This window comes from Melanotaenia boesemani, chromosome 2 (assembly GCF_017639745.1).
Source record: "Melanotaenia boesemani isolate fMelBoe1 chromosome 2, fMelBoe1.pri, whole genome shotgun sequence".
NCBI classification, from domain to species: domain Eukaryota; kingdom Metazoa; phylum Chordata; class Actinopteri; order Atheriniformes; family Melanotaeniidae; genus Melanotaenia; species Melanotaenia boesemani.
The window spans coordinates 40,189,359-40,253,541 of NC_055683.1; the positions used below are offsets into that span (position 1 = coordinate 40,189,359).

Sequence of the window (64,183 nt, forward strand, 5' to 3'; positions counted from 1 at the left end):
GGACGTGTCCTGTCCACGCCCACCGTGACACGTGGACATCACGTCATGTCCACGCCCACCGTGACATGTGGACATGTCCTGTCCACGCCCACCGTGACACGTGGACATCACATCATGTCCACGCCCACCATGGCGCGTGGACATCACGTCCTGTCCACGCCCACCGTGACACGTGGACATCACGTCATGTCCACGCCCACCATGGCGCGTGGACATCGCGTCCTGTCCACGCCCACCATGGCGCGTGGACATCACGTCCTGTCCACGCCCACCATGGCGCGTGGACATCACGTCCTGTCCACGCCCACCGCGCCGCGTGGACATAATGTCCTGTCCACGGCCACCGTGGCGCGTGGACATAATGTCCCGTCCACGCCCACCGTGGCGCGTGGACATCACGTCCTGTCCACGCCCACCGCGCCGCGTGGACATAATGTCCTGTCCACGCCCACCATGGCGCGTGGACATCACGTCCTGTCCACACCCACCGTGACGCGTGGACATGTCCTGTCCACGCCCACCGCCTGGCTGAGCTGCTGTGTTTTGTCCTGCAGACAGAGACTCTGAACAAAGAGGTCATCACTCAGACCACCACGCTGCAGACGTCCAGAAGCGAAGTGACGGAGGTCAAGCGTACGCTGCAGTCTCTGGAGATCGAGCTGCAGTCCATGCTGGGCATGGTGAGCACAGACACACTAACACACACGTTATAGACAGCAGCAGGTACAGCAGGTAAACAGCCCGCCCGCCTGGTCAGGAGTCCGCGGGCTGGTTTACACACACCTTCCTACCTACAGGTGATTAACTGACGGTGTGTGTGTCTGCAGAAAGCGTCTCTGGAGGCGACTCTGGCCGAGACTCAGAACAGATACTCCATGCAGCTCTCCGGGTACCAGGTGCAGGTGAGACATGTTCACTCCTGTTCACTGTGGGGGTGGGGAAACACATGTGGGCGGAGCCACAGCCTCACTTGTGCATGGACTTCCAGGTGATGTCTCTGGAGGAGCAGCTGGTGCAGCTGAGGGCCGACCTGGAGCGTCAGAGACACGAGTACCAGATGCTGCTGGACATCAAGACCAGGCTGGAGATGGAGATCGCTGAGTACAGGAGGCTGCTGGACGGGGAGACGGCCAGCAGGTGAGGCTCGCACAGGTGAACCAATAAAACTGAGCTGACCGGTGACATTCAGCTCATCTGCCTTGTGATTGGTCCACAGCTCTTCGTCCACCACCACCACGACCAGGCGGGTGGTGACAGTGGTGGAGCAGGTGGTCGATGGGAAGGTGGTCTCCTCTTCAACGACATCCTCCTGAGCTTCGGTGAAATGAGCCAGCCAATCAGGACGTCCGTCTTCTCTCTGTTCGCTGACCTCAGATCAGCTGTGATAATAAAGGAGAGTCCAGATTTACATCTCGTCTCCGTCCTCTTTCTCACTTAAACAGAAACCTCACCAAACCTAGTGGCTAACTGCAGTCCTTCAGGGCCACCGTCCAGGTTTTAGATGTTTCCTCATCCAGCACACCTGGTGCTAATCAAATCCAACTTTATTTATAAAGCACTTTTCAAACATAACTGCAGCACAAAGTGCTGCGCATAATAAAAACACAAGCAGTCACACATCCATGTTTATCACAAACCAAAACAAAGCACACACACACACACACACACATTTTATGGATATAGAGCAATAACTGTAGAAATGGATTGATGTCTAGGCACAGCTAATCCAGATGAGGAAACAATAAATTAGGGGGCACCACAGGTTGTTACCATGGGAACCACCCAGATCAGGGAAGACTGGGAAAACACTGGAGTGGAAAAAATTAATGAAATTGATCCAAACGTTTGTCCAGTTCTACACAAACCTGTTACTGATCCATTAGTCTGAGTCTCAGGTGTGTTGCAGCAGCAAACTCTAAAACCTGCAGGACGGTGATCCGTGCTGGACATGTTTTAATATGATCTGATATACAGCAATGAATATATAGCAAAGAATGATAAACATAATAAAATATCCAGGAGACAGATTCAATATGGAGGTATTAAACAGAATATTATGGTTTAGTCACAACCTAGAGTGCAGTGATATTAACGTCTGTTGTTGAATCAATAGATGAGGTGGTTTTCATATTAGATACACCATGATTCAGGACTGCAGTGATCATTTTCGCATAAGTAAGAAAAAGAGTGTTTGGTGGATTATTTCTCCTCTAATCATCCCAGCTGGTGTTGTCTGATACATGGATAGAAAGTCTGATTAGTCACCTTTACCAGCAGGTAGAACGGAGAAGGGTGGAGCTTCTGGTGGATGACCAGCACCTTTAAACGTGGGGGTAGCCCCCCTGAAATAACAAACCACAATCAGGCTTTCCTCTGGTGTCTAATATAGCTGCTGTTATTAACTCAGACTCAGCTCTGCTGTCAGTCATTAACACGCTAAAAATGAAACAGTTTCTCAGTAAGAGCAGCTGCTAAAACATCTGTAAAGTCCCGGTAGGTGGCCAGAGCAGCAAACATCAGCAGTGGCGGGAAGGAACAGAGGGACCTGGATGTGCAGCCTCCACATGGAGGGATGGGGGGGGGGGGGGGGGGGGCATCTCAGGTGCAGGATGGATGGGGGGGGGCATCTCAGGTGCAGGACGAGTGGGGGGGCGAACATCTCAGGTGCAGGATGAGTGGGGGACGAGCATCTAGTTGCAGGATGAGTGGGGGGGTGAGTATCTCAGGTGTCAGACGAGTGAGGGGGGGGATCTCAGGTGCAGGACGAGTGGGGGGGGGGAGCATCTCAGGTGTAGGACAAGTGGGGGGGTGAGCATCTAGTTGCAGGATGACTGGGGGGGTGAGTATCTCAGGTGTAAGAAGAGTGGGGGGGGCATCTCAGGTGCAGGACGAGTGGGGGAAGAGCATCTCAGGTGCAGGATGAGTGGGGGACGAGCATCTAGTTGCAGGATGAGTGGGGGGGTGAGTATCTCAGGTGTCAGACGAGTGGGGGGGAGCATCTCAGGTGCAGGACGAGTGGGGGGGGGAGCATCTTAGGTGTAGGACAAGTGGGGGGGTGAGCATCTAGTTGCAGGATGACTGGGGGGGTGAGTATCTCAGGTGCAGGACGGATGGGAGTGGCATCTCAGGTGCAGGACGAGTGGGGGGCGAACATCTCAGGTGCAGGATGAGTGGGGGACGAGCATCTAGTTGCAGGCTGAGTGGGAGGGGAGCATTTCAGGTGTAGGACAAGTGGGGGGGTGAGCATCTAGTTGCAGGATGAGTGGGGGGGTGAGCATTTCAGGTGTAAGACGAGTGGGGGGGGGCATCTCAGATGCAGGACGAGTGGGGGGCGAGCATCTCAGGGGGGGTGAAATGTCCAGTCGACTAAAGAAAGGAAAGGGCAAGAAAAAGAGGGATGGATTTTAATGATTTTCTGTTCCATGTCTCTGGAGAGCAGCCCTGTCTACCTGTGAACTGTAGGCCATGCCAGTAGGTCAGGACGCTCTGTTGAGCAATGATGAAAGTCCTCATCAGATGACCAGAGATGTGGTTTTAACTTAGCATCCCGTGGACGTCCAGTCTGTGCCCAGCTTTATGCTTTTATTCTCATTTCTTAAGAGTTTACTGGCTGCAACCAGAATCACTTTAACAGTCTTACTGGCAGCATCCCACTCAACTGGATGCTCATACATTGGAGACTTTCAGTCCAAAATGGTTGACTGGGTGGTCCAATAATCAACACATTTCCCACATTGATTATAACGAATTAATCCCAATCTGTGTAATCTCTCCATTCAGCAATACGGGGGTCTTAAATAATGATGCAGAAACAGACAAAAAATAATAGCATTCACTCCAAATATCTAAAAATAATACAAGAATACGAAAAGAAAAAAGAGCTGCACAGTTTATTATGTGAAAGTACAGATGTTACATCATATCTGTAGTTTCAGACCCACGTCTCAGCTGAGGGTTGGTCTGATCCGGTTCTCAGGAACCAGCTCAGGAAAAGACAAAGATGTTTTTGTTTTGTTACCTGATATCTGGACCCAGTAACGTGGACAGCGGACATATAATTTACCTTTCTTTATTAAATGATAGATTCTATCATGTTATTGATTAGTCTGTAAATGACGCTGTGATCTGATGCTGTACAAATAAAGCTTGAATTGAATTAACACTCATATTTGGAAAATTAAAAGACTTTCTTCTCTCTGTCCTGAATTTGGTTCTAATTAAACAGATTTAAAAGATATGAATTTTACATATTTCTGAAGGAAATTAATCAAAGGTGACTTTTTATTATCTACTGCCCCCTGGTGGGCTCTAGAGACATTGCAGTTACTGGACTAGAGGAGTTATTGTGGATTATTCATTGATTTGCTTTTTTTTATTTTTCTTCATTCTCAATCATAAAAACTTCAGTCTATTAAAGATTTAAATGGCACGTGAATATATCATTTACGACTGCAGACCACTGACACTAAACTTAAAGACTGTGTTAACTTTAAAGAAATTAAACAGTTTTATTTTATTTTAATGACTTCTAACAAGAACACCATATATAATAGAAAATGTGCCTTTTTGGATGTTGGGGAGATTTACCAAACACATGCAAACAGCCTTGTCTTCGGCCCAGTGTAGAGAAATGATTGTAAATGCTGTGTTTCTATCCTGGAACTCCTCCAGGTGAGTCCTCCAGGTGAGTCCTCCGGGAAACAACAGGTCCACACTGCCTCCTGCTGTTCGCGGACCTGAACAGCATCTTGACTCATCGGGCAGCTGCAGCAGCTCTGCAGGCCTCTTCATGCCCTGCAGCCTCCGGCCTCATTCCTCGTCTTCAGTCAAAGCAGAGGAGCTTTATTTTCCTGCAGTTTGTGAAAACAACGAGCGGTAAAGAGCTGTAACGGACGGTTTGTGGCAGACGCCAGAACTGCTTGCATGGGTCCAAAACACCCTCAGACTCCAGGAGGTTTTTTCCTTCTTGTACAAAAACCAAAAAGTCCCCAACCTTCCCAACAACTCCTGCGGTGACTTTCACGCTTCACAAGAACTCGGTCAGAGTTCACTTGGTTTCAGGTCCAAATAGTCCAAAACATCCCACCTTCTGGTCCTTTCCTCAGCTGGTGGGAGAAATTCTTCAGGACCCACAAGAACCGGACCAGACTGACACTGGGCTGTTTATTATATAATAAATATTCCACAGAAAGTTATTCAGCTTCTTCATCTAATGGAAATCATGCTCTGAGCATCAGGTCAGACCCCTGTTTCAATCCTCGGTGTGATAGATGGAAGCAGGAGGTGGAAGCCTTCCTCAGAGGTTTCATGTTGACACAACAGCATCACACAGCCTGAAACGTTGATCCAAGGCAGGATGGATCCATGTTTTCATGATGTTTCCAGCAGATTCTGAGCCGAGCATCTGAATGTGGAGCTGAAATGGAGACTCATCAGACCAGCAACGTTTCTCCATCTTCTATTGTCCAGTGTTGGTGAGTGTGTGTGAATTGTAGCCTCAGTTTCCTGTTCTTAGCTGGCAGGAGGCACCCGGTGTGTCTTCTGCTGCTGTACACATGCCGTTACCTGACTAAATGCTGCCATGTGATTGGCTGATTAGATATTTGTGTTAACAGGAAGTTTAACAGGTGTTTACATCACACAAGTATGTTCTGATATAAAATCAGATTTTATCATCAAGACTGGTGGTCTTAAAAATGAAACACGTCCCAGCTGTTCCTCTACCTGTCCCCAGATTTATCCACCTGGATCATCATCCAGCATCGCTTTGACATCTGGAGCCACAAGGAACTCTGGGACAGAAAGGATCTCATTTTCACCAGATATTTGCTTCAAAATCAGCAGAAAACATTACAATGGTTGATCAGCATGAACATTTCATCAAGCTCACACACCCTGCAGTCATCACATGGTCTGTGGGTCTGGTGGGCTGTCGTCCTTGGTTCCCAGGGCCACGTGGTCCATGGCTGTGGGGGCTTTGGCTGGGCTTTCCTCTGTCATCTTCTACAAGAGTGCATGGTTGTCCCTGTAGTGGACGTCCTAGGTCCATCTTCTGTAGTGACAGCTGGTTGCCTGGTCCCGGGACCCTTTAATTCAGCCTCTGATTGTAGGATGGGTTGTTGTCTCACCTGCAGACCTATGCTGTCTATGTTGCAGAGTTTTCATTATTTCTAGGTAATCATGCTGTTATTTTACTGGTCCGACCCACTGGAGACCGGATTGGTCTGCACGAGGCCCCTGAACTAAAATGTTCCTGGTTCAGGGGCACTTGGCTGGAATAATATTCTAAAGGAGGAACAATGATGAAACCAGGCTGAGAACCGCTGGACTGGACTACTGTAACAGTGTCCTTACGAGTCTCCCTAAAAGTCCAGAACGCTGCTGCTCCAGTCCTCACTAAGACCAGGTACGTGGATCATAGGATTCCAGTCCTCACTAAGACCAGGTACGTGGATCATAAGATTCCAGTCCTCACTAAGACCAGGAACGTGGATCATAGGATTCCAGTTCTCACTAAGACCAGGAACGTGGATCATAGGATTCCAGTCCTCACTAAGATCAGGAACGTGGATCATAGGATTCCAGTCCTCACTAAGACCAGGAACGTAGATCATAGGATTCCAGTCCTCACTAAGACCAGGAACGTGGATCATAGGATTCCAGTCCTCACTAAGACCAGGAACGTGGATCATAGGATTCCAGTCCTCACTAAGACCAGGAACGTGGATCATAAGATTCTAGTTCTCACTAAGACCAGGAACGTGGATCATAAGATTCCAGTCCTCACTAAGACCAGGAACGTGGATCATAGGATTCCAGTCCTCACTAAGACCAGGAACGTGGATCATAGGATTCCAGTCCTCACTAAGACCAGGAACGTGGATCATAGGATTCCAGTCCTCACTAAGACCAGGAACGTGGATCATACGATTCCAGTTCTCACTAAGACCAGGTAGGTGGATCATAAGATTCCAGTCCTCACTAGGACCAGGTACGTGGATCATAAGATTCCAGTCCTCACTAAGACCAGGAACGTGGATCATAGGATTCCAGTCCTCACTAAGACCAGGAACGTGGATCATAGGATTCCAGTCCTCACTAAGACCAGGAACGTGGATCATAGGATTCCAGTCCTCACTAAGACCAGGAACGTGGATCATAGGATTCCAGTCCTCACTAAGACCAGGAACGTGGATCATAGAATTCCAGTTCTCACTAAGACCAGGAACGTGGATCATAGGATTCCAGTCCTCACTAAGACCAGGAACGTGGATCATAGGATTCCAGTCCTCACTAAGACCAGGTACGTGGATCATAAGATTCCAGTCCTCACTAAGACCAGGAACGTGGATCATAAGATTCCAGTCCTCACTAAGACCAGGAACGTGGATCATAGGATTCCAGTCCTCACTAAGACCAGGAACGTGGATCATAGGATTCCAGTCCTCACTAAGACCAGGAACGTGGATCATAGGATTCCAGTCCTCACTAAGACCAGGAACGTGGATCATAAGATTCCAGTTCTCACTAAGACCAGGAAAGTGGATCATAAGATTCCAGTCCTCACTAGGACCAGGTACGTGGATCATAAGATTCCAGTCCTCACTAAGACCAGGAACGTGGATCATAGGATTCCAGTCCTCACTAAGACCAGGAACGTGGATCATAGGATTCCAGTCCTCACTAAGACCAGGAACGTGGATCATAGGATTCCAGTCCTCACTAAGACCAGGAACGTGGATCATAGGATTCCAGTCCTCACTAAGACCAGGAACGTGGATCATAGGATTCCAGTCCTCACTAAGACCAGGAACGTGGATCATAGGATTCCAGTCCTCACTAAGACCAGGAACGTGGATCATAAGATTCCAGTCCTCACTAAGACCAGGAACGTGGATCATAAGATTCCAGTCCTCACTAAGACCAGGAACGTGGATCATAGGATTCCAGTCCTCACTAAGACCAGGTACGTGGATCATAGGATTCCAGTCCTCACTAAGACCAGGAACGTGGATCATAAGATTCCAGTCCTCACTAAGACCAGGAACGTGGATCATAGGATTCCAGTCCTCACTAAGACCAGGTACGTGGATCATAGGATTCCAGTCCTCACTAAGACCAGGAACGTGGATCATAAGATTCCAGTCCTCACTAAGACCAGGAACGTGGATCATAGGATTCCAGTCCTCACTAAGACCAGGAATGTGGATCATAGGATTCCAGTCCTCACTAAGACCAGGAACGTGGATCATAGGATTCCAGTCCTCACTAAGACCAGGAACGTGGATCATAAGATTCCAGTCCTCACTAAGACCAGGTACGTGGATCATAGGATTCCAGTCCTCACTAAGACCAGGAACGTGGATCATAGGATTCCAGTCCTCACTAAGACCAGGAACGTGGATCATAGGATTCCAGTCCTCACTAAGACCAGGAACGTGGATCATAGGATTCCAGTCCTCACATCTTTACTTCCTGTCTGCACTGAATGGTTTAGGACCAAAATCCCTCCAGGATGGATGGATTCAGGACTGTGGTTCAGGATTTTCTTGTCCTCTGGCTGCTGCTGCAGTAAAGACACGAAGTCTCAGAATTACGATGGAATCATTTAATTAGAAAAGTCGGCTTGAACCAGCCAGAGAAAGCTGCTGCAGAACCTCCTGATGATGGATGGCTCTGTTCCTGCTCTGATCCGGCCTGCAGCAGATCCTGACCCCTCTACAGCTTCATTAACGGCCCCCCTCCTCTGCCGCGGGCAGCTGTCAACCCTCCTGATGACGTTACATAACCGAGCTGTTCATGAACCGAAGCCGACGGCTGATTCTCATGTAGCAGCAGAGGAACGATGAGCAGCTGCATCCTTCTCACATATCTTTAAAGTTTCTCTCAACCTTCAGCTTTCTGAGCAGAATGACCTCAAACCAGAAACCAGAGGCCGCTCAGTTTAAAAGGATCCGCCCGGTTTATTTCTGCCGATTCTCAGCAGGTTAATGTCGGCTCCTGGATGCTGGTTCAGACTCCCGATCAGCAGATTCCTGTCGGGACTTGAACACATCAGCATCATTGGTGCTGATTGGCAGAACGTTTACACAACACCAGCTTCAGGGGGGCTCAGACGGAGCTCGGAGGACCTGAAACCAGCAGGAAAAACTACGACGGGTCTGAGAGCTGAAGAGTTAAAACTACCACTGTGCCCTTTAGCCAGGCATTAATGAGCTCAGTGGCTGACAGCCAGACTGCTGAGCAGAAATGAAGCTGCATGTTCAGTCACATCCAGATCAGCTCATTTATCCCAGCAGCAGCTCCAGGAACCTAGCAGATCAGGCTGGTTAATATCCTAGAGCAGGGGGCCGAGTCCTGTCCTGGAGGTCTATCCTGCATCCCTGCGTCTTTAGGTGCATTCCTCGTCCAACACACCTGCATCAGATGAACGTCTGGTTACCTGCACAGAGCTGGACGACCTGCGGATGAGGGACCATCTGACTCAGGTGTGTTGGAGAGGGGATGCATGTGGATGTTGCAGGATAGTAGATCTTGAAGACCAGGCTTGGGCGCCCCTGGTTTAAACCCTGTCCATCTGGCTCATCTGATTGGTCAATGCGTTGATCATCTCCCCAAGGAGGCATCCTGACCAGATCCTCCTCCTCATCTGGCTCCTCTGGATGTGGAGGATCAGCAGTTCTACTCTGAGCTCCTCCCGGAGGACCCAGAAACCCAGATCTGGTTCTTTCAGTCTCTTCCCACAGCTGGTGACCAGTTTTCAGAGAGCTTGCAGATGCGTAGCTAGACGTAGAAAACGAAGCCAGAAAGCATGGCGGCAGTGCAGAGCAGCATAGTTGATGTGCGATCAGCAGAAGCTCTCCGTTGCACCAAACGCTGAGCATCTCGAAGCGAAGCGAAGCGGCCTTCCGAGCTTTCCGGCTGGATTCAAGGTCTTTATTGTCATTATGCAGCATAACAAAATTCTGAGGAGCCTGTTGGCTTAAGCACAACGAAATAAGAAAACAGAAATATAACAGCCACACATCAAAAAATAAAAAGTAAAGGAACATATAAGAACACGCCAGGTTCGCAACATGATGCAGTAACTGCTGCACTTATGAGCTTTTAATGGTTGTTTAGCCGGAACAACCAGAACATGGTGACTTTCCACCCCGAGATGTCGTCCATGGTGTCAGGTGTCACGTGAGACCCTCTCACCTGCCGGCTTGGTGCCCGTGTCGCCGTGATGTCGATGTTTCAGAGTTAAACATCGTGTTTTATTCTTAAATCCATCGGATCCTCTTTGCTTTTCATCCACTGACTTCCTGAAATACCCGCTCGGTTCTAGATTTCCACAGTTTCCCAGACAACCGTCAGACATAAAAGCTGCGTATTTTTGGGGAGGAGGAGTGTCCGGATGCTTCAGAAAAGCTGCCTGCAGGCCTGGTGGGAACATGCTGGCGGTCAGCCGTGAAGCCACAGGGCAGCTAACCCTAACGCTCCCACTGTGGGTGGACCCGAGGGGCTAGACTACCATGATGGTAGCGATTTGCGAAGGTAAAGGGAGAATAAATGCGGCTTTAGTCCAGATCAAGTCTGAGCATCCAGATGAAGTGAGTATGTAAACCCTCCTGCCTCCTCACCACTTTTCCATCTTCTGTCCTCGCTGTGGGACTTCCTGTGGGCCCGTACCAACTTCATTTCCAAAGCACTTTAACACAAGCAGCTGAAACAAAGTGCTGCACATCAGCGATAAAGTGTAAGAACATTTCACCAACATGAAGCCTCTGTCTTGCAGTGGGACCCTGGACCTGGTGGTGGTTGGAACCGGGACGTTGCTTGCTGTGACTCTTCTGGGCTGCTGTAGCTTTAACTGACCAGGAACCGTGGTCCCAGGTTTGGAGTGAGGCTGGACCGGCGGCATCGTGGCGCTGTGGCCTCTGGAAGCCAAACGCCGCCCGGTTGTTTTAGATTCACCGTGTTCAATGAGCAAACCTACAGGGAAGCCGCACGTCCTGCACGGCTTTCATGTGCTGCTAATAAATGATCATCAATCACTTTACTTTTAACACGCTGGCAAAGCGTCTGCAGATCTGAGCGACTTCCTGCTGACGTGCCACCGAAGAGAAAGAATCGTGAAAAGATCGTTTTAATTAAACCCAAGTCAAACCTAAGTGACAGCAAGAAACAGCAAAGAGACTCTTTACATGAAAGAAAGAGCTCATACATGAACTTTAACGCACACCAGCAGAGAGGTATGCGCCTGTAAATCACTCCCATGGTTCAGGCTCCAGGCAGCTGCAAGTGGCGGCACATCGCTACCTGGAAGCTGATCTTCATCCTTTCAGAACTCTGCCAGCTGACAGATTAACTTTTAATACCAGATTCCTGCTGCCAGCATCAGAAATCACTCACTGCAGCTTAAACGCTCTCATGCCTGAACACACACCCTGCACACACCGATGAGTTCCCAAGGAGCAGATTTACAGCCAGTTAATGCTGTTAAAGGAGTCAACCGATGATACGTGACCCTGAACCAGAACCTCCCGCCTCCGTCTGGTTTTCGTTTAAAGTCCCTGAAACCAGCGCTGAGGCTCAGCCGTGGGAACCCGGTCCTGAAACACATCTCCGAGTTTCAAGTTAAATCTTCACCAAAAATCAGCTGTATTTACTAATGAAATAAAACAAGTTAAATAAGGAGAAAATGTGACTTCTGAGACATGAAAACGTGTTCCAGCCTCAGACTGACGTCTCAGAACTGGACCAGTTTCCTGCTTGTTACCCGAGTCCAAACTCTTCCTATGAGTTAATATTTGATTAAATACGATACTATTTAATATGTAGCATGATGCAACACCAACCATGATGGGATTTAATACCACGGACGTGAGGGGATGCAGTATGAATATCAATATAATATCACAAGTAGACAAAGTTAGTGAAAAGTGGTTTTAAAGAAGAAATATTCCTTTTTTTCCCTGGAAGTTCTCAGCTGTGCTGTCTACATCAGGAACGTGGAGCTGGTTCTCAGAGCATGGATTCAGGACTGTGGTTTTCATCCTGGTTCCGGACCGGTGGTCGGTCCTCTGATGGGCTCTGCAGAGTAGGTGGACTCTGAGGTTTGTCCTTATAGAATCCCGTACTGCTGCTCATCTCTAGCTAAACCCTGCAGACGGTTTCTGGGCAGGATCTGAAGATTTGGCCTGAAATGGAGGACTTGAAGATGACGCTGAGGAGTCGGATTTGAACCAGGTGGAAAACTGATGAGTGGATCAGATCAGACTCCGTACCAGCCCACCACCTCGGAGAGAAACTGCTTCTCCTTCGGTCCTGAGCTCTGGGACGTCTTGGTTAACCAATCAGATGCAAGGAGAGTTGCTGCTCGTCCACCTTGTGAAAAAGTCCCAGTTCTGGCTGGGAGGATACCCAGCAGCAGACCAGATGAAGCTGGAGACTGGCTGGCTCGGGAAGGCCTCGGTATCCAGCCCGTAGGGTGAGCGTCCGGTATCCATCCGACAGTAAAGAGAGAGTAGCGTCAGTACTTTAACACGGATGTCGCAGTGGCACGTTAATGCACACAGATTAATCTGTGGGATTAATTTAACAGAAAAATCTGAATTTAGCTTCATCTCCGCGCGAGAAGCTGATTCACGGCCACGAAGCTGGCTTATCACCGGCTGAACCCGGTCCACCAAAAACCACTTTAGCTTCCTCATTTAGGAAGTTTCTGACAGTTTCTGACAGTTTTACAGTTTCTATGTTTTCGCACCGCCATTGATTAATCAGATCGATCGACCAGACCTGCCCACCAGGAACAAGCAGGGGAAGGATCTGCCCACCAGGACCCGTCCACCAGGACCCGCCGGAGGAGGGATCTGCCCACCAGGACCAGGCAGGGGAGGGATCCGCCCACCAGGACCTGCCCACCAGGACCAGCCAGGGGAGGGATCCGCACACCAGGACCCTCCCACCAGGACCTGCCGGGTCCTAGTACTAGGTGGACGTGATGAAGGGACGACCCGGTACCAGGTGGGCCTGATGAAGGAACGACCTGGTACTGGTAGGTGGACCTGATGAAGGAACGACCCGGTAGTAGAAGGTGGACTTGATAAAGGAACAACTCTGAACTGGTACTAGGTGGACCTGATGAAGGGACGACCCAGGCCCAGGTGGACCTGATAAAGGAACAACCCTGAACTGGTACTAGGTGGACCTGATGAAGGGACGACCCGGGACCAGGTGGACCTGATAAAGGAACAACCCAGTACCAGGCGGACCTGATGAAAGAACGACCCGGTACTGGTACCAGGTAGATCTGATGAAGGAACGACCCGGTACCAGGTGGACCTGATAAAGGAACAACCCTGAACTGGTACTAGGTGGACCTGATGAAGGGACGACCCGGGACCAGGTGGACCTGATAAAGGAACAACCCGGTACCAGGCGGACCTGATGAAAGAACGACCTGGTACTGGTACCAGGTAGACTTGATGAAGGAATGACCCGGTACCAGGTAGACCTGATGAAGGAACAACCCGGTACCAGGCGGACCAGATGAAGGAACGACCCGGTACTGGTACCAGGTGGACCTGATGAAGGAACGACCCGGTACCAGGCGGACCTGATGAAGGAACGACCCGTTAGTAGCAGGCAGACCTGATGAAGGAATGACCCGGTACCAGGTAGACCTGATGAAGGAACAACCCGGTACCAGGCAGACCTGATGAAGGAATGACCCGGTACCAGGTAGACCTGATCAAGGAACAACCCGGTACCAGGCGGACCTGATGAAGGAACGACCCGGTACTGGTACCAGGTGGACCTGACGAAAGGAACGACCCGGTACCAGGCGGACCTGATGAAGGAACGACCCGGTACCAGGCGGACCTGATGAAGGAACGACCCGGTACCAGGCAGACCTGATGAAGGAATGACCCGGTACCAGGTAGACCTGATGAAGGAACAACCCGGTACCAGGCGGACCTGATGAAGGAATGACCCGGTACTGGTACCAGGTGGACCTGATGAAGGAACGACCCGGTACCAGGCGGACCTGATGAAGGAACGACCCGGTACCAGGTAGACCTGATGAAGGCGGGTGTGTCTGTACATTCCTTCCCTGCAGGTGGGTGAAACCCAGATTTATGAGCATTGTTTTATTACCTGTGCAGTCAAACACGTTTTCTTTTAAACCAGGTTAGTTGTGAGAAAGAAGAAAAACCCCTGAACAGAAACTGGATTAAAGCAGTTTGTGCAGCCCAGCTTCTGTGAGTCAAAAACACATACAGTGCTGCATCGCCATGACGATGAGAGCCCGGGGCATTTTCCCATAGAGACACCTGAACATGGACGCTGAGAGGTGACAGGTGACGCTCAATGCCGGGGGGCTCGCTGCCAATAAAGGTGCACCGTCAGCAGCATGTAATGTAATAACCAGGTTATGTAACGCAGACCATGTGGAGGAGGAGGAGGAAGAAGAGGAGCAGGAGGAGGAGGAGGAGGAGTACACTGACTCAGGTTCAGGTCATTGATAGCCTAAGGCTATCAGCAGCTTCCCCAGGTCCACCAAAGACAATCACATCAAATTGTATGTGAATGTCTTTGATGGACAACAACCTGATGGAGGGACGGATCCTACCCAGGACCCGGACGGGTCTGATGGAGGGACGGATCCTACCCAGGACCCGGACTTGGACGGGTCTGATGGAGGGATGGATCCTACCTAGGACCCGGACCTGGACAGGTCTGATGGAGGGACGGATCCTACCCAGGACCCGGACCTGGACGGGTCTGATGGAGTGACGGATCCTACCCAGGATCCAGCACTGTGGGATCATCTCGACTGACAAAAGCTTAGGAAAGTCCTTCAAGGATCCTGAAGAACTATTCCTGGAAAGTCCTTCAAGGACCCTGGAGAACAATTCCTGGAAAGTCCTTTAAGGACCCTGGAGAACTATTCCTGGAAAGTCCTTCAAGGACCCTGGAGAACAATTCCTGGAAAGTCCTTTAAGGACCCTGGAGAACTATTCCTGGAAAGTCCTTCAAGGACCCTGGAGAACTATTCCTGGAAAGTCCTTTAAGGACCCTGGAGAACTATTCCTGGAAAGTCCTTCAAGGACCCTGGAGAACTATTCCTGGAAAGTCCTTTAAGGATCTTGAAAAACTATTCCTGAGGACTGGTGGGAGCTTGTTTGGTATCACGTGTCCAAACACAGTTATTAATTCAAGACATAAATTAGTTTAGTTTTATTTTTTGTTTCTCAAGGTTATTTTTTCAAACATAAAAGAAACTAAATAAATATAAATAAATGACCACTGATAAAACAACAAAAACAAATCACATGGAAACTAAAAATCAACATTTTCAGACATCTTTTAATGATTCGGGTCTGAAAAAAGAGGCAGAAGTGGAACTTTTCAAGGCCGACTATTTGTTTTTCTGTTTTATGTGTCATGGCTAAATGACAACAACAGTGTAGATGTCTAGTCTTTGTATTCATTGTTCTTCTGGCTGAACGCCCCTCAGCAGCACTGCGAGGGGTGGTCTGCAGGCACCCTAGGAGGGGTTTTAGCCTTTCAGGCTCTAACCACTAACAGCTTTCACTTCCCACTGACTGAACCGTCATTTCCCCTGTAACTCACCAAGCCAAATGCCAGGTGTTGATGGCCAGGTGGTGGTGTCCAGACCGCTGAGATCAGCAATCATTTCTCCTTCGAATGAGGCGTGCTTCTCCTTGTTGATCAGACTTTGGAGGCAATGCTTTGCATTGACTGGTGGGAGCGTTGCATTTGAATCCAGGAAATTGATCCCAAACGTCCCAAAGCCTGTGCTTGTGAAGCCTCTTCAGATGGAGAGTCTGACTGATGCCAGGATTCAGATGGTGTGCCTCAGAAACTCGTCTGCTTTGAAATGCGTCACTTGAACCAGCCTGGAGTTGCTGCAACAGGGTTGAGTTCAGACAGTACCCAGCCTTTCCAGAGCAAACGCTGCTGGCCACCCATCACATACACCGTAGTAGAACCGACTAGTTTATACTGGGATTAAAAGCTGCTACAGACTGGTTTATACTGGGATTAAAAGCTGCTACAGACTGGTTTATACTGGGATTAAAAGCTGCTACAGACTGGTTTATACTGGGATTAAAAGCTGCTACAGACTGGTTTATACTGGGATTAAAAGCTGCTACAGACTGGTTTATACTGGGATTAAAAGCTGCTACAGACTGGTTTATGCTGGGATTAAATGCTGCTACAGACTGGATTATACTGGGATTAAAAGCTGCTACAGACTGGTTTATACTGGGATTAAAAGCTGTTACACACTGGTTTATACTGGGATTAAAAGCTGCTACAGACTGGTTTATACTGGGATTAAAAGCTGCTACACACTGGTTTATACTGGGATTAAAAGCTGCTACACACTGGTTTATACTTGGATTTAAAGCTGTTACAGACTTGTTTATACTGGGATTAAAAACTGCTACAGACTGGTTTATACTGGGATTAAAAGCTGCTACAGAGTTGTTTATACTGGGATTAAAAGCTGCTATAGACTGGTTTATACTGGGATTAAAAGCTGTTACAGACTGGTTTATACTGGGATTAAAAGCTGCTACAGACTGATTATACTGGGATTAAAAGCTGCTACACACTTGTTTATACTGGGATTAAAAGCTGCTACAGACTGGTTTATACTGGGATTAAAAGCTGTTACAGACTGGTTTATACTGGGAGTAAAAGCTGCTACACACTGGTTTATACTGGGATTAAAAGCTGCTACAGACTGGTTTATACTGAGATTAAAAGCTGCTACAGACTGGTTTATACTGGGAGTAAAAGCTGCTACAGACTGGTTTAGACTGGGATTAAAAGCTGCTACAGACTGGTTTAGACTGGGATTAAAAGCTGCTACAGACTGGTTTATACTGGGATTAAAAGCTGCTACAGACTGGTTTATACTGGGATTAAAAGCTGCTACAGACTGGTTTATACTGGGATTAAAAGCTGCTACAGACTGGTTTATACTGGGATTAAAAGCTGTTACAGACTGGTTTATACTGGGATTAAAAGCTGCTACAGACTGGTTTATACTGGGATTAAAAGCTGCTACAGACTGGTTTATACTGGGATTAAAAGCTGCTACAGACTGGTTTATACTGGGATTAAAAACTACTACAGACTGGTTTATGCTGGGATTAAAAGCTGCTACAGACTGGTTTATACTGGGATTAAAAGCTGCTACAGACTGGTTTATACTGGGATTAAAAGCTGTTACAGACTGGTTTATGCTGGGATTAAAAGCTGTTACAGACTGGTTTATACTGGGATTAAAAGCTGCTACAGACTGGTTTATACTGGGATTAAAAGCTGCTACAGACTGGTTTATACTGGGATTAAAAGCTGCTACAGACTGGTTTATACTGGGATTAAATGCTGCTACAGACTGGATTATACTGGGATTAAAAACTGCTACAGACTGGTTTATACCGGGATTAAAAGCTGTTACACACTGGTTTATACTGGGATTAAAAGCTGCTACAGACTGGTTTATACTGGGATTAAAAGCTGCTACACACTGGTTTATACTGGGATTTAAAGCTGTTACAGACTTGTTTATACTGGGATTAAAAGCTGCTACAGACTGGTTTATACTGGGATTAAAAGCTGCTACAGAGTTGTTTATACTGGGATTCAAAGCTGCTACAGACTGGTTTATACTGGGATTAAAAGCTGCTATAGACTGGTTTATACTGGGATTAAAAGCTGTTACAGACTGGTTTATACTGGGATTAAAAGCTGCTACAGACTGGTTTATACTGGGATTAAAAGCTGCTACAGACTGGTTTATACTGGGATTAAAAGCTGCTACAGACTGGTTTATACTGGGATTAAAAGCTGCTACACACTTGTTTATACTGGGATTAAAAGCTGCAACAGACTGGTTTATACTGAGATTAAAAGCTGTTACAGACTGGTTTATACTGGGAGTAAAAGCTGCTACAGACTGGTTTATACTGGGATTAAAAGCTGCTACAGACTGGTTTATACTGGGATTAAAAGCTGCTACAGACTGGTTTATACTGGGATTAAAAGCTGCTACAGACTGGTTTATACTGGGATTAAAAGCTGCTACAGACTGGTTTATACTGGGATTAAAAGCTGTTACAGACTGGTTTATACTGGGATTAAAAGCTGCTACAGACTGGTTTATACTGGGATTAAAAGCTGCTACAGACTGGTTTATACTGGGATTAAAAGCTGCTACAGACTGGTTTATACTGGGATTAAAAACTACTACAGACTGGTTTATACTGGGATTAAAAGCTGCTACAGACTGGTTTATACTGGGATTAAAAGCTGTTACAGACTGGTTTATACTGGGATTAAAAGCTGCTACAGACTGGTTTATACTGGGATTAAAAGCTGTTACAGACTGGTTTATGCTGGGATTAAAAGCTGCTACAGACTGGTTTATACTGGGATTAAAAACTGCTACAGACTGGTTTATACTGGGATTAAAAGCTGCTACAGACTGGTTTATACTGGGATTAAAAGCTGCTACAGACTGGTTTATACTGGGATTAAAAGCTGCTACAAACTGGTTTATACTGGGATTAAAAGCTGTTACAGACTTGTTTATACTGGGAGTAAAAGCTGCTACAGACTTGTTTATACTGGGAGTAAAAGCTGCTACAGACTGGTTTATACTGGGATTAAAAGCTGCTACAGACTGGTTTATACTGGGATTAAAAACTACTACAGGCTGGTTTATACTGGGATTAAAAGCTGCTACAGACTGGTTTATACTGGGATCAAAAGCTGCTACAGACTGGTTTATACTGGGATTACAACCTGCTACAGACTGGTTTATACTGGGATTAAAAGCTGCTACAGACTGGTTTATACTGGGATTAAAAGCTGTTACAGGCTGATTTATACTGGGATTAAAAGCTGCTACAGACTGGTTTATACTGGCATTAAACGCTGTTACAGGCTGGTTTATACTGGGATTAAAAACTGCTACAGGCTGGTTTATACTGGGATTAAAAGCTGCTACAGACTGGTTTATACTGGGATTAAAAGCTGCTACAGACTGGTTTATACTGGGATTAAAAGCTGCTACACACTGGTTTATACTGGGATTAAAAGCAGCTACAGACTGGTTTATACTGGGATTAAAAGCTGTTACAGGCTGATTTATACTGGGATTAAAAGCTGCTACAAACTGGTTTATACTTGGATTAAAAGCTGCTACAGACTGGTTTATACTGGGATTAAAAGCTGTTACAGACTTGTTTATACTGGGAGTAAAAGCTGCTACAGACTGGTTTAGACTGGGATTAAAAGCTGCTACAGACTGGTTTATACTGGGATTAAAAACTACTACAGGCTGGTTCATACTGGGATTAAAAGCTGCTACAGACTGGTTTATACTGGGATTAAAAGCTGCTACACACTGGTTTATACTGGGATTAAAAGCTGCTACACACTGGTTTATACTGGGATTAAAAGCTGCTACAGACTGGTTTATACTGGGATTAAAAGCTGTTACAGACTGGTTTATACTGGGATTAAAAGCTGTTACAGACTGGTTTATACTGGGATTAAAAGCTGCTACAGACTGGTTTATACTGGGATTAAAAGCTGCTACAGACTTGTTTATACTGGGATTAAAAGCTGTTACAGACTGGTTTATACTGGGATTAAAAGCTGCTACAGACTGGTTTATACTGGGATTAAAAGCTGCTACAGACTGGTTTATACTGGGATTAAAAGCTGCTACAGACTGGTTTATACTGGGATTAAAAACTACTACAGACTGGTTTATGCTGGGATTAAAAGCTGCTACAGACTGGTTTATACTGGGATTAAAAGCTGCTACAGACTGGTTTATACTGGGATTAAAAGCTGTTACAGACTGGTTTATGCTGGGATTAAAAGCTGTTACAGACTGGTTTATACTGGGATTAAAAGCTGCTACAGACTGGTTTATACTGGGATTAAAAGCTGCTACAGACTGGTTTATACTGGGATTAAAAGCTGCTACAGACTGGTTTATACTGGGATTAAATGCTGCTACAGACTGGATTATACTGGGATTAAAAACTGCTACAGACTGGTTTATACCGGGATTAAAAGCTGTTACACACTGGTTTATACTGGGATTAAAAGCTGCTACAGACTGGTTTATACTGGGATTAAAAGCTGCTACACACTGGTTTATACTGGGATTTAAAGCTGTTACAGACTTGTTTATACTGGGATTAAAAGCTGCTACAGACTGGTTTATACTGGGATTAAAAGCTGCTACAGAGTTGTTTATACTGGGATTCAAAGCTGCTACAGACTGGTTTATACTGGGATTAAAAGCTGCTATAGACTGGTTTATACTGGGATTAAAAGCTGTTACAGACTGGTTTATACTGGGATTAAAAGCTGCTACAGACTGGTTTATACTGGGATTAAAAGCTGCTACAGACTGGTTTATACTGGGATTAAAAGCTGCTACAGACTGGTTTATACTGGGATTAAAAGCTGCTACACACTTGTTTATACTGGGATTAAAAGCTGCAACAGACTGGTTTATACTGAGATTAAAAGCTGTTACAGACTGGTTTATACTGGCAGTAAAAGCTGCTACAGACTGGTTTATACTGGGATTAAAAGCTGCTACAGACTGGTTTATACTGGGATTAAAAGCTGCTACAGACTGGTTTATACTGGGATTAAAAGCTGCTACAGACTGGTTTATACTGGGATTAAAAGCTGCTACAGACTGGTTTATACTGGGATTAAAAGCTGTTACAGACTGGTTTATACTGGGATTAAAAGCTGCTACAGACTGGTTTATACTGGGATTAAAAGCTGCTACAGACTGGTTTATACTGGGATTAAAAGCTGCTACAGACTGGTTTATACTGGGATTAAAAACTACTACAGACTGGTTTATACTGGGATTAAAAGCTGCTACAGACTGGTTTATACTGGGATTAAAAGCTGTTACAGACTGGTTTATACTGGGATTAAAAGCTGCTACAGACTGGTTTATACTGGGATTAAAAGCTGTTACAGACTGGTTTATGCTGGGATTAAAAGCTGCTACAGACTGGTTTATACTGGGATTAAAAACTGCTACAGACTGGTTTATACTGGGATTAAAAGCTGCTACAGACTGGTTTATACTGGGATTAAAAGCTGCTACAGACTGGTTTATACTGGGATTAAAAGCTGCTACAAACTGGTTTATACTGGGATTAAAAGCTGTTACAGACTTGTTTATACTGGGAGTAAAAGCTGCTACAGACTTGTTTATACTGGGAGTAAAAGCTGCTACAGACTGGTTTATACTGGGATTAAAAGCTGCTACAGACTGGTTTATACTGGGATTAAAAACTACTACAGGCTGGTTTATACTGGGATTAAAAGCTGCTACAGACTGGTTTATACTGGGATCAAAAGCTGCTACAGACTGGTTTATACTGGGATTACAACCTGCTACAGACTGGTTTATACTGGGATTAAAAGCTGCTACAGACTGGTTTATACTGGGATTAAAAGCTGTTACAGGCTGATTTATACTGGGATTAAAAGCTGCTACAGACTGGTTTATACTGGCATTAAACGCTGTTACAGGCTGGTTTATACTGGGATTAAAAACTGCTACAGGCTGGTTTATACTGGGATTAAAAGCTGCTACAGACTGGTTTATACTGGGATTAAAAGCTGCTACAGACTGGTTTATACTGGGATTAAAAGCTGCTACACACTGGTTTATACTGGGATTAAAAGCAGCTACAGACTGGTTTATACTGGGATTAAAAGCTGTTACAGGCTGATTTATACTGGGATTAAAAGCTGCTACAAACTGGTTTATACTTGGATTAAAAGCTGCTACAGACTGGTTTATACTGGGATTAAAAGCTGTTACAGACTTGTTTATACTGGGAGTAAAAGCTGCTACAGACTGGTTTAGACTGGGATTAAAAGCTGCTACAGACTGGTTTATACTGGGATTAAAAACTACTACAGGCTGGTTCATACTGGGATTAAAAGCTGCTACAGACTGGTTTATACTGGGATTAAAAGCTGCTACACACTGGTTTATACTGGGATTAAAAGCTGCTACACACTGGTTTATACTGGGATTAAAAGCTGCTACAGACTGGTTTATACTGGGATTAAAAGCTGTTACAGACTGGTTTATACTGGGATTAAAAGCTGTTACAGACTGGTTTATACTGGGATTAAAAGCTGCTACAGACTGGTTTATACTGGGATTAAAAGCTGCTACAGACTGGTTTATACTGGGATTAAAAGCTGCTACAGACTGGTTTATACTGGGATTAGAAGCTGCTACAGACTGGTTTATACTGGGATTAAAAGCTGCTACAGACTGGTTTATACTGGGATTAAAAGCTGTTACAGACTGGTTTATACTGGGATTAAAAGCTGCTACAGACTGGTTTATACTGGGATTAAAAGCTGCTACAGACTGGTTTATACTGGGATTAAAAGCTGCTACACACTGGTTTATACTGGGATTAAAAGCTGCTACAGACTGGTTTATACTGGGATTAAAAGCAGCTACAGACTGGTTTATACTGGGATTAAAAGCTGCTACAGACTGGTTTATACTGGGATTAGATGCTGTTACAGACTGGTTTATACTGGGATTAAAAGCTGCTACAGACTGGTTTATACTGGGATTAAAAGCTGCTACAGACTGGTTTATACTGGGATTAAAAACTGCTACAGACTGGTTTATACTGGGATTAAAAGCTGTTACAGACTGGTTTATACTGGGATTAAAAGCTGCTACAGACTGGTTTATACTGGGATTAAAAACTGCTACAGACTGGTTTATACTGGGATTAAAAACTGCTACAGACTGGTTTATACTGGGATTAAAAACTGCTACAGACTGGTTTATACTGGGATTAAAAACTGCTACAGACTGGTTTATACTGGGATTAAAAACTGCTACAGACTGGTTTATACTGGGATTAAAAACTGCTACAGACTGATTTATACTGGGATTAAAAACTGCTACAGACTGGTTTATACTGGGATTAAAAGCTGCTACAGACTGGTTTATACTGGGATTAAAAGCTGCTACACACTGGTTTATACTGGTATTAAAAACTGCTACAGACTGATTTATATTGGGATTAAAAGCTGCTACAGACTGATTTATACTGGGATTAAAAGCTGCTACAGACTGGTTCATACTTCTGCAGACTGGTTCAGACGGTCTGATCCTGACTTAGATACTGGATTTTGATTAATTTTATGGAAGATGATACAGAAACGAGGACTGGTTCGGGACTGATGACCAGTTTCAGGTCATCTGCACACGTGTAATCTCCTCCACATACGCAGCGACTTTTCCTGAAACTCGTCTTTAAAGCAGCAGCTTCCCAGAATCTGCAGAGATCAGGTCTTTAGACCTGCAGATGTTCATGTAAAGTGGTGAAAGGAGCAGCTGCATTCCTCCTGCAGGGGTGTGGACGGTGACCCCGCCTCCTCCCTACCCCTCCCCACCTGCAGCTCAGCCCACCTGGATCCTTTAAAAGCAGCCGTCTGCTCTGTTTCTCCTCACTTCTCTCCTCTCCTGCTCCTGAGAAGACAGACCGACAAGCACCTCCACCTCTTCTACTCCATCATGACAACCATGATGTTCTCCTCCTCCCGGAGCTCGATGGGCGGCGGCCTTGGGCGGGCCTCTTTTGGCTCCGGCAGAGGCATGAGCTCGTTCAGCGTGGCCGGAGGGGCGGGTGGCGGCGGCATTAGGGTCTCCCAGGCCAGCCGGAGCTTCTCCTCCGGCGGTGGAGGATTCGGCTTCGGTGGGGGAGCAGGTGCAGGTTTTGGTGGAGGTGCAGGATTTGGGGGAGGTTCAGGATTCGGTGGAGGTGCAGGTTTCGGGGGCGGTTCAGGATTCGGTGGAGGTGCAGGATTCGGGGGCGGTGGAGCTGGGATGGATGACAGTCTCATTGGCAACGAGAAGTTCACCATGCAGAACCTGAACGACCGTCTCGCCTCCTACCTGGCCAAGGTGGCGGCTCTGGAGAAGGCCAACGCCGAGCTGGAGCTGAAGATCCGGCAGTTCGCAGAGACCAAGATCGGCCCGTCCGCCCGGGACTTCAGCGCCTTCTTCATCACCATCGCAGAGCTACAGGGCAAGGTGAGGAGCAGGTGCATCATGGGAACGCCGCGCTGCTCCATCTTATCCAGGTTTTACATCAGCTGCAGGTTAAACATTACAGCTGGTTTCCATGGCAACGGTAAAGTTTGTCATTTATCTCAACGAAGCCTCAGTCTGGTCATGACAGAAAAATCAAAGATGAAATTTATTGTAAATGTCAAACTGTAGCTAGAAGATGTAAATCTGATGGTTTTAGAGATGAAACGAATCAAAATCTTCCTTAGAAAAAGGAAAAGTAGAGCACGAGATGAAAGAGAAGACATCACTCTGTAATCTGAGGCTGTGAGAAGCCAGTCAGGGCTTCCTGTGATTGGCTGGAGCTCTGAACCACACCCGTGTGTGTGTGTGTGTGTGTGTGTGTGTGTGTGTGTGTGTGTGTGTGTGTGTGTGTGTAATCCAGGTGAAACCGCCACACCTGCTTCTTCCTCCAGCAACAAACACCAGATCCATTTCCCTTTTCTTCTGTTTGATGAAGAGCCTGCTGGACAAACGATCTGTGCTGATGTCGCCATCTTTTCTTCTTCATGACTGTTCTCTCATTTCCATGCTTTTCAGATCCAGGACGCCATCATCGCCAAAGGCACCATCATGCTGAGCATCGACAACGCCAGACTGGCTCAGGACGACTTCAGGATCAAGTAAGCCTTCCATCCTCATCTACCTCCATCTGGAGCTCTGTGGTTGTCATCAGGTGTCTCCTTGTCTTTTTTTTTAAATCATAACTCAAAATCATGGTGGCAGAAAAACTTTCCACGAGGCAGAAAATGATGAATTTTAGAGGAATTCTAACTGAGGAACAAACGGTTTGATCCTAAAGCCTCATAAATGCAGCATGTGATTAGTAGCAGAATGTCACCCCCTGCTGGCTGCTGGCTGTACTGCAGCGCTCCAGTTCAGAGGAACTGCAGCTGCTCCAGAAACCACATTCTGGTTCTTAATCAGCTTTTAACTTTGCGTTACCATCAATAAAAAATTATTCTTAATGAGCTACCTGGTTGAATAAAAGGAAACAAAACTTTCTGGCTCAGATAAAGACTGAGAAGTCACCTGGAAACATCAGTCAGCTGTATAAAAATACTGTTATTCATTAAAAACTCTTTCTGGCTGAAAATAACTATAATATATAATTATTAGAAATTCTCTTTTATTAATGTTATATGTTTCAGCATCTTTCAGTTTTTTTCTGTAATTTTTTACATCCTGCTTGGGGGAAAATGTTGAGAGGTAAAACAGTAAGCTAGGATAAAACAAAAGTGAAAATATATATATTTCCAGTGTGTAAAATGAAGCATTTCTCTAAATTTTTTCCATATTTTTCAGTTTTAAAGTCTCAGTTTTCCTGACTTGCCTGTTTCCCTGTAGTCTGACAGTAAGTCTCATGGATGTGATGAACTCTGCAGGTTTGAGAACGAGCTGTCCATGCGTCAGTCGGTGGAGGCTGACATTGCTGGGCTGAAGATGCTGCTGGGGGAGGTGGGCATGGCCAAGACCGACCTGAGCATGCAGATCGAGGGGCTGAAGGATGAGCTGGTGTCCATGAAGAAGAACCACGAGGAGGTAAACACGCCCTGATCAACAAATCTGCAAATATGAAATCTGGTTTTATTCATCACAAATGTCTCCATGTGAGAAATATTTAGACGTTTTACCAAAGGTTGCCTCCTCCTCCTGCAGGACTTGGTGTCCATGCGTGGCCAGGTGTCCGGCCAGGTGAATGTGGAGGTAGACGCTGCTCCTCAGGAAGACCTCACAAAGGTCATGGAGGAGATCAGAGAACATTACGAGACTGTCGCCGCCAAAAACCGCAAAGAGCTGGAAGGCTGGTTCCAGGCTAAGGTAGGAAACGCGCCGGGTTAATAAAGGAGACGCCCATCGGTGAAAAGCGCTCCATAAATAAACTTGACTTACTAAAGACCTGCTGGGTTGACGCTGTCTGCTCCTCCGCAGTCGGAGACCCTCTCAAAGGAGGTGGCGACTGCAGAGATGACACTGAAGACGACGGGCACGGAGGTGAAGGAGGTGAAGAGTCAGCTGCAGGCTCTGGAGATCGAGCTCCAGTCTCAGCTCAGCATGGTGAGACCAAAACCACAAACTGGATGATGTTCACGACCAAAACCGTAGAACTTTGTCCCGTCCTCTAACACGCCACCTTCCCACAGAAAGCCTCTCTTGAAGCCTCACTGGCCGACGTCCAGGGTCGCTTCGCCATGCAGATGAGCAGCTACCAGATGCAGGTGAGACGAACCTCCACCGGTTGTGTTGACGCTCGTTGAAACTTTGGTGCTGAAATGTGAGCTACCTGCGCAGGTGACGTCCCTGGAGGAGCAGCTGGTGCAGCTGAGGGCCGACCTGGAGCGTCAGGGACAAGAGTACCAGATGCTGCTGGACGTCAAGACCAGGCTGGAGATGGAGATCGCCGAGTACAGGAGGCTGATGGACGGGCAGGCGTCAGCTCTGTAAGGACACTTAATCGCACGCATTTACCGTAGATACGTCAGTATTTACTAGTTCACCTGTAAAATCTAACTCACCTGTACACCCCCTCACCCCGCCGCAAAACCTACACACCTTTTTACCCTTTTAATCCAAGTCACGTCTAGGCCATTATTACACGAAGACATTTAAAAAGAAAAAACATGAGCTGTTGGTCACCATAGCAACGGTGACAACCTGCAGCTGTCAGCATAGCAACGGTGACGACCTGCAGCTGTCACCATAGCAACGGTGACGACCTGCAGCTGTCACCACAGCAGCCATAACAACCTGTAGGGGTTACCATAGCAACTATAACAACTCCTTCTGAACAAATAAATCAAACAAACATTTTCTAGACCATAAATTTGTTAAAGTTTACAAAAAGCGTTTATTTTCGGGGCACCTGTGAGAAGTTTGTGATTTCAAAGCTTCAAATGAACAAAACAAAGTGAAGATTTTCAGCAGCTCTTCCTTTTCTTTCTCTCACAGGTCCTCCTCCTCCTCCTCTTCTGCTAATTCTTCTACAGTCACAACCGTGACCACCAAAACACTCATCAAAAAGATCGTTGAGGACACGGAGAGCATCTGAGACCAGTCCAAGGCTGTCCAACCGGGGGCGGAGTCAGACCTCACCCTATCCCGTTCCTGCTTGTGGGAGTGGAGAACCCCTCCACCTGGAGAGGAGCGCTCCATCTTCATCTTTTCACTCGCTTCCTGCAGAAAATCAAACTGCTGTCGACTAAAAGGTGGTGGATTTCTGCTGGAAAACTTCTGCCTGTCTTCATGAAATAAAACGAAAGCTAAACTCAGAGACGTGTCTGAGCGTTTTTCTGTCAGTAAATCAATAACAACCAGCTGATGTCATGCAGTTAATCACATTGTTACGTACAAAATGTCTCTTTCCTTTAAAACAAGGCCTACAGCTTTATAAAGAAAATACAGTAAATTCTGGTTTACTAACACGACATCAGGGGTGTCCAACATGCGGCTCCGGACCTTCCACAATACGTGGCTAAAATATTTTTTAAATCTATCTTTCTTGTCATTAGGTTGGAAACCAGGAACTTTTTCTTATTTTACTTTACATCATTTTCCACAAATATCTACATCCCTTAGAAGAAAGTCTGTTTATCCTCTTTTTATAAAGGTTTTATGTTTTTCTCTATTTTAAAACGTCAGACCCCTGCACTAAACACATAAACAGGTTTAGCAGCAGTTTTCTCTTTAAACAGCAACAGTTAAAATATTTCTTCATATATAAAACCACATATTTATGAGAAAGAAGGATGAAATGTTCAGGATTTACTAACTAAAAGGTAAAAGTTCAGCAGGATGGATTTAAAGCTGTGAAGCTGCTTCCTTCTAAACACAGAAGGAACAATATGTGATGAATATCAGCATCAGGTGAACAGACAGAAAGCAGGATGAGAATCTCACAGCTTCTAGATGGTGAGGAGAGAGAAATATTCACAATATGCACAATAACTTCCATCCATGCACCTTCACTGCTTCATTATCCACATTTCTGGATATAAATTCTCTAAACTTTCATTTTTAGCTTGACTGCACCTGCAGCCTCCGCTACCGGGAGTTAAGGGTTAACATCTCGTTTCCGGGAGTAAACGGAAAATAATATAGAAATAAATACAGGCATAAAAATAAAGAAGAAAAAAAATCAAATGAATTAAAGTGACATGGAAAAGTAAATAAACGGGAACATTAACACAAAGTTAAAGTTAAACTGTTGAAAATGACTAAACAAATATAAATTTGTCATGTTTTATAGGTTTGTTGATGGAAAAAGTTTTTTGTATAATTTGCACATCAATTTATTTGAGACATTTTTATATTTCTGTATTTTTAATTTTGGCAGTTTCGGTCCTCCGTAGATTAAATATAATTTAATATGAAATTCTTGTGAGGATCAATAAAATACAAGTGATTAATTAAAATAAGAAGTCGCGTTGATTCTGACACGGATCATTAATGGATGCGGGTTCAGTCACTCCAGCATCTCACGCAGGGACCAGCAGACCTGGACCTCTTGGACCAGGTCCTGCAGGTTTTAGATGTTTCCCAGCTGCTCCCATGGAAAGCTTCTCCAACAGCTGGTTAAGGTCAGCACCAGCCTGTCATTCGAGTCGGTGCGTTGCTGCAGGGAAACATCTAAAACCTGCAGGACCTGGTCTAAGAGGTCCAGGGCCAGCAGGGAAACAATCTAAAACCTGCAGGACCTGGTCCAAGAGGTCCAGGGCCAGCAGGGAAACAATCTAAAACCTGCAGGACCTGGTCCAAGAGGTCCAGGGCCAGCAGGGAAACAATCTAAAACCTACAGGACGTGGTCCAAGAGGTCCAGGGCCTGCAGGGAAACATCTAAAACCTGCAGGACGTGGGCCAAGAGGCCCAGGGCCAGCAGTGAAACAATCTAAAACCTGCAGGACCTGATCCAAGAGGTCCAGGGCCAGCAGGAAAACATCTAAAACCTGCAGGACCTGGTCCAAGAGGTCCAGGGCCTGCAGAGAAACATCTAAAACCTGCAGGACGTGGGCCAAGAGGTACAGGGCCTGCAGGGAAACAATCTAAAACCTGCAGGACGTGGTCCAAGAGGTCCAGGGCCAGCAGGAAAACATCTAAAACCTGCAGGACCTGGTCCAAGAGGTCCAGGGCCTGCAGAGCAACATCTAAAACCTGCAGGACGTGGGCCAAGAGGTACAGGGCCTGCAGGGAAACATCTAAAACCTGCAGGACGTGGGCCAAGAGGTCCAGGGCCAGCAGTGAAACAATCTAAAACCTGCAGGACGTGGGCCAAGAGGTCCAGGGCCAGCAGGGAAACAATCTAAAACCTGCAGGACGTGGGCCAAGAGGTCCAGGGCTAGCAGTGAAACAATCTAAAACCTGCAGGACGTGGGCCAAGAGGTCCAGGGCCAGCAGGGAAACAATCTAAAACCTGCAGGACGTGGGCCAAGAGGTCCAGGGACTGCAGGGAAACATCTAAATGCTGCAGGACGTGGTCCAAGAGGTCCAGGGTTGCTGGTCCCTGGTCTAGCGGTTTCATGGTTGGATGTAAACTATTCAGGTAAGTTCGATCAGATATGAAGATTTTTTATTTCATTACCCCAGTTGTAGCTCAGATCTGTTTTTCAGATCAGATTTTATTTGTACTGAACTTTATGTGGCTGCACGGTGGTGTGGTGGTTAGCACCGCAGCCTCACAGCAAGGAGGTCGCCGGTTCGAGCCTCGGCTGGGGGGAGGTTCGAACCTGGGGGGTGTGGCCTTTCTGTGTGGAGTTTGCATTTTCTTCCCGTGGGTTCTCCAGCTTCCTCCCACCATCCAAAGACATGCATGTTAGGTTAACTGGTTATTCTAAATTCTCCCTAGGAGAGAGTGTGAATGGTTGTTTGTCCATATCTGTGTCGGCCCTGCAACAGACTGGTGACCTGTCCAGGTGTACCTGCCTCTCACCTGTTAAAATGCTGGGATAGGCTCCAGCTTAACCCGCGACCCGTCATGGACCCGTCAAGATAATGAATGAACTTTATGTTACAGGGAAAGTGCTACAGAAAACAAGAGTAAAAAAGTGTCACTGAAAACCATCTAGACTGGGGGCCTCTGAGGTGGTCTGGTAGGGTTCTAAGCCTCCCTCTGCTCGTTCATCAGCTTCTCCGCAGTACCGGGCTCGGACCGGACGTCGTTCTTGAACTTCTGGCTGGCAGTTTCAGGTCACAGTTTTAGTTCATGTTGCAGGCAGAAGAAACCAAAAATTAAAAAAAGTTCCTCTTCTTTACTTTTTGGTAAAGAAAAGTAAATTTATTTTTACTTTTTTTCCTTAACTGGTGCTTCCGTTTCTGGTAAATAAAAAGCAGATCTATTTTATTTAGTTCTGATCTATTTAATTGGTTTGAGGTTCATTTGTGTTTATTGATGTTTTTCTGATATTAAATCTCAGATTTTTGGGGTCTTATATTTTCTGTCCTTTTCCAGAACCGTCCTGTAGGACGGAGGTGGACCTTCGGTCTGGTCGGGTTCTACATTCAGCTGCTGCAACCATCAAACGTACATTTTAATATCGTTTGCAGAGACAGATCCAGATCAGGACTTCAGGAGGACCAGGTCCCCATTGTTGTTGTTGTTCGGGGTCACGGCGAGAACCAGGTCCACCATCTGATGACGTTTTCTGGGGCGTACCACTCGGGTCTCAGCGGCTCCGCATGTTTGATGCCGACCTGTTTATACCAGACATGAAGTGTTGATCGGAATCTCTAATCCTGACCCGGTTCTTGGTGCTTCAACGACTCAGAAGACTCCAGTCCTGATCCAGGCCTAAACAGGGATTGATCTGGATCGAATCCAGGCCTGATCTGGGTATCATCCGGGCCTGATCTGGGTATCATCCGGGCTTGATCTGGGCCTGATCAAAACTCTGGCCGAAGCTGTAAGACTGGAATGAAGAAATCGTAGCCTTGGGCACCATCTGGTGGATTAGTGGTCTTGTACAGACCAATACAAACTGTGCCTTTAAGGTTCTGATCCAGCTGCTGGTAGGTCCAGATCAGGTCTGATCTGCTTTAGAAGAACTGGTAGGTTCTTAGGTCTGAATGTCCTCACCAAACGCAGAATACCAGGTCCAGTATGTCTCTGCAGAAGGAACTGGTTCCAAGTTTGGTTCTGAACCATTACCGGAACCGCTTGATGAATAGATTCAGGAGGAAAGCTGTATCTAGATCGGTACCAAGTGCTGGCTGGTCCAGATCCAAAAACCTTCCAGTGAAACTATGTGACCTCCATGTGTTTGTTTTTAATAAAGGAGAAGCATGAAACTGACAGCTTAGCTCTGGATCCTCTCCAGGTGAGTGGTTGGTTGTCTCCGTGTTGGTCCTATGACGGACTGGTTACCTGTCCAGGTGAACCCGCCTCACACCTGGAAGCTGTTGGGATAGACTCTGAACTGGAATAAGCGGGACAAGATGTAAAATCAGTGGGTTAAACTTGGATCAGGCTCCAGGTGGAAATGAAAACGGTTCTGAGCTGCAACCAGCAGGTGGCGCCAACTCCTCACGTTGACTACAACCAGGTTAGAGCACCTGTATGGACCCACCTGCAGCTGGTCTGGCCTTCTCAACGTCGGCCGGCCGGCTCTTCTCTGGTTTGGGTGGTACCTGTTTAAATCTGGGACAGGATTCAGAACCTAAGATCCGAACAGGTCAGGTTCTGTAATAACATGCTGCACCACTTCCTGTTTTTACTTAGTTTTTCCTTTTATTACATTTTGTAGGAATGACATAATCAATATTAGATTTGTACACAGTGAGCGATCTGGATGGGGGTTTGGGCGGGTTTGGGCGAGGTCGGGCTCTCTGTGCTGAGTTTGGCCCTTCAGAACCCATCGATACTGAAAATACTTCGTTGACACCGAAAATCACCTGAATGTCTGATTATCAGCAACGACTCGCCTGCTGCGAACGATCGATTCTCATCAATAGATCCGGATGTCAGCCCGCTGGCCTTCCCTCCGAAAACCAGAGGAAACCAGCAGGAAGTCAGACCTGATGATCAGAATCCATCTAAGGTTTCTATTTTCAGCATCGTCATGGTGACGTGGAAACCCGGTCAGTTCTGGACGAGGAACGGACGCCTCATCGGGCAGGGTCTAGGACGAGGAACGGACGCCTCATCGGGCCGGGTCTAGGACGAGGAACGGACGCCTCATCGGGCCGGGTCTAGGACGAGGAACGGACGCCTCATCGGGCCGGGTCTAGGACGAGGAACGGACGCCTCATCGGGCCGGGTCTAGGACGAGGAACGGACGCCGCATTGGGCCGGGTCTAGGACGAGGAACGGACGCCTCATCGGGCCGGGTCTAGGACGAGGAACGGACGCCTCATCGGGCCTAGGACGAGGAACGGACGCCGCATTGGGCCGGGTCTAGGACGAGGAACGGACGCCTCATCGGGCCGGGTCTAGGACGAGGAACGGACGCCGCATCGGGCCGGGTCTAGGACGAGGAACGGACGCCTCATCGGGCCGGGTCTAGGACGAGGAACGGACGCCGCATCTGGCCGGGTCTAGGACGAGGAACGGACGCCGCATCGGGCCGGGTCTAGGACGAGGAACGGACGCCTCATCGGGCCGGGTCTAGGACGAGGAACGGACGCCGCATCGGGCCGGGTCTAGGACGAGGAACAGACTTATGTACTTCCTGTACATAAAACCCAAAGAGTAAACAGACATATCCGCGTCGTGATCGTGGCGTGTCGGCAGCGTGTCCGTGGCGTGGCAGGGCTGGGCAATAAACGCACATCAAGTAGTCAGATAAGTCTGCTTTTCCTTTTTAAGGATGATTTTTATTATTTTCTTTACTTGTAACGTTGCTGCAATGACAATAAAGTTCTAGTCCATTATTGTTGCTCCCTCTGGGCTCCCGTAGATGAGTGAACTGATCCTCCCTGAAGTCTCTTAACTGGGTGTGATGGTAAAACTGGCATAATCGTTCCGGTTAAACAGTTTTAAAACCAGAAAACATCAATTCTTTGATCAATGAAACCGTCTACATGCTCAGGAAAAATGTGATATCTGGATTTCTCGGAGTAGTCTAGTGGTCATATAAACCGCATAATCTGATTATGCTTGATCAGACTCGTTTACATGACCATCCTAATCCGATAACTAGTGACGCAACTTCCTGTCATCAAAACATCTGGTCTTTGCTGAACACTGGCAGGGCCTGGGGTCTTAGCATTAGCTGCTAATGTGGGAGCTAATAAACTGCTAATTATACTACATGGGAATGTTTAACTTTGTTTGTACTCCGACTTTGTTACTCACGCTTTATAAAGACGGAGGTAACAGCGTACCTGCACATGGCTAGATGTAAAAGAACTCAAATCAGACATACGGGTATACATGAATGAAGGCATCAGAGCATTAGGGAGAAATCTAGGTGTGTTAATCCAACTTCTCATTATCAGATAAAATCATAACCAGAATATGAATATGCTGTCTACATGTCTAAAACTCCAGAAATCTGATTTTTGGTGTGCATGTAAACGGCTTTACCAGTAATCTGATGGTGAGAAATCAGGTTAATACAAAGATTTCTCCTGAACACTACGATGTCTTTGTGTGCGTAGATCCTTATACCTATTTTTATTTGGTAAAAAGTACACGATGCTTTGAAGAATAAGAAACTTGAGTTCATACGTCACTAAGTACGTTGTGGTATACTGATTTTTGTGCAGCACTTTGGGAACATTTTGTTGTGAAATGTGCTGTATAAATAAAAGTGACTGATACAGTAGAGCCTAGAAAAAGACCAAGGTTTTCCAAACATTTGAGAAGTGCAGAGAGATCAGATTATTACAATTATCTGATTTTGATAAGCATGAAAACAGGTTCAATGGCAGTAATCTGATTATTAGAAATAGGATTAACACAGAGTCAGAATACTTTTTTCCCATATAAACCCGTAGATCTGATTTATTTATTTAGGTTTTGTTTATTCTAAACTCCTGGACGTGCAAAAACCTGCATAGCTTGTCTTTTAATGTCTTCATACGATGATTAGAAGTAGGAAATGACAGTTTCATAACTATATATATATATCTATAACGTGATCAGAACACAAAAGAAAACCAGGGATTTACAGACATCACATTTCAGAAGTGCACGCAGACTCATCAGATCAGATTACAGTAATCTGATTACTCCCAGTTATCTGATTTTGATGGGCATGTAAACAGGCTCAGTTTACACTAAACCCTGAATTAATGTCTCTTAACAGAAATGTTTGAGTTTTGTGTTCCATGACGTGAACATTTTAAAGCATCCAGAATGAGGTTCTCTCTGTTTTTCTCGTTTAAATGTTGGATCCATCAGGAAGAAAATTAGATTGTATTAAATCATCTGATATTCAAACCAATCAATGCAGTGTTTATCCTCGATAGGATATTGTTTTCTGCTCAAACTAGATTTACACTCTAAACTATCTCAGTAAAAAGTGGGAGGAGGAGGAGTGTGAAAACAATAACTTTACTCAAACAGGAAAATTATTTCGGGATGATTTTTAAGCCAGAATATTTTGTTTTTGGGGGTCAGGGTCGGTATGTCCCAGCCCTGACCGGGTCAGGGTCCGTATCGCCCAGCTCTAACCGGGTCGGGGTCGTTATCGCCCAGCCCTGACCGGGTCAGGGTCGGTATGTCCCAGCCCTGACCGGGTTGGCATGTTCCAGCCCTGACCGGGTCGGTATGTCCCAGCCCTGACAGGGTCGGGATCCGTATCGCCCAGCCCTGACCGGGTCAGGGTCCGTATCGCCCAGCTCTAACCGGGTCGGGGTCGTTATCGCCCAGCCCTGACCGGGTCAGGGTCGGTATGTTCCAGCCCTGACCGGGTTGGCATGTTCCAGCCCTGACCGGGTCGGTATGTCCCAGCCCTGACAGGGTCGGGATCCGTATCACCCAGCCCTGACCGGGTCAGGGTCCGTATCGCCCAGCTCTAACCGGGTCGGGGTCGTTATCGCCCAGCCCTGACCGGGTCAGGGTCGGTATGTCCCAGCCCTGACAGGGTTGGCATGTTCCAGCCCTGACCGGGTCAGTATGTCCTAGCCCTTACCGGGTCGGTATCACCCAGCCCTGACCGGGTCAGGGTCCGTATCGCCCAGCTCTAACCGGGTCGGGGTCGTTATCGCCCAGCCCTGACCGGGTCAGGGTCGGTATGTCCCAGCCCTGACAGGGTTGGCATGTTCCAGCCCTGACCGGGTCAGTATGTCCTAGCCCTGACCGGGTCGGTATCGCCCAGCCCTGACCGGGTCGGGGTCTTTTAGGAGCTGCTGGTTGATTAAGTAAAAAACTGCAAGTAGAAAAACAAAGTTTAGATTTGGTCACTGGAATGTTTGTGCTTGTGTCTCATAACTTCTCCAAAAATAAGTTCTGGTTCTGTTGGGTCAGTCCAGTTGAAGGATTATCTACAGACACACGGTTTATAAGACGTACACACACACACACACACACACAGACAGTTGCATAAGTCAGTCCATCCAGGCTGCTCACAGATAAAATGTAAAAGAGCACAAAAGGTATGAAAATGTAAAAAGTCATAAAGAAAACTTTGATATAATATTTATAAAAAGAGGAATAATACTTTGTTTCTCCGGGAGGTTAAAGGTCACAGCGGCTCTTAGCTGCTGTCGCTGCCCACGGCACTGCTGCCGCCGTCGCTGCTGGTGCTGGCCGTGTCCGCCCGCTCGCGTTTGTGGATCTGCTCGTGTGCTTTGAGGTGGCCCGACTGGCTGAAAGTCTTCCCGCAGTGGGGGCAGGCGTACGGCCGCTCCCCCGTGTGGATCTGCTGGTGCGCCTTCAGGTGGCCGAGGCGGCCGAAGCTCTTGCCGCACTGCGTGCAGCCGAACGGCCGCTCGCCCGTGTGGATCTTCTCGTGGGTTTTTAGGACGCCGGAGTTGCTGAAAGTCTTTCCGCACTGCGAGCAGGTGAAGGGCTTCTCGCCGGTGTGGATCTGGATGTGGTTGCGGTAGCTGGTCTCCTTGGTGAAGCTCTTGCCGCAGTGCTGGCAGCAGAACGGACGCTCGCCCGTGTGGCTCAGCTGGTGCGCCTTTAGCTCCTTGGACTGGCCGAAGCTCTTCCCGCAGGTGCTGCAGATGAAGGGCCGCTCGCCGGTGTGCAGACGCTGGTGCGAGCGCAGGTCATCGGCCTTGGTGAAGCCTTTGGGACAGTGAGCGCACACGTAGGGCTTCTGGCCTGTGTGGATCAGCTGGTGGCGTTTCAGGTTCCCCGCCTGGCCGAAGCTCTTGCCGCACTGCGAGCAAGTGTACGGACGCTCTCCGGTGTGGATGCGCTGGTGGGTTTTCAGGTTTCCCAGCGTGCTGAAGTTCTTCCCACACTGAGCGCAGGAGAACGGCTTCTCCCCCTGCATGTTCCGGGGTTTCCTCACCGTCGGGTTCTGGGTTTTTGTCGTGACCGCCAGACTCCTCCCACCTGCTCCCGTCGCCGACCCCTTGCCCACCTCAGAGGGCTGCAGCTCATACAGATCCCCCCCTCCAAATTCAGGGTCCAGTTTGCCAATGCCGTCCATGAGCAAGGCATCGGGCCGTAGCTTGTTGAGCTCAGTGCGGAGCTCGGCCATGTGGATGGATTCCAGGCCGTTGTGCTGCAGGTGGGGGGACATGATGTTGGACTCGGCGTACTCAGACTTGAGGGAGCTGAGCTCGGTGTAGTAACACTGCAGGTCCACATGGTGGTCCGACTTTATGTAGTCCAGAGTGTCCGAGACCTGGAACACAAAACACAGCTGAGGTCCACTTCCTGGTTCTGATGAGACACCAGTAACTAGTGTCATTATGATCCATTAAAACACTGATTATTATTATCATTGATTATATATTGATGGAAACACGCTGAGTTTTTTAACATCTGGACCTCATCCATCAATAATCCAACCAGCTTAAAACCTTACAGCAGACTAAAGATAGAGGAGGACTGGACCTACCAAACTTTAATAACTACTTTATAGCTAACAGGCTGCAGTACATCTCCAAGTGGCTCAAACCCAGTTATCTGGATGAGCCGTGGCTAGATGTGGAGCAGGCTTTGTGTGAGGACTTAGTCATCTCTGACCTGCCGTTCATCAGCTCAACCATTAAACCATATAAGTGCTTTAAAAGCCTTAACATCCGTTTTTCCTTAATGGCTTGGTGGGAATTCTGTAAGATAACCAGATCTTCCCTCTTTCCATGTAGACTTACACCCATCTGGAACAACCCTGACATCCTGCAGAACAAAAAGATGATAAACTTCACTCAATGGAAGACTAAAGGAATACAACAGTTAGGACAGATAATAGAAAATGGAAACTTTGTATCTTTCAACACAATTGTCTCACAGTATGGAATCATCAGTAATAAATTCTTAGAGTACCACCAACTAAAATCAATTATATGTAAGAAGTATACCCCTGTACAGTTAGACTTGCAGCTTCCTGTCAGAATACCAGAATTCCTGAATCATAATACTCCAAAATTATTATCAAAAATATATAGATTACTTGCAAAGCTAGAAGACAGGATATCTCTCCCGACTTCAAAATGGGAAGATGATTTATCTAATAACTTTGATCAGAAAAGATGGTCACAAATATGTTTAAACACGTTTAAAATGACTCAGAATTCAAATATACAACTAATACAATTCAAAATTCTCCATAGAACTCATTATACAGGACACAGGATGTTCAGGATGGGCCTTTCACCATCAGATATCTGCCCACACTGCTCTGAGAACACCTCTGATAGCTACATCCATGCGCTGTGGTCCTGCACACCTGTCCAAAGGTTCTGGATTAAGGTGTGTGAAGATCTCTCAAAATGGTTTAAAACTAGTTTTCCTGCAAACCCCACACTTTGCCTACTGGGCGACCTGGGTGACACTAACATAGGAATACACTCCATAAACTTGGTCCTCGCAGTCTTATGCATCGCAAAGAAAACTATTCTTGTGAACTGGAAAGATAAGAATAATTTGTCTATCCAGCAGTTTAGAAATCTCCTGTTAGATCACATCAGCATTGAGACAATGTCTGCCTCCTCCAGGAACCAGTCAGATGACTTTCATTCCCTCTGGTCCCCTGTGACTGGCTACATCACTTAATGTAGGTGGAGGATTGCGGCTTCGCTGGGATGGGGGCGGATGTGGGTGGGGGGTCCCTGGTGGCTTCAGGTCTCCGGTTGTCTCCTGGGTGGGGATCTAGGCTGCTCCGCTGCTGGGTCGGCTGGGGGTTCCGGTCTGGGCGGGCGGCATTGGGTGGGCCCCGGGGTGGGGCTGCCTCGTGGCGGTGGGGGGTGGCTGCCGGGGTGCCTGGGTCGGTGTCCGTCGGCCCCTGGCCGGGTGGCCGGTCGGGCCCGGGGTGGGCCGGGTGGGGGCCCCGGGCTCTGGGGCGTCGGGTCTCCCCCCGCTCCTGGGGGTGGGGGGTCTGCCGCTGCTGGGGGGGACTGGGCCCGTCCGGATGTGCCGTGCCGGGGGTTGGTCCGTGCCCTGGTGCTTGGTCGCAGCCCCGGAACCTGGGTGGGGGTGTGTTTGTGTGTGGGTGTGTGTGTGTGTGTGTCTGTGGGTATGCTGGTGTGTGGGTGGGTGTAGAGGGACGTGTGTGTGTGTGGGTGTGGGTGTGTATGAAGGTCTGGGTGTGTGCGTGTATGTGTGTGTGTGAGTAGTGTGCGGGTGTGTGTGTGGAGGTCTATGTGGGATGTGGGTGTGTGTGAAGGTATGTATATATGAGTGTGTGCACGTGGAGGTCGAGGTGTGTGTGGAGGAGTGAAGGAGTGGGTGGAGGCGTGAGTATGTATGGAGGTGCTTGTGTGTATATGCAGGTATGTATGTGAGTGTGTGTGTAGTGGTGTATGTGTATGGAGGGGTATGAGAGTGTGTGTGTATGTGGGCACCGGTGTGTGTGTTTATAGGTATGTGCGTGACGTGTGTGTGTGGAGGTATGTGCACGTATTGAGGTGTTGGTATATAGAGGTGTGTGAGAGTGTGTGTGAGTGGCTGGGGAGAAAAAAAAAAAAAAAAAAAAAAAAAAAAAAAAGGGTGTGTGTGCGTTTGCAGGGGGTTAGGACGTGGCCTCTGGGGGGCGCCCTGGCTGGGTGTTGGGGGCGGGGGCCTGGGGTTCCCTTCCTTCGCCTCGCCCCCCTCCCACTCAGAAAGAGGAAAGTGGCCCCTTGGGCTGGTGGCTGGCCCCTGGGGGGGTTCGTGGCGTGCCTGGGTTGGGGTGCCTGCTCTGGGCCTGTGACGCCCTTCGGGGCCGGCGGGGGACGGGGGCGCCCTAAGCCACTGGCGGGTCGTCTTCCAGGGGGGAGGCTTACCCCCCTCTGGACCTACATCTCCTGACCCCTCCCCTCCCCACTCTTCACTACATACACAGGTAGGGCCGTGGGGGGTGTGCTTGTTGCGCTGGGCGGGGCAGGGGGGGTCATCATAGTGGCCCCGTTGCTTCGCCGAGCGGCAGCATGCCTCCCAGCTTTTAATTCCACTTAGTCACTGAGCACAAATAACATTTGCAACATACAAACACGTTTTGGGGGGTGGAACATGCGAGGTCAGGTGGGTGGGACTGCTCAGGTGGCCCCACCCCCTCCTCAATGCAGTTACTGCCCCCCAATTTTAACCCTCTTTTTTTAATTGCAAACAGCACATAATATATTCCCTCACTAGTGGGGGAGGGAGGGGCGATGGGGTCTTCAAGCGCCCCTGTCTCCATGGATGGCCCGGGGGCGGGGCGGGCCGGGTGGCCTGTCGCGTTGGCCCGGGGCGTGGGCGGGCTGTCCTGGGGGGTTTGGCTGCTGGCCCTGGGGGGAAGGTGCTGTTTTGGGGGTGGGGAGTGGGGGACTGGGGCGGGGTGGGGGGGTGGGGGCCTGGCTCGTGTCCCCTCGCCTCCTGGCTGGGGCTGTCCCCCCGGGACATAAGGTGGCGGGAGGATGATGGTGGGGGGATGGTGTTTGTTTGTGTGTGTGTGTGTATGTGGGGGGGGGGGGGGGGGGGGGAGTGGTGTGTGTGTGGGGGGATGGGTGGTGGAGGGATGGTGTGTGTGTGTGGGAGGGTGGGGTGTGTGGAGGTGGATGTGTGGTGTGTGGGAGGGGGGGTGGTGTGGGTGTGGGAGGATGAATGGTGGAGGGATGATGTATGTGGGGGAGGATGGGGTATGTGTGGGAGAATGTATGGTGCAGGGAGGGGGAGTGTGTGGGAGGATGGATGGTGGAAGAATGGTGTGTGTGCAGGAGGATGGATGGTGTATGGGAGGGAGGATGGTGTGTGTGTGGGGGAGTGGTGTATGTTTGGGAGAGTGGGTGATGGAGGGGTGGTGTGTGTGTGTGTGGGAGGATGGGGTACGTGAAGGTGGATGTTTGGTGTAGGAGAGGGAGGACGGTGTATGTGTAGGAGAATGATGTATGTGTGGGAGGATGGGTAGTGGAAGGATGGTGTGTGTGTGTGTGTGTGGGAGGTGTGAAGGTGGAGGATGGTGTATGTGTGGGAGGATGAGTGGTGGAGGGATGATGTGTGTGTGGGAGGATGGGGTAGGTGTGGGAGAGTGTATGGTGGAAGGATGGTGAGTGTGTGGGAGGATGGATGGTGGAAGGATGGTGTGTGTGTGGAAGGATGGATGGTGGAAGGATGGTGTGTGTGTGTGGGAGGACAGAGTATGTAAGGGTTGGATGGTGTATGTGTGGGAGGATGAATGGAGGAGTGGAAGGAGAGTGTGTGTGTTTGTGTGTGTTGGTCTGGGGGGGGGGGCAGGACTGGTTCTCGGGGTGTGCGGCTGGGCGCTGGGGTGTGGGGCTGGCCTCTGGCGGTGGCCGTCTGGGCGGGCCGGGTCCCCCCGGGTGGCGTGCTGGCCCTTGGCCTGTGGGGGTGGGTGGTGTCCCTGCGCTCCTGGGCCCGGGCCCTCTGCCCCGTCTGTCCCGGGCGGCCGGTGCCCGGGGGGGTCGGGGACTGCTGGCCTCGGCCTGCCGGGGCCGGTGCCCTGTGTCCGCGGGGCGGCTCCTGCTGGGGTCTCCTGCTGCTGCCTTCCTGGGCGGGCGAGTGGTCGTCTCTGTGGACCGGTCGGGATCTGTAGCCTACGGGGGGGCTGGTGGCCTGGGTCTCGGGACCGCTGGCCTGACTCTGGCCTCTGTTCAAGTGAGGTGGCATCTGCATGATCACTCTGCATGGTCACTCCTTCCTGAACGTCTCCACACAGTCTTTGCGTCGCCGTGTGGCCGAGTTCTCCAGCATATCCACACAGGTTTCTCTGCGCGTGTTCTTGAATACAGCAGTTTCACTTATATCTATTATCATATTTTTTTTTTCTTTTTTTTTTATTATTTCTGTTCTTATTATTATTATTACTCTTACTCTTATTATTATTACTACTACTATTATTATTATTACTATTATTGTGATTATTATTATTGTTACTATTATCAACTAGTTGTGTAATGACCTACTGGCCAGGATGATCTTAGCTATATATGTTGCAAGTAGTATGGATTACATGGTTTTCTGTATAATGTTTTAAGTCCCCACCCGCACTCCCCACACCCTTTCTGTCCCTCTCTCTCCCCTCCCTCTTCTCTCTACTTTCTTTTCTATCTCTCTCTCTCTCTGTCCCCTCCGGTCGAGTCCAGCATTAAGAGTCTGATTTAATAAAGTTTTTCATGTCATCAAGAGGGACTTTATACATGTAGTATAAATCCCTGCTTGATAGAGTAAAATTGCCCAGCACCAGACAGCAGCCAGACAATCATTCTGTTTGCAACGATGCTGGACAAGACAAGTTAAAAAAGAAAAAAAAAAAAAAAAAAAATAATCCAACCAGCAAGACAGCCTGAATTCAAACTCTCACCCGTTTCACAAAACAGACATTTCCTCCTCTCAACCATAACCGAGTAACCATGGCCGCTGCTAGCTACACACACACACACCTCATAACTAAGCAACCATGGCCGCTGCCAGCTACACACACACCCCATAACTAAGCAACCATGGCCGCTGCTAGCTACACACACACACACACCTCATAACTAAGCAACCATGGCCGCTGCCAGCTACACACACACACACCTCATAACTAAGCAACCATGGCCGCTGCCAGCTACACACACACCCCATAACTAAGCAACCATGGCCGCTGCTAGCTACACACACACACACCTCATAACTAAGCAACCATGGCCGCTGCTAGCTACACACACACACACCTCATAACTAAGCAACCATGGCCGCTGCTAGCTACACACACACACACCTCATAACTAAGCAACCATGGCCGCTGCTAGCTACACACACACACACCTCATAACTAAGCAACCATGGCCGCTGCTAGCTACACACACACACACCTCATAACTAAGCAACCATGGCCGCTGCTAGCTACACACACACACACCTCATAACTGAGCAACCATGGCCGCTGCTAGCTACACACACACCTCATAACTAAGCAACCATGGCCGCTGCTAGCTACACACACACCTCATAACTAAGCAACAATGGCAGCTGCTAGCTACACACACACACACCTCATAACTGAGCAACCATGGCAGCTGCTAGCTACACACACACCTCATAACTAAGCAACAATGGCAGCTGCTAGCTACACACACACACACACCTCATAACTAAGCAACCATGGCCGCTGCTAGCTACACACACACACACCTCATAACTAAGCAACCATGGCCGCTGCTAGCTACACACACACACACACCCCCCGTAACTAAGCAACCATGGCCGCTGCTAGCTACACACACACACACCTCATAACTAAGTAACCATGGCCGCTGCTAGCTACACACACACACACACACACACCCCATAACTAAGCAACCATGGCCGCTGCCAGCTACACACACACCCCATAACTAAGCAACATTGGCCGCTGCTAGCTACACACACACACACCCCATAACTAAGCAACCATGGCCGCTGCCAGCTACACACACACCCCATAACTAAGCAACCATGGCCACTGCTAGCTACACACACACACACACACACCCCATAACTAAGTAACCATGGCCGCTGCTAGCTACACACACACCCCCCATAACTAAGCAACCATGGCCGCTGCTAGCTACACACACACCCACACCCCATAACTGAGTAACCATGGCAGCTGCTAGCTACACACACACACACCCCATAACTAAGTAACCATGGCCGCTGCTAGCTACACACACACACACCTCATAACTAAGTAACCATGGCCGCTGCTAGCTACACACAAACGAACACACCCCATAACTAAGCAACCATGGCCGCTGCTAGCTACACACACACCCACACCCCATAACTGAGTAACCATGGCAGCCGCTAGCTACACACACACACACACACACCCCATAACTAAGCAACCATGGTCGCTGCTAGCTACACACATACCCCATAACTAAGCAACCATGGCCGCTGCTAGCTACACACACACACACCCCATAACTAAGTAACCATGGCCGCTGCTAGCTACACACACACACCCCCCATAACTAAGCAACCATGGCCGCTGCTAGCTACACACACACCCACACCCCATAACTGAGTAACCAAGGCAGCTGCTAGCTACACACACACACACACACACCCCATAACTAAGTAACCATGGCCACTGCTAGCTACACACACACACACCATAACTAAGTAACCATGGCCACTGCTAGCTACACACACACACACACACACCCCATAACTAAGCAACCATGGCCGCTGCCAGCTACACACACACACACACCCCATAAATAAGCAACCATGGCCGCTGCTAGCTACACACACACACACACACACACACACACACACACCCCATAACTAAGTAACCATGGCCGCTGCTAGCTACACACACACACCCCCCATAACTAAGCAACCATGGCCGCTGCTAGCTACACACACACCCACACCACATAACTGAGTAACCATGGCAGCTGCTAGCTACACACACACACACACACCACATAACTAAGCAACCATGGCCGCTGCTAGCTACACACACACACACACCATAACTAAGTAATCATGGCCGCTGCTAGCTACACACACACACACACACACACACCCCATAACTAAGTAACCATGGCCGCTGCTAGCTACACACACACACACACACACCCCATAAGTAAGTAACCATGGCCGCTGCTAGCTACACACACACACCATAACTGAGTAACCATGGCAGCTGCTAGCTACACACACACACACCCCATAACTAAGTAACCATGGCCGCTGCTAGCTACACACACACCCACACCCCATAACTGAGTAACCATGGCAGCTGCTAGCTACACACACACACCACATAACTAAGCAACCATGGCCGCTGCTAGCTACACACACACACACCATAACTAAGTAATCATGGCCGCTGCTAGCTACACACACACACCCCATAACTAAGTAACCATGGCCGCTGCTAGCTACACACACACACACACACCCCATAAGTAAGTAACCATGGCCGCTGCTAGCTACACACACACACACCCCATAACTAAGCAACCATGGCCGCTGCCAGCTACACACACACCCCATAACTAAGCAACCATGGCCACTGCTAGCTACACACACACACACACACACCCCATAACTAAGTAACCATGGCCGCTGCTAGCTACACACACACCCACACCCCATAACTGAGTAACCATGGCAGCTGCTAGCTACACACACACACACCCCATAACTAAGTAACCATGGCCGCTGCTAGCTACACACACAAACACCTCATAACTAAGTAACCATGGCCGCTGCTAGCTACACACAAACGAACACACCCCATAACTAAGCAACCATGGCCGCTGCTAGCTACACACACACCCACACCCCATAACTGAGTAACCATGGCAGCCGCTAGCTACACACACACACACACACCCCATAACTAAGCAACCATGGTCGCTGCTAGCTACACACATACCCCATAACTAAGCAACCATGGCCGCTGCTAGCTACACACACACACACCCCATAACTAAGTAACCATGGCCGCTGCTAGCTACACACACACACACCCCATAACTAAGCAACCATGGCCGCTGCTAGCTACACACACACCCACACCCCATAACTGAGTAACCAAGGCAGCTGCTAGCTACACACACACACACACACACCCCATAAGTAGGCCTGTCACGATAACAAATTTAGCTGTACGATAAATTTTCTCAGAAATTATCGCGATAAACGATAATATTGCGCAGAGCACTAATGTGTCATTTTGAGACCATTCTCAACTAATATAGTGACATATGCCGTAATAATGCAAGTACACATTTTCAAAGGTCAATAAACTAAATAAATAAAAGCGCCTTTTTCACTGTTGCATCTTCAAATAAACTCCAGACAAGTAGACAAGCATGCCGGTTTTAATGACGAACCAAACTTCAGCACTTTACATCGAACAAAAACCCGTGTTCTTCTTCTGCTCTTCAAAATCTACTGCTTGTGAAACAAAGTCATTCTGCCCTCTGTTGGCCTTATAAGTAACTACAACCCAGCAGTTAGCTGGGATACCACATTCACATACGCCGGGACACCGGCCCAAAAGTTATGCGGCCCACTGGGAATCCTCCCAAACCTCTCGATTAGCCGGCATTGCTCTTAATGTGTATTTTGTCATATACGGTAGTATATAGGCTGATTCTATTTGCGTAATGTGCCTGCGGATTACAGGGGTTATTACGGTAGACCAGGAAGTGGGGGCTTTGTACTGACGTCGTAAGCTAGAATGTGTGTGTTCTGCTTACATGTGGGAAGCAGCGAAACAATAAAAGAGGAGATGCTTGCATCTATTATTTACATATTTCAGCATGAGAATCGGAGGTTTAGCGCGAGAGCGTGAGAAGCCACTTAAATACGCAAGTCTCACGGCCATTGCGTGTTGGCAGCCGTGCAAAACAAATGCGGCTTACCGGCTCGTGCTGCAACATGCTGCAGTCAAGTGTGACACTAGAGAGATCACTCCGCAAGAAACCAGAGCGTTTAGTCGAAATACTCCATAGTGAAACCTATTGTCATACACAGTCTATGGTAAAGGGGGGACGAAAAAAAATTATCGCGGCCGGCAAACTTATCGTGCTCTTATTTTCTTATCGTTCAATTAATTGACTTATTGCTTATCGCGACAGGCCTACCCATAAGTAAGTAACCATGGCCGCTGCTAGCTACACACACACCCCATAACTGAGTAACCATGGCAGCTGCTAGCTAGACACACACACACAACCCATAACTAAGTAACCATGGCCGCTGCTAGCTACACACACACCCCCCATAACTAAGTAACCATGGCCACTGCTAGCTACACACACACACACACCCCATAACTAAGCAACCATGGCCGCTGCTAGTTACACACACACACACACACACACCCTATAACTAAGCAACCATGGCCGCTGCTAGTTACACACACACACCCCCCATAACTAAGCAACCATGGCCACTGCTAGCTACACACACACACACACACCCCATAACTAAGCAACCGTGGCCGCTGCTAGCTACACACACACACACCCCATAACCGAGTAACCATGGCCGCTGCTAGCTACACACACCCCATAACTAAGTAACCATGGCCGCTGCTAGCTACACACACACACACACCCCATAACTAAGCAACCATGGCCACTGCTAGCTACACACACACACACCCCATAACCGAGTAACCATGGCCGCTGCTAGCTACACACACACACACCCCATAACTAAGCAACCATGGCCACTGCTAGCTACACACACACACACACACACACCCCATAACTGAGTAACCATGGCCGCTGCTAGCTACACACACACACACACCCCCCATAACTAAGCAACCATGGCCACTGCTAGCTACACACACACACACACACACACCCCATAACTGAGTAACCATGGCCGCTGCTAGCTACACACACACCCCATAACTGAGTAACCATGGCCGCTGCTAGCTACACACACACACCCCCCATAACTAAGCAACCATGGCCGCTGCTAGCTACACACACCCCCCATAACTGAGTAACCATGGCCGCTGCTAGCTACACACACACACACACCCCATAACTAAGCAACCATGGCCGCTGCTAGCTACACACACCCCCCATAACTGAGTAACCATGGCCGCTGCTAGCTACACACACACACACACCCCATAACTAAGCAACCATGGCCGCTGCTAGCTACACACACCCCCCATAACTGAGTAACCATGGCAGCTGCTAGCTACACACACACACACACACACCCCATAACTGAGTAACCATGGCCGCTGCTAGCTACACACACACACCCCCCCTATAACTGAGTAACCATGGCCGCTGCTAGCTACACACACACCCACACCCCATAACTGAGTAACCATGGCCGCTGCTAGCTACACACACACCCACACCCCATAACTGAGTAACCATGGCCGCTGCTAGCTACACACACACACACCCCCATAACTAAGCAACCATGGCCGCTGCTAGCTACACACACACACACACACACACACACACACACAATTGTGGAGCTCAGAACTACCAAAGTTTTATGGATTTGACTCTAAAACCAGCCCTATTACAGGCCTGCATGCAAAACACAGTAAAATAAAAGTTTAATTCTAGTATTTGTGACGTTCTGAAGAATTGTTCCATATGCACGAAAGAGCCAAATTAATGGCCAGATTTAGAGGTAGAAATGTACTAAAACAGACCAAAAGGTTTAAATGTTCTCAGAGGTCTAGATCCAGAACAATATCAGCTGTAGTTTCACCAAATGACTGGAAAATCTAAATAAAACAGTTCTTCTGCATCAACAATGAAACCACACAATAACTAAATAAAATCTACCACTATCATAATAAACCAGAACCATGCTGACATTTACAGAGTGTCACTGAACACATCACAAAGCGGTCAATCAGCTGTTATTGGCTGGACGTCCAGGGGCGGTTCTGTCCATGTTTTCTACTTGTGTGGACAGATGGAGCGTCAGTATGGAGCTGGTCTTACAGAAGCTAGAGGACGCTAGCTATACTTTTACAACGATTACTACTATCAATACTACTAACACTACTATTATTTCTGGTATTATGGCTACTATATGTAGTAATAATACAGTACTAACGTGGTATTATCAGCGGTAGAGCTGCAGACTGGGAGCAGTGAGTGGGACTAGAGGAGGAGAATAAAGGAAAAGTTCTGACGTGGTCTTCGGCCTCAGAAAACATATGAAAGGAGTCTGACTGGAACCAGAACTGGACCACAAAGACCAACCCCAAACACCGGCTGCATAAAACGACACGTGGACAGACTGTTCCTGAACGGACCAGGACCAGGTCCAGTCTCACGGCCAGTTCTCTGATACGTCTGTGTGAGGGACGCCAGGAGATTTAGAGCAGCAGAATGAATCAGATCAGCTGTTTGGCTAAAAGGATTTACACTCACCAGTTAATGGTGTTTAGACCTGATCCAGGTCCTCGACAGGACCTGATCCAGGTCATTCAACAGGACCTGCACCTGATCTCTAATCAAGGGGAGTCAAACTCATTCTGGTCCAGGTCTGACATTCAGCTCGATCTGGTCTCCAGTGGGTCGGACCAGTAAGACAGCAGCACAACCACCTGGAAACTATTCCGTAGTTAAACTACCAACGTTTTCAGCTCCATTTAGTCTCAGTTACACGTTTACACAGTTTTATATTTTTATCTTAAATATATCAAATTATATATTTACATGAACACAGATACAAGAAATTATTTTACTGATCTTTTATTTTAAATGACATTTTATCTATAAAAATTTACTAAACTTGATTCAACTCTATAAGAAAGTTACTGTAATAATTTTTACTGAAACTTATTTTAAATATAAAGTGTATATTCCATTTTTAAATCTTATTTTTATTTATGTGTTTTTAAATAAAGTTAATTTTTTTTTTTACTTTATATTAAATGATTAGTTTGTTTGTACTTCATATTTTTATTTTCAGCCCACAGCCTGGCCCACACTGCTTTAACGTATTAAAGTTATTAAAAAAGGCCAAATAAAAAAAATCCACTCTGAAAAAAACAACATGATGAAGCAGCAAAGATCAATTCTGAATGTGGTGTGTTCAGGGACTGTCAGAAATTTCATCACTAATATGGCATCTAATAAAATGATCCGATTGGACACAGAAAGTTCCCGTTACCTGGGAGATGTAATCAAACACAGAGCTGGGCTCGTAGTGCGACTTGTAGTCCAGCTCTGCAATGTCACCATGGTGAAACGGGCCCAGGTGGTGGTTGTCATGGTGACTGTGATGCTCGGACTTGATGTAGTCCAAGCCGCTGATCTCCATCTTGATCTGGTCGTGACCCAGCTCGGCGGTGGACAGAGGCTGGATCTCGGACAGGTCCACGGTCCGGATGGGTTCCAGGTCCCCGTCCTCCGGCTCGCTCTTCACGCACGGCAGCATCACCAGAGGCTCGGCGATCTCCGCCGCCAGCGAGCTCAGCGTGGGCGTGGGGCAGTCTGAGGACAGGAGGGCCAGGGTGGCAGCAGGGGCCGAACCAGCGGGCCCCGAACCGCAGTCCGTCTGCAGGGAGGGGTCCAGCGGTGGGGGAGGGGAGCCGCACTCAGGCGGCAGGCCGAGACTCAGACACTCGGCCTCCAAGTCTGTCATGGCGAGGAGTGGAGCTAACCCTCCTCACCACGCCCCGTTTTTACCCCTGAAGTACCCTCCTCCTCTTCCTCGCCTTCCTCAGCTCCCCCCTGCTGCTGAGATGTTGGTCCTGACCGGGGGCAGGGAGGAGGGGGGTGGGGGTGGGGGGGTGTGGGGAGTCCCTGAGATCCTCCACTTGGTATCCAATGGCAACGGAGACGTCAGCAGCCACAGCTGAGTGGGACCAGCCTGCAGAACCAGAATCAGAACATTGGTCAAAAGACATGAACCTGGAAAACAAGACCTGGACTAGAGCACGAGACCTGGACTGGAGCACGAGCCCAGAGCCTGGAGCACGAGACCAGAACCTGGAGCACAAGACCTGGACTGGAGCACGAGCCCAGAGCCTGGAGCACGAGACCAGAACCTGGAGCACGAGACCAGAGCCTGGCGCATGAGACCAGAACCTGGAGCAAGAGACCAGAGCCTGGAGCACGAGACCAGAGCCTGGAGCACGAGACCAGTAGGTTATCTATAACTGGAATACAGTGGGAACTAACTGTACTGTCTACTACAAATTGTACTGGGACTACTTTTTCCTCCGCCTGTCAGTCATAGGTGCAATAAGGCGCAGATCAGCCGACTCACTCAGTCCTGTGTGAAAATCCACGACGTGGAAGACAGACGGGTTTATAGCAACATCACAAACCTCCCGAAGAGTCATCAGAACACAGAACACGGTCATGGTGAGGAAGAGGAGGGCAGGTAACGCTAGGGTGAGACAGACATCACTTAGATGCTGCAGGCAGGTACTGTCCAGGGACTGTCCAGGTCCTGTCCAGGGACTGTTCAGGTCCTGTTCAGGTCCTGTCCAGGGACTGTTCAGGTCCTGTTCAGATCCTGTTCAGGGACTGTCCAGAGACTGTCCAGGTCCTGTTCAGGTCCTGTCCACGTACTGTCCATGTACTGTCCAGGGACTGTTCAGGTCCTGTCCAGGGACTGTTCAGGTCCTGTCCAGGTCCTGTCCAGAGACTGTTCAGGTCCAGTTCAGGGACTGTCCAGAGACTGTCCAGGTCCTGTTCAGGGACTGTTCAGGTCCTGTCCAGGTTCTGTTCAGGTCCTGTCCAGAAACTGTTCAGGTCCTGTCCACGTACTGTCCAGGGACTGTTCAGGTCCTGTCCAGGTCCTGTCCAGAGACTGTTCAGGTCCAGTTCAGGTCCAGTTCAGGGACTGTCCAGAGACTGTCCAGGTCCTGTTCAGGGACTGTCCAGGTCCTGTCCACGTACTGTCCACATACTGTCCAGGGACTGTTCAGGTACTGTCCAAGTCCTGTTCAAGTACTGTTCAGGTCCTGTCCAGGTACTGTTCAGGTCCTGTCCAGATACTGTTCAGGTCCTGTCCAGATACTGTCCATGTACTGTCCACGTACTGTCCAGGGACTGTTTAGGTACTGTCCAGGTCCTGTCCAGGGACTGTTTAGGTACTGTCCAGGTCCTGTTCAGGTCCTGTCCAGGTCCTGTCCAGGTCCTGTCCAGGTACTGTTCAGGTCCTGTCCAGATACTGTTCAGGTCCTGTCCACGTACTGTTCAGGTCCTGTCCAGGGCCTGTTCAGGTCCTGTTCAGGGACTGTCAAGAGACTGTCCAGGTCCTGTCCAGGTCCTGTCCACGTACTGTCCAGGGACTGTTCAAGTACTGTTCAGGTCCTGTTCAAGTACTGTTCAGGTCCTGTCCAGGTCCTGTCCAGGTCCTGTTCAGGTACTGTTCAGGTCCTGTCCAGATACTGTTCAGTTCCTGTCCACGTACTGTCCAGGGACTGTTCAGGTCCTGTCCAGGGACTGTTCAGGTACTGTTCAGGTCCTGTCCAGGTCCTGTCCAGGTCCTGGTTCAGAGGGGTTTTTTGCTTACTTTGGTATATTATTTTATGCTGGCATTAACAGAATTGAATAAAGCTTAATGACCCATCGTGAGTGTTTGTGTGGTTTCACACATTTACGTGATGGGAATTAATGCAGAATGCTGGTGATTAGAACCACAGCGGGAGCATCTGGAATCCTGACGTCTCGAAGTACGACTGGAATAAAACTTCACATTAAGCTTTCAATCCAAATTCTTGTCCATAAAATTTATGACGTTTTCGGCTTTGTGATGCAGAATTAAAAACACCCCAATCAGTGATATTAAATCAGATTTGTGTCTTCATGTGGAGATCCTTATTTACTCATCCAGACTTGGGACCGTGTGCTGATCTTTGTTTGAGGGAGCCGGAATAATCAATCAACCCTCCCCTTCCTGGTCCTCACCTGAACCTCCGGTTCTGGGGAAAACGCCACCGGACTGCAGGTCCGGGAACAGCGGCACGAAATGACTGAATGTTTGTTTATTACGACAATAAACAAACCCAAACAACCTGAATGACGCAGGGAAGAACCAGGTCTGATCAGGCTGCAGGTGAGGGGCCGCAAACCGGAACAGACGTGAAACGTTTGTACAAAGAGCTGCCGTGTGACGTTCACTGACGTCAGGAATTTAACACCTTTCAGCGTGAACGTTGTTTTCCACGCGCGTGCGTGAGGCTACTGTATACACACACTTGCAGAAAAGTTTGCCGTTTCTGTGCGCGCGCCTGATGAAAGGCGGCTAAGTTAAAGCACGGCTGGATGCTCGCGCGGCGCTGACCGTTACCTGCCCCCGTGTTACGTGAAGTCGCCACGCAGCCTCCGCTCCAATGTGGTCGCTTTGCACGGAGGATGTGTGACCGTAACGGAACATCCTCCACTTCCAGCGCACTACTTTTAGTTTGACGGAGAGAAAGGTGCTGCTGGCGGCGGAGGGAGACGCTCTCGCGCTGCTTTCCTGCCGTACAAAGACGGGGCAAGCTGCCATGTCTCAGCTAGCTGGCAGCAGCTAGCCAGTGGCCATCTTGTTTATCACAAACCTTTGCAGCCCGCTAAGCTAACTAGCGGGGCTAGCTGCTGCTAGCATGGGGGAGAAAGTGAGAGTGAGGCGGGGAGGAGAGGCAGCCGCGGGGGGAGCAGCCTCCTCCGCGGTCCCGGACACCTTTTGCATTTAACACGCCGACTGCACGCAGCGGGGAGCGACTGACACCCGAGACAAAAGATCACAACTGAGGCGGAGAATGAAATCAGTGCAGCGGCCGACGGAGCCGCTCTCGGTCATTATGTGTCCGGCAGCCCGTTAAAAGGCAGGAAACCGAGCGGGGCGACGCGGCAGAGAGCCGCTGTGAGAAAGCCCGAGCAGACGGCTGGTAGCGGCGGTGGGTTACCTGCGGGTGGTCCGGTTCATGGCCGGGTGGCTCTCCGCCTCGGTTCGCCTCCGCTGCCCGTCACTTGTAGCTAACTCCGCCGGACCCGCCACGTCCACCTCGGCAGAACACCCGCCGCCTCTCCTCCTCTCCTCCCCTCTATCACTGACTAATTCCGCTCCCTCCCTCCTTCTTGCCTTCCTTTCCTCCCTCTTTCCTCTCGCTTCTCTCCTTCCCTCCCTCCCTCATCGCTCGTGCACGCACATACCCGTTCAGGCGGGTATCTAGGTAACCATGACAACGGCGGTAGTAGGTGGGCACAGCTGCCTGTGCGCGCGCAGAGCGGCTACGCGCTACTCACATTTATTGTTACACAAGCAGCAGCGTCGTCTCGCGCTCACCTTTTGATCTCCACGCTTTTATTATCCCGACTCCACGCGCCGGTTAGCTAATATGAATAACTCAATGAATGAGGAGCAGCACGCGCCCCGCTGAGCCAGGTCAATGCGGGCACGAGGCAATTAACAGACGTCATCACGCAGAGAAGAAATCTGAAGAGGAAGCGGTAAAAACATCAACGTCAGAAATGAACGTGCGCGAGGAAAATGGCTTTTTTGTTTTGCTTGTCATCATATTTTTGAAAAAGTTCATAAATAAATCAAAAGATAACAGTAAAGAGCTTCAGAACAAACTGTTAAAAGTAATAAAAGAAAAAGAGGACTTGGTTTGAAAGATTACAGGTTCAAACTAACAGCTAATCAGAAGTAACGAAGTAGGACTACTTCACTACTGTACTTAAGTATTAAAATGTCAAATCTGTACTTTATTGGAGTATTTTTTTCCCGTACTTCCACTTTTACTTTACTACATATTTTTGATGAGTTGAATACTTTTACTCCGATACGTTTTCTAAAAGCGACATCGTTTCTTATGTTGGAGTGAAGGATAATTCCTATCGAATGAAGTGTTTACTCTGCCTTCCGAAAGAATGCGAAATAATGGCCTTTAAAAATTCCCGTCTAACTTGAAAAAGCATATCAAGGTAAGCTACAGTATATTAAATAAAACGTACCTCTTATACGTACCGCTAATTATTTGTAGCTAGCTTTAGCTGTCAGCAATTCTGGCGATGCATGCATGCCCAGACATGCCACGATGAATGTTACCTTAACATAATTTTATCATAAAGGCTGTGTCTATCTGTGAATACTAGTTTGTTTAGACTTATTATCCCCAATTTTAACTCTATTGTTGTATATGTGTAGCCTAAGCCAGTTTGTAGACCATATTTCTTATCTGAGCTATAAAATGTGGCAAGGAATGTGCTGATAAAACATAGTGTTTTAAGTAGCATAATCTCGCTCCCATTTTTCACGATGCAGGGTTGATATTGATTTAACTAATCAACTAACTAATCAATTAATCATCTACTGCGTTTTACAGGCTTATGACAGAAAGGTTAAAGGCAGAGCAGTAATGAAGGATGTTTATTTATGGGTTGCTTGCTAAACTCTTGATATACAGTGGAATTTTTTACTTAGGTACAGTTATGTGGCCATGTCTGATTAAACCCTTGTGCCACTAGTAATTGTTCCACAGTGTCAACCCTGGATCAGAACAGTTATTACACTTAACAATAATGTTGCTTTTTGTAAAATTCTAGTAAAACTAAGTATCTAAGTAAAACTTTTAATTTGCTTTTTTGTTTGTTTCAGAGCAAACATGACTGCCACCTGCAAAGATATGAGGAACTCACCTCAGCCAAGAGAAGAACTGGGGTTCCCTCCACCTCCATCAAGCAGGCCACGTTAGTTCGTACTTGGACTATGCCTCAGAGATCCATTGATAAGGCCATTGTTAAGTTTGTGGTCGAAGGACTTCAGCCATTCAACATTGTTGAACAAGAAGCATTCAGAGAATTTGTGGGAGAACTTGTACCAAATTGCAGAATCATGTCCAGACCAACCCTTACATCAATGACTGATGATGCTGCTAAACAAATGAAGGCTGCAGTTATTGAGGCCATGAAAAAAGTTGACCATGTTGCAACCACTACGGGCTGCTGGTCGGCCAGGCGACCAAGCTTTATTGGGGTCACTGCACATTGGCTGGAACCTGATAGTCTAAAGAGATGCTCAGTAGCCCTGGCCTGTAAACAATTAAGAGGCTCTCACACATTCGATCTATTAGCAAATGCGCTAAATGACATCCATGCAGAGTTTGAGATTCGAGGAAAGATAGAACAACGACAGACAATGGCTCCAACTTCATCAAAGCTTTCAAAGTATTTGGTGATGAGGAAATTAACTGTGCTGATGCTCCAGTTGAGGAAGAAGAGGAGGAAGAAGAAGCAGCAGACAGAGAGGAGGATGTAGAGTTTGTTGATACATCTTCTCTTTTGGATCAGGACGATGGTTTTGAGTTCCCGAAGCACCATCTTTGTGCATGCCACATTCTTAACCTCATAGCTACTGTTGATGCCAACAAGGCAGTGTCCAATGAAGCGTACAAAAAATTGTACTACTCTGCATTTGGCAAATGCACAGCATTTTGGAATAAGTGCGGAAGATCCACAATCACAGCTGAAATCGTTGAAGATGCCTGCTCCCTCCAGCTTGTACGTCCTATCGTAACAAGATGGAATTCTGTGTTCATGGCTGTGGATAGACTGCTCAGGATAGTCCAAGAGAAGGGAGAGGCTGCAATGAGAGCTGTCTGCACAGATTTGAAGGTTGCAATGTAAGTCTGAAATATAAATATACTCTTTTTGTTTAGCCTACTGCTGGTCCATATGGTTTACTTGGACATTATTGTACTTTAATAGAATGAATGATGAATATCCAATGAATATAACAGTGCTGTTTCTGTCTCATATTGTGTATATGTTGTTGTTTTGTTTTTTATCACAGGTTTAATCCAGCTGAACTTACATTCCTCACAGAGTATGCTGCCGTCATGACTCCAGTTGCCCAAGCAACAAACATCTTGCAAGCTGAAACTAATGTCCAGATGGGGTGGCTGCTCCCAACGGTAAAGTTCCTGACAGTCAAGCTGGACAGGATCAAGCTGCCGCTTAAGTATTGCAAGCCTCTTGTGGATGCCTTGCAGACAGGCATTCAGAATCGCTTTGGGCCCATGATGGAAGACCCTGAGCTGGTGGCAGCGGCGATTCTCCTTCCAAAGTTCCGGAGAAATTGGACACAGGAAGATGACACAATCAAAATGGGTAAGCAAGAATAGTTAATGGGTGTAGCATGTATGTATTTAACCCATCACAATAGTGACAGAAGCACATATAAAAGAAAAATATAGCAAGTATTAGTGTAGTATTGTCATTATTTATAATATGCTCTTCACTTGATTTCAGGAATGGACTACATCAAACAACACATTGCAGATCCCTCCTTACAGTTCAGTGAGGCCAACAGGTCCAGCTCATCGGATGAAGATGACTTCTTCTCTTCCCTGCAGGGTTCGAAGGCACAAGACGGTGCCAAACAACTAGATGCTTACTTGTCCTGTTCAGCAGATAACATGGACTTGCTAAAATCCTTTCCAGCTGTCTGCAAGTTGTCTGTTAAGCTGAACACACCTCTACCTGCATCAGCAGCCTGTGAAAGGCTATTCAGCATTGCAGGATTAGTCTTCAGCCCCAGGACAGCGAGACTGAATTCGCTCAATTTTGAAAATCAGCTACTTTTGAGAATAAACAGAAAATTTCTGCATTCTGAAAAATGACTGTGCTTTATGCAGACAAGCTGCATACAAAAGGAAGTAAGCTGTGGTGGAAGACGCACAAGATATTTGTTCTGTTTTGTTTACAAAGCGTTAATCTCAGTGTTTAAGGTTCTCTGATCACTTGCTTTGTTGGGTGCCCTTCAGATTTATGAAGATATTCATAAAATAAATGAAGTGATATTCAATTTTTTGAGTGCTTTCTTTAATACCAACATTACATATTAAAACTTCATACCTGTACTTTTACTTTCAATACTTGAGTACGTTTTAAAGATGGCAGACTATTTTAATACTTAAGTACAAAAAATATTGAATACTTTAATACTTCTACTTGAGTACGGTGCTTAAAGAAGACTTCTACTTCTACTCAAGTCATTTTTTGGTAGAGTATCTGTACTTTTACTCAAGTATGGGTCTCTGCTACTTTTTACATCTCTGCAGCTAATCAGCCATGTTTGCATGGACACAAGTATGACAATCCTGACTTAAACTGTCATTTTGATCCAGTCACGCTCGTTTGGATCAAAGCTATGTTCCGTTAGGACAGGTGGCTTATTCCGGTTGTTCCGACCGGCGTGCATGAAGTTTCATATTCCGACTGCTGGTAGAAATTATCGTTACTGAGCTTATCCGTTACGTAAATTCAATCCCACATCGTTAGCGTTACTCAGTACAGTTTTATTTTTAATAATTACGACCAAATGGAACTAAATTTTGTTGCTTGAGTGTTTGAAGGAATTTCAGATTATTTGGGAGAAACGGAAATCTATGCACACAGAGCAGTGTTTGCAGAAATAACTTTCTTCTTCTGCTGTTTTTGGATAGTCAGACAACGGTGTGCATGTCACCGTGATTTATTCTCATCCATGTGCTGCATGTAAACAGGTTTTCCAGGGTCCATGCAAACATTGCAGGTGGGATCAGGATTGACACCCGATCAGAGACGTTTTGAAAACGTGCCAGATGAAGATGAAAAGCTCATTTATTCGTATAGCTCATTTAGCAGCAACCCAGAGATGACAGAACCGGAGAGGCGTGAGCGTTGCTGGTAGATTTAGCTCAGTGACAAAGAGTCACGCGGTGGTTGCCATGTCCGATGGACACTTCAAGTATTCATCCCTGACCTGGGAACTTCATCTCCTCGTTAGTATAGTGGTGAGTATCCCCGTCTGAGATCAAGGCTCGATTCCCCAACAAGGAAAGATGTGACTTTTTCTTCCTGTCCTTTTTAAAGAGTTTCCTCCATATTTTACCGTTCAAGGTAAGACAAACCGGAAATGTTTCAGAAATACTCCTCAGAGTGATACTCTTACCCTTCATTTCCACTGGTGCGTGTGCACCACTTGACGGCTGCACCACCGTTTTGTTCTGGCCTCTGTGGCGTGGCAGTCCACACCGGGAGCGTGTCAGGTGTGGAGTGCCCGCGAGTGCTGTCCACCTAGCAGGATGCATGGGATCATGAAATCGCAGGAGGAGGGGAGGATCTTGTGATTCTCCACTTCCAGGATGAATGTCTCGTTGCCCATGATGAAATAAAATAAAATAAAAACACTGAGACCCCTCGACCAGTTGAACACGTCATGTTTTCATGGTTCAGCAGCGCACATCGGCAAGGGGGCTTTTATTTTGAAAAATATCGGAAGCTTTTACACTGCTCCCATGTCTGACTTCCTGTCTGTCCTTACCTGCCAAAACTGAAGCATTCTGGGTTTGTGCTCTGTCAAAAACACCCCACTTTCCACTGGGTGCTTGCGCCGCGGCTCCCCCTGCTATTCGTGGCCATTTTAGTCAACGCTTCGGTTCCTACTGGGAGCGCCGCAGTGCGTCCCAGAAGCGCCTCGTTGCGGCTCTCTGCTAAATTTACGCGAGTCTATTTTAGACGCTTCACACACTCAGAATGCTTCAATTTCCGCAGTTCAGACAGGAAGTCAGACACGGGAGCCGTGTAAAAGCTTCCAGTATTTTTCAAAATAAAAGCCCCGTACTAATGTGTGCTGCTGAACCAGGAAAACATTGACTGTGTCCCAATTCAGGGTCTGCACACTTCGAAGTGCGCAGACTACGTAGGCTACAGAGTGTCCTCCGTAGTCTACACACTTCGAAGTCTGCTTAACGTTCGTGAAATGGGACAGCCTACCTAGTCTACAAGAATTTCCTATAGCACTTAAACTTCTGAAATTACTCGTAGGAAACGTCATTAGACGCTGAACACGGAGCGGCAACACCGACAGTAAAAAAAAAAAAAAAGACACGGTTTGAGGCTCTGTTGTTTTCCAGAGGGTACACACTTCATTAACCCCTTAAGTCACTGAATATCAAATATTACCGAATTTTAATGTCACCATTTAACAAACATGCTTTAAATGTACTTGCTTTTGTAACGTTTATACTAAAGTCTAGTTAAAAAAAAATACTTTTTTTTAAATAAAACTTTATTTAAACTTAATACGACTCTTCTGAGGTTGCTGATTCGCCACCGTCCTGTGCGCAATGAATTGTGGGAGAAAAGAGGCCGCGAAGGATGCATCACCAGCAGCCTTCGTTTGAGGCCAAACGAAGTGCGGATTCGAAGGGTGGATTCGGAGGGTACTTCTAATTCTGTGAATTGGGACAGTACTTTGCGCACCGCGATGACGTATGTGGCCGACGAATCCGCACTTCGAAGTGTGCAGACCCTGAATTGGGACACACCCACTATGTGTTTAACAGGTCGGGGGTCTCAGTTTTCTTTTGTTTGTTTTCCGTCATGGGCGCCCAGACGTTAATTCTGGAAGATTCTCCCGTGGATCCTGCTAGGTGGACTGCACTCTACACCTGACACACTCCCGGTGTGGACTGCCACGCCACGGCGGTCAGAACAATGTGGTGCACACGCACGCAGTGGAAATCAGGGGTCACATGGTATCATGAATACTTTTGCTCTGTCGAACCAGAATGAAAACATCAGCCACTTCCTGCTGAACTTGGAAAAGAAACGCCTAGTAGACGTGTTAACATGCAACATTAAGGATCAGAACCTCCAGACCTGAGACCACAGTCCTCAGCCGGACAAGCGTGGCGTGTCCTTCAGCGCCACCTGTAGTCCATTGTTGTCTTTACTAAGTTTCTAGTTCTCAACGAGCTGATAACTACGTTAAGGTGGCGTTGTTGCTGTGATGTCGAGTGTTTATTCATAATTTTCACCCCAGCTGGCTTGAAGTCTCAGGGTGCATACTTTTACAATTGATATGCAGTTAAAAAATGTTTTTAAACTTTGTTCCAAAAGTGAATAATTCTGAAAACGCCCGTTTCCTTGTTTACAGTTGGGCAACAGAAGATATAAAAATGTATACACCTGGTGATGGTAACCTACAGGTGTAGCCACAGCTGTGATGGGACAGACCGACGCGCAGCAAATCCTCTCTGCCCGCCACAGAACATTCATATTTTCATTTAATCGTTTATATACTGGCTTTAGCAAGGTGCTAATTTCCATCTGTAGTCCCAACATAATAATAGTGCCTTGCCCGAGGACAACAGGCCTAGGATTTGAATGTCCAACCTTCCAGTTATCAACCAACCTGGTCTACCGCCTGAACCACTGCTGCCCTGCTTCATGCTCGGACTCCAACGGACTCCTGGATCCTTGATGTCGATGCTAACGGCTGCAGCAGGAAAACGGTGTCATGGTGGAAGCAGGGAGAAGAGCAACAAACGTGAGGAGCTTGTCGGAAATTTGGATTTATGTTAGTTTGAAGAGTCGAGTCCAGGAACAGGAACTCTGCAGGACATGCCAGAATATTTGTGGCAACCACCAGGAGAAACACGATGAATCTCTGCTGCCTCGTACAGAAAGACCCGGCCGAGCCATACGAAAAGTTCCTACAAAACAACACCACTATAGTAAAGTTAATAAAATCTCATTTTATTTACCATCATCGCAGCTGTCAAGTTACCACATACTTTCCTGATGTCATGAAGCCCTTCTCACAATCCAAACACTTCTTTCCTGACCTGTTGACACCATAGCCCCACTATGAGATCTATAAAGAGAGACTGAGGGTTTCTAACCTGGAGCTGAAGCAGACCATCTTTCTTCCTGACATCATTGCTAAGAACAGCAATAAAGTTTGAACTTTGTTACTGTTGACAGGCTAACTAATCCTCCTGGGTCAGTAACCCCAGAACTTCTATCCAACCGGGCCTGGAATGAGTTTGCTTCTTTCTTTACTGGCTACATCCAGAAAACCAGGCAGTCAGTGCTTCCATGCCAGGGGGAGGACATATGTCCCTGTGTCCACTCAGAGACATGAACACCAGGACACAGTTTTCTCCAGTCAGTCCTAAAAACCTGGATGAAAAATCTGCAGCTACACAACTTCCTGACACCAAATACCTGTTCTGATGTCGACCAGTCAGGTTTTCAGCCACACCACAGCACTGAGACGCTCTAGTTCAGGTCTTTAATGACATCTGCCTGAGCACAGATAGCAGGAACATTTCAGTCCTGGTACTGCTGGATCTCAGTGCTGCATTTGACTCGGTCCACCAGAACATCTCACTAGACCGGTTGGAAAACTGGGTCGGACTTTCTGGTGCTGCAGTTAACTGGTCTGAGTCCTGTTTAAAAGACAGGAACTACGTTGTGTCTATAGGTAACTATAAATCTGAGTGAACCAAATTAACCTGTGGAGTTCCCCAAGGCTCCATCCTGGAGCCACTGCTGTTCAACATCTACATGCTGCCACTCGCTCACATTATGGAAACAACTACACATGTTACCACAGTTATGCTGATGACACACACATCTACATAACCATCTCACCAGGAGACTACAGTCCAATCCAGACTCTGATCATGTGCATGGATCCGATTAAAGATTGGATGGGCCAGAACTTCCTTCAGTTACATGGAGACTAAACTGAAATAACAGTTTTTGGAGCCAAAGAAGAAAGAATAAAAGTCAGTTCTCAGCTTCAACCAGCAAAGTTCAAAACTACCAACCAAGCCAGAAACCTGGGAGTAGTCCTGGACTCAGAACCTGGGAGTAGTCCTGGACTTAGACCTGAGAATAGTCCTGGACTTAGACCTGGGAGTAGTCCTGGACTCAGACCTGGATTTTAGCATTTATATTAAGACAGCTGTGAAGTCGGCCTGTTATCACTTAAAGAACATCTGGAGGATTAAAGGACTGATGATTCAGCAGGATTTAGAAAAACTGGTCCACATTTATCTTTAGTAGACTGGACTACTGTAATGCTGTCCTCACAGGTTTCCCTAAAAAGTTCATCAGACACCTGCAGTTAGTCCAGAACGCTGCTGCTCCAGTCTTCACTAAGACCAGGAAAGTAGATCCTAGAACTCCAGTCCTCACCAAGGCCAGGAAAGTAGATCCTAGAACTCCAGTCCTCACCAAGGCCAAGAAAGTAGATCCTAGAACTCCACTTTTCTATCAGTAGCTAGACTCTTCTCCTTCTGAGATGGCGGCGCGTGGGACCGCAGCGGCTTCTCGAGATCCCAGTGAATCTATTTCTACCTCTTATGTGTACAGTTCATTTGAATTGAGGACGCTCTGCAATGTTGTTGGGCTCCTGCCTACGAATGTGAAAGCAAGGTTGGGCAGATTGGGATTGCTCAGGACAACGGGCTGGAGCGTAAAGTCACACTACTGGCACCGGGGCAAGCGTAGGAGGTGTGCTCGGAGCCGTAAACGGGGTAAGCGGGGCGGCTTGCTGGCTAAGCTAAAGGCTACAAACAGACCAGCGGTGCCTTCAGTCTTTTTGGCAAATGTACGTTCACTGGATAACAAGATGGACCTACTACGCCTATGCATGACCAGATACAACGACATGACATAGCACTCAAGGAGCTTTACGATCACATCAGTTCTCTTCAGAACAAACACCCGGAGGCTTTTTATGTGATCGCTGGAGACTTTAACCATGTGCATTTGACAGACATTATGCCAAAATTCTACCAGCATGTTTCCATAGTGACCCGAGGTAACAACACGCTAGACCGGGTGTACACAAACAGACGTGACGTCTACAGAGCTCAGCCACGCCCACATCTTGGTCTCTCCGACCACATCTCTCTCATGCTGGTTCCTGTCTATCGTCCGCTGGTTAAAGTTAACAAGCCAACACAGAAACAGATCACAGTGTGGCCCAGGAACGCAGCTGACATGTTACAGGATTGTTTTGAACGCACAAACTGGCAGCTTTTTAAAGATGCAGCAACATACAATGGAGCAGTTAATCTGAAGGAATATGCATTTACTGTTATGGGTGTCACAGGGGTGACAAGATTGCTTGTGTGTGTGTGTCTGCAGCCCTGCCATTAGAGATAATTAGTTACAGGTGTGTGTGATGAGCAGAGAGAAAAGAGTGTGGCAGGGCTTCAGACGCGAGCAGTGTGTGGGAAGCAGCGGGTCCGACGGTCCAGGGGGATCGTGTGCCAGGTCGAAACGCATTGGAGACGTCCAGCTGGGTCGGGCACGTGGATAGTGAGGACTGACCGAGTGACGGGACGGCCGTGGGCACTGACGCCGGAGATTTGCCTGTGCGACAGGACGCGCCGTGGGAATCGTGGAGGGAGGAATGTGCGGCAACCTCCCTCCTCTGAGCTAAGTGTTTCTTTTGGTTGTGTGGGCTCCGCTTTGCATGGACTAGATGTGTTCCTTCTTTGTTGGGCTTGAAGTGAATTGTTGCATGACAGCGGTAGCCCTACTTTGACCAGACCGCAAAACCTGAAGAGTAATTCCTGTCGCCGGCCTTCTGAGTCACAACTGTCCCCTACACAGGTGTTCTGGCTTTCGGCGTCCCCAGAGCAGAGGAACAGCGGAGAGACAGAGAGAGACGCGCAGGTGGAGCCGTGGAGGGGGAGAGTCCGACAACCCCCCTCCTCTCAGCTAAGTGCTCCTTCCGGTTTTCCTATGGTGGCCTCTCGTGCCATATGATAGAAGATCGGTTAAAATATTGCTCACTGGACTCACGATTCCTTTCCCCCCCTTGGTACAGGATAGGAGGGACCCGGCCACCTATAGGAGCTGCCAGTAGAGGGCCACCATCACTTGGACTTCACTGAGGCCTGGCTTCTACATTTTTTTATTTCTCTTTTATCTTGTTTTTTATAAAGAACTGTAATAAACATTTATTGGTGGGATATCTGTTGCATGTTCTTTCCTATAGAGTACTCCCTCTCGGACCTACAGCTAGTATATCAGGGCTTTCCACCCTGTGACAAAGTGGCGCTGCAAGTAGGGTTTGGTCCTTGGGGTTGAGTCTCTATTGAATCAACATGTCAACTGAGGGGGATCAGCCAGGTGGACAACCCACGATGATGATGCCTTTTTTTATGGGTGGCCCTTGGGTACCAAAATTTTGTGGGGCCCAGTCAGATGTCAATTTTGCAG

At 47.7% G+C, this 64,183-nt stretch overlaps 4 protein-coding genes across 6 annotated transcripts in view; 3 read left to right on the forward strand and 1 right to left on the reverse strand.

Annotated features, from left to right (window-relative positions):
• Positions 1-1,408, forward strand: part of LOC121651470 (keratin, type I cytoskeletal 13-like) — a 3,448-nt gene extending 2,040 nt beyond the window's left edge. The window contains exons 5-8 of the mRNA XM_042003707.1: positions 555-680; positions 828-902; positions 989-1,137; positions 1,217-1,408. Coding sequence (XP_041859641.1) covers positions 555-680; positions 828-902; positions 989-1,137; positions 1,217-1,313 — 447 coding nt within the window. The 3' untranslated portion in view covers positions 1,314-1,408. The remainder of the gene's footprint in view (positions 1-554; positions 681-827; positions 903-988; positions 1,138-1,216) is intronic.
• Positions 1,409-23,573: 22,165 nt separating this feature from the next.
• LOC121651437 (keratin, type I cytoskeletal 13-like) lies at positions 23,574-27,468 on the forward strand. Its single transcript, XM_042003661.1, has 8 exons — positions 23,574-24,163; positions 24,740-24,822; positions 25,585-25,741; positions 25,859-26,020; positions 26,132-26,257; positions 26,344-26,418; positions 26,492-26,640; positions 27,149-27,468. Exons 1-8 carry the CDS (start codon positions 23,645-23,647, stop codon positions 27,246-27,248), a joined length of 1,371 nt encoding a protein of 456 aa, XP_041859595.1. The 5' UTR covers positions 23,574-23,644; the 3' UTR covers positions 27,249-27,468.
• A 3,239-nt stretch (positions 27,469-30,707) lies between these two features.
• Positions 30,708-53,222, reverse strand: si:dkeyp-113d7.1 (uncharacterized protein LOC407709 homolog). 3 transcript variants are annotated; one of them, XM_042003582.1, is made up of 4 exons: positions 53,074-53,222; positions 49,338-50,039; positions 35,794-36,936; positions 30,708-31,605 (listed from the first exon to the last, which is right to left on the reverse strand). In XM_042003582.1, the coding sequence occupies exons 2-3, from the start codon at positions 49,809-49,811 to the stop codon at positions 35,830-35,832; spliced, it is 1,581 nt and encodes a 526-aa protein (XP_041859516.1). In that variant the 5' UTR covers positions 49,812-50,039; positions 53,074-53,222; the 3' UTR covers positions 30,708-31,605; positions 35,794-35,829. The 3 variants fall into 3 exon arrangements, with proteins under 3 accessions (XP_041859516.1, XP_041859507.1, XP_041859499.1); XM_042003573.1 differs by lacking the exon at positions 30,708-31,605 and adding an exon at positions 35,552-35,617; XM_042003565.1 differs by lacking the exon at positions 30,708-31,605 and having other exon boundaries at positions 35,552-36,936.
• An 18-nt stretch (positions 53,223-53,240) lies between these two features.
• Positions 53,241-56,942, forward strand: LOC121628358. Its single transcript, XM_041967401.1, has 5 exons — positions 53,241-54,094; positions 54,768-55,791; positions 55,962-56,278; positions 56,420-56,617; positions 56,935-56,942. The coding sequence occupies exons 2-5, from the start codon at positions 55,706-55,708 to the stop codon at positions 56,940-56,942; spliced, it is 609 nt and encodes a 202-aa protein (XP_041823335.1). The 5' UTR covers positions 53,241-54,094; positions 54,768-55,705.
• The last annotated feature ends 7,241 nt before the right edge of the window (positions 56,943-64,183 follow it).

Coding starts and splice junctions, on each gene's coding strand:
- LOC121628358 (XM_041967401.1), top strand. CDS start 55,706: ATGGCTGTGGATAGACTGCTCAGGATAGTCCAAGAGAAGGGAGAGGCT. Junction 55,792..55,961: donor ACAGATTTGAAGGTTGCAAT/GTAAGTCTGAAA, acceptor TTTTTATCACAG/GTTTAATCCAGCTGAACTTA. Junction 56,279..56,419: donor AGATGACACAATCAAAATGG/GTAAGCAAGAAT, acceptor ACTTGATTTCAG/GAATGGACTACATCAAACAA.
- LOC121651437 (XM_042003661.1), top strand. CDS start 23,645: ATGACAACCATGATGTTCTCCTCCTCCCGGAGCTCGATGGGCGGCGGC. Junction 25,742..25,858: donor TGAAGAAGAACCACGAGGAG/GTAAACACGCCC, acceptor CTCCTCCTGCAG/GACTTGGTGTCCATGCGTGG. Junction 26,021..26,131: donor AAGGCTGGTTCCAGGCTAAG/GTAGGAAACGCG, acceptor GCTCCTCCGCAG/TCGGAGACCCTCTCAAAGGA.
- si:dkeyp-113d7.1 (XM_042003582.1), bottom strand. CDS start 49,811: ATGACAGACTTGGAGGCCGAGTGTCTGAGTCTCGGCCTGCCGCCTGAG. Junction 36,937..49,337: donor TGTTTGATTACATCTCCCAG/GTAACGGGAACT, acceptor TTTGTGTTCCAG/GTCTCGGACACTCTGGACTA.